The following is a 61,400-nucleotide window of genomic DNA, read 5'->3' as shown; positions in this document are numbered from 1 at the left end:
GGTTGGTTTGGCATTCCGACAGAAGAGGACGTTTCACTGTTAAGTCAAGATATCACTTGGTCCATGCTACTAATCACCGAACATGGGTCTTCCGCCCTGTTTCTTTGACCTCAATTCAATCATGGGTGTGGAAGTGTATATTGACACTTAAGGTCCTTCCTAAAATAAATTTTTTTATGTGGTGGGCACTTAAGGGGGCTACAGTTACTAAACAGAATATATTTTGTAAAATGTGTGCACCTTCTCCTATGTGTCCCTTTTGCTTTGAACATGAGGAATCGATCAAGCATGCTTTACTATTGTGCCCATGGGTGGACCGGGTTTGGTTTAGAGGTTAGTTGGGGTTGAGAATTGAAAAGTCTGAGATTACTTCCCTCCATACTTGGTTGGAGGACGTGTGGAGAGGGCTTATTGGTTCGGTGGTGGAAATGAGGAAATCCTTGTCGTACATTGCCTTCTCTTGTTGGTCAATTTGGAAATCTAGATGTGATGGAGCTTTTAATTGCAGATTCCCTTCCCCGTCTAGGACATTACTGGCCATCATTTCAACTATTGCCCATTTTTTAGAGGTGCACTCGAAGGTGCAATCATGACGGAACCTAGCGGGGGACACATTCTCAAGGCTGGGATCCTCCACCGCACGGGTTATCAAGGTTAATGTTGATGCGACATGGAAACGGGTTAAAGAACACTGCCATGTCGGAGTGGTAATTCGGGATTCTTCCTCCTGCTGCTTGGCAGTATGAAGAAGGAGGGTGCGTGCTTCCAATGTTCTAATGGCGGAGGCGCGGGGGGTGTTTGAGGGATGTATCATGGCTCGGCAACAGGGTTTCTCCCGCATTATTGTTGAGTTGGACTTGAAGGAAATTATTTATTGGCTAAATAGGTGTATTGATTAGGGGGCTTGGGAAGTCTTTCCGACTCTTTGGGAGATTCGAAATGAGGGCGAGGCTTTCAGTTCGTGTGACTGGTCTTGGGTATTTAGATCTAGGGGTGGGTTCAAAAAATAGAAAATCGAAAAATGAAAACCAAACTGAACCGAAATCGAAAAAACCGAACCGAATGAAAAAACCAAACTGAATTGAAAAAACTGAACCAAACCGAATTCTTTTGGTTTGGTTTCGGTTTCAGTGGTCTAGAAACCAAACCAAACCAAACCAAACCGAATTAATTAAATTATTTTTTTTATTTTATTTATTCAATTATCTGTTTTGAATATTATTTTTTAAACCCAATTTGTAAGCCCAAATGTGCTAAGTTCAATGTGTTCCCAAACTTTAAGCCCAAAATATTTTAAAAAAAAACCTTTAGAAACTCTAAATCCTAACCTTGTTTTATATATTTCTTTTATAGTTCCTTACATCTGTCTCTGTATACTTTGATTACTTTCCTAAAATGCTCAGTTTCATTCGAAGGTATAGCATATACAGAACTATGTTATCCTATTTTATATAATCAATGGAAATATTAGATTCTTGGCTTGTTTGCTGACTAGAGGCTAGAGCTATAAATTAAGAGTACTTGCACTCATTTGAAACTCATTCCTTTCTTAAAAAAAAATAAGTGAAGCAGATAAGAAGGGTAGAGTAAAGACTAAAATATATGAATTCCCAAGAAGTACCGGAAAGAAGAGAAATTGAAACCAAGGAATACTGTTAAAACATTTAGTAATTACTCTCTTGATCTAAAATTCTCATCAGTTTTTCTTACCCTGACACAAACTAACAAACTTTCTTTGCCTGATTTATTACATCTCAACACTGAGTGAAACCCCAAAGAAAAAGAGTAAGCCAGTTTGCAACTTTTGTTCGATTTTTGTGTTGCGGGGTTGTTAATTTGGACTTTGGAAGACTTGATTGATGATTCTAGTTGAACTTTAAATGTTTATTTTCATTGTCTTTGATTCTAGTTGGAATGCTTATGTTATGATTGTGTTGGAGATGTTAAAATTTCAAATTACAATTATTTTCATTTTTTGAAAAAAAAAAAAAAAACCTAAACCAAACCGGAAAAAACTGAACCGAAAAAAAATGAACCGAACTGAAAATTCGGTTTGGTTTCGGTTTTGGCAAAAAACCGAACCGATTTGAACTGAACCCACCCCTACCTAGATCAGCCAATGGAGTGGCAGATTTTGTGGCGTCGCATACTGGTGCGAAGATGTGCGACTTTGTCTGGGTCCGAAGACCCCATCTTCGTTTGTTCGGGTCTTAAACAAGGATGGTCTTCCCTGCCCCCCAAACTAGAATTATTTTGTAGATGTATGGGTGACATGGTGTTTGTTACATGTCGTTATTTTCCCTGTATTTCGACTTTATGGTCAAATGGTGTTAGCCGTAGCTTGGCTTTCTATCCTCCTTTTGGATGCGGCCCTGGTTATGAATCTATCCAGTTCTTCATAAAAATAAAAATAAAAAAAGATTCGAACCGAATATTTCTTTGCTTCCTAGCGAAGAAAAATAATGGTGAATCTAGCGATCATAATAACAGAAAGGAATCCTAATTTACCAATTTACGAAATTCGTGCTATTAAAATTTGATCAAATAACTACAAATATAGGGCTACTTTAAAAATTATAATAACTTCAGGCATTAAATCAAATTTCGATAGTACAAATTTTCTGATAGGATGAATCAGGAAGAAAGGATTCGGAGGATGGCTTTCCCAAAATAACAATCATAAGCAGTGACCCAACTCGTTCGAGCGCTTTTTTCTCAACCCCTGCAAAGTGAAGAAAAAATGGTGTGAGCCTCCGTCAACTCCTCGTCTTTCTCCCCCTGAATCCGCTTTTACCATGACTGAGTTGCAGTTACAGAGTGTGTCTGGCTCCGAGTTGGAGTTACCGGAATCGTCCAGGGGAAGGTACGTCTCTCGATCAAACTCTCTGATTCTCTTGTTTCAACTTTAAAGCTTAGACCTGTAAACTTATGGGTTTTCTTGTATTTACACCCAGCACAAAGAAAAAGCATAAAAACAATCAGGAGGTGCTTTTGTGCTGGAGTTTTCCCCGCCATGGCTGGTACAAGCTCAACGTCGACGGAAGTTACCGCTCGGGGTGCATAGCAGGCGGCGGCGTGATCAGAAATCAAGACGGAGAATGGCTGAGTGGGTTTGCTGAAAATCTGGGAACGGGCAAGAAACCCATTGAGGCTGAGGTCTGGGCATTGTACAGAGGCCTGGAGCTTGCCTGGAATTATGGGTGGTACCCAATTGAGGTGGAAACTGACTCAGCCATGGCGGTGACGCTTGTGTTCAGCCCGGTTCAGTTGTACCCGAAACACCCTCAGTTTAATTTGATTCATAAGTCGCTGAATCAGATTAGGAATAGCGAAAATCTGATTAGGAATTGCCTGAATCTGCTTAACCAAATCCAAAACTACTCCCTGCAGCATGTGTACCGGCAAAAAAACAGCGTGGCTGATTTTTTGGCCAATTTTGGGCTGACATTGGGGTTGGGTTGCCATTATTTCGATGCACCGCCGCCTGGCTGCGAGGCGGTTCTGGTCCAGGATATCTGTAGGGTGGCTAAGCCCAGGTCTCTTCTTCCCACAGTTATAGAATTCAGGTTTGTTGTGGGTTGCATACTTACGTTTTTAGTTTCTGTTGTGTGGTATTTGGTGTTACGGTGACATGTTATTGTTGCTTTGAGTTTGTAGAGGAGTAAAGAAATTGGAGGCACTGGATATTCACAAGGATGATGCTGCATCTGTGACATTCACGTGGAAAATTGACAACTTCTCTCAGTTAAATGCCGTCAAGCATTACTCTGGTGTCTTCGTCATTGGTTGTTTTGAATGGTATTTTATTGTCTCGTACCATCCACAAGCTTAAAATTTTTCTTTTTGCATTGTTATATATATGGTTTTCCACTAGACTTGGTTGGTTCTATCAGGCGAATCCTTATGTATCCGAGGGGGAAGAAAAGCGCAGGCTCCTTGTCGGTTTATCTGGATGTTACTGGTTCTTCAACATTGCCAAAAGGGTGGGCTAGATATGCGCAATTCAGCTTGAGTGTCGTCAATCAACTTCAAAGCAGCAAGTCAATAACAAAGGGTACTTTGTTGTTATGTTACTGTTTCTTATTTCACATTCATCCTTGTTTTTGTCTCTTGCCATGTTAGTTTATAATTTTTAGGGTAAAGCTAATTTATCGAAGGCAACTAGTGGTTGCTGTATCCTGTCCTTTTTTATTTAGTCTCACACTTACTATCAATGCCGACTGCCTTGTCAACATTTTATTGAATTTTACTATACGAGATACTCTGAAAGTAGATAAACAAAAGGTAATAATGCAAATTCATATCTCTGGTTCAAAAGATTAGTTAGGTTTAGAACAGAAGTGGAATGCTAACAATACTTTCCACTATAAGGAGATCTCCTTTGAAGAAAATCAGTAACTTGAGGAATATCTAATTCTTCAATATTATTTTTTCTTTATTTCGCGTCGCCTTTTAAGAAACATTCAAATGGTAATTTCTCTGGGTCCTGAAGACAATTGAGCTCAGGTTCTCTTTCTTTATTCTCCCTTCATTTCCTCTAAAATTCCGAGCACCATTAATTATTACCGCTAGGTTGCTTATTATTCTATGTTGTCTACTAAATGTGAAACTGCAGTGTCTTATCACGGCTTGGCTAGTTGGGTTTCCAGTATTAATCTGGAGTCTGAAAATTATTTCTTGTAACCACCTATAACAACGGAAGCTTGTTTCCTTTTAACTGTCAAAAATTAAACCAAATTCCTATGTCTGCATGTCTGGGTGGTTGGTTTAGACCTTTAGAAAATGAAAGGGGCATGCATGAGCCACAATTGTTTAATTAACATGGTGTAACTGAAGGTTGATATGCTGGATATCTTTCTTCTGCCAAAGATGGGATCTTGTTTTTATGGCAGTATATTGGGGATGCTAACTGTTTGCCAGTGCATTTGACATTGCAAAACATACCTTATCTGCAGTACGGTTGATAGTTTACCTGCTATTAATTAGTATATTAGATCACCTGAGCGCAATAATACAACTTTTCATGTCTAAAAAGGTGATTACCGTTGAAAGCATAACTTTTCAAATTTTACTTTTAAGTTATGGCAATTGAGTACCATCTATTTAGTAAATACTCCCGTGATAAAACCATTTAGTTTAAGGTAGGGATAGTTAGGTTTTCATCCTTGGAGAATATGGTTTTTTCATCGAAATCAAGTTTTACAATGAGTTTTGACTTTGGTCCTTTGTTTAGGTACATTACTATGTATTACTAAATCATTATTGAATCTAACACCCGAATTTGGGTAATCTGGCCTCATATGTTAGCTAAAGGTGAGGTGAGCAATTCTGGTGTGTACTTGGGTTTGCTATGCGCAACGTTCTTCTTATGGGCAGTCTGTGTGTTTGTTAACCAGTTGCAATAAGTAGCTAAAATAGATGGTTAATTTCTGGACCTTCAAATCTCTTTCTTTGGTAGGGATTGAAACGATTGAAAGTGGATTGTTTTGATCTTGAGTCTTACGTTTGCAGACTCTGGAAGTCTTGTATTCTTGGATCTAATGCTCTAGCACTAACTGTTTGTTTCCATTACTTATTTTAAGTACTCTGCGTAATGAGCTACTCCTTATTTTTATTTCTATATTAGAAATTGTTATGCTTCTATTGTGATCATGAATATTTGGACTTTGCAGATACTGGACATGTGTTCACTAAGATGGAAAGCGAATGGGGCTTCGCCTCTTTAATTCCTCTAAGCGAGTTTTACAACGACCGTGAAGGATATCTTGTGAATGACATATGCATCATTGAGGCAAAGCTTGCAGTCCATAAGTCTGAAATTAAGCTTTTCGGAGCCGTCAGATAAAACCATAAAGAAGCAGCAGATTAGGCCACAAGTTCTGAAGAGTTGCCTACCACAGGATGCACCAAGTTCCGGGCAGGTTTGCACCGAGCCTGCTAACCCTCCCTTAGTCAAGGTACTCATGATGTGCCGTCCCACTAACCGGTGAGCTAGGTTACGGTAGGGGTTTAACCTTATTTTAGGATTATTGACGTGCTCGTCAAGCTTGTCTATGTAGTATTTTCAAAGTTGTATTATAAACTTGGAGTTTGCAAGAAAAAACTACAAAATTAGGTCATTGTAACCTTTTATGTTATGTTTCCATGGAAGAAATACATTTCCAAACTTTATCAAGTGTGGGCGTTAAGCTTGGCCGCACAATTGCATAGCAGTGATTTCATATTGAACTTGTATTCATCGAAGTTAAACATAACACCTCACATCACATTTACAAGTTGAGAGCAATATGATTGCAACAAATTATTCGGGCCCGAAAATATCAGTGCCGACTCTACTTGCACCCCAACCTTCACAGCCATTGTGAAAACTTGTTTATTTATACTTTTTCGTTGCGCAAGTGCAATTGTTGCTCACAAATTTTTCCATCATTTCATCCTATCATATAGCCATTAGTACTATGGTCCTATCATATAATCTACTGATAAAATTTAGAGTAAATTGTAGCAGTGGTCCTTTAACTTTAACTTAATTGAAGCAATGGTCTCTCAACTAAAAATTCATTACCATTGGTCTATCAACTCATCAAAACGTGCAGTTATGGTCCATCAACTAAAAATCCATTACCATTGATCCCTCAACTAAAAATCCATTACCATTGGTCCCTCAACTTTAACCCAATTGGAGAAATGGTCCCTTAACTTTAACCCAATTGGAGCAATGGTCCCTCAACTTTAACCCAATTGTAGCAATGGTCATTCCAACATAACTTTTTTTGAAAAAATTCTAACGAAGTTGACAAAAATGATCATAGCTACACATTTTGATGAGTTGAGAGACCAATGGTAATGAATTTTTAGTTGAATGATCATTGCTCCAATTTGATTAAGGTCTGATTTGGTATTGAGGTGATTATGAAAAAAGTTGGTATAAAAAAACGCTGGGAGCTGTTTTTGTGTTTGGTAAACATTCAGCTTCAGTTTTTTTTCACAGTTTTGGGTGAAAAAAGTCAAAAATAAGAAGTTGCAAAACCTAGCTTTGAAAAACCGGTTTTTTTTCACATCTGTTTTACATAAAAGTTTACCAAACACTATAATCCTGCCTTTTTTTTCAAAAGCACATTTACAAAAAAGTTTACCGAACACTCTGCTGTTTTATTTCGTAGTTGCTTATTCTTACATCATAGCAGAAACAGTTTTTTTTCAAACCACAACAATACCAAACCAGCCCTAAAATTAAGGGACCATTACTACAATTTACTCTTAAGCATTTACTCTTGTGTGTCTCATCTTCAAGTGGTGGTAATAATCATTATTTTATTTATCACTGGTGAATGAATTTAAAAATTGAATGGTAATAATTTGTGATAAATGAGTTCAAATATCGAAATTTAAACTATACAGAATGGTGATAAATGCAAAACTATTCCCATATAAAAAAGGCGGACAGGTGCAGTAGTAATTGCAATCGTCACTGCCTCACTCAGTCACTTTCACTGTTGGTCAGCAGCTGAGGGTTTGCCTTCCATTCCATTTCCAGGTCTGAGCTGAGCTTTGTCAGAGATTCATAGTCCATCTTTTGCTTCCATGGAAACGTAAATCTCTCCTCTCCAGTCTCCACCGATGATGCTTTTAACTGTTTGCTTTCTCATGGTTAAGGGTGTGAATTGAAATGGTAGATCGAAGGGTCAGAAGAAGGTGAAGGACGATCTTGTATCCGTCGACTTCTCCTGGGAAGTTCAAAACTTTTCCAAGTTGAATAACTTCAAGCATTACTCTGACGTTTTCGCAATCGACGATTATAAATGGTATTATTTTCTCACTTTTCATTGCTATTAACATGGTCTGCTTTAAATCCTTAGTCCAGTTTGATGCCTTGGATTTGAGGCCTTGTTTGGTATGTGGGATTTGAGCGGATTGGATAACTAACTAGATTATGTGTGTTGGACGAAGCAATGGATGTCAACTTCTAAATTTTATCCAAGTTGAATCGAAAAGATAGGTTAGTGATGAAGCAAACTTTTTCCTTACGATCCCCGTAGACGTGGTAGGATTTGGAGGGACTAATCGATCTTCTACCTTCAACTTGGACAAATTGAAAGTTGGAATCCTTTTCGTCATTCAACTAACATTGAGTCTAGTTAGTTAGTTATCCAATCCTAGACTCCGAATCAGGCCTGATTGGATTCGATAAGTTACTATATTCATTGTATGTTGGAGAAAGAAATGAAGGCCAACTTCTAAATTTTGTCTGACTTGAAGGTAAAAGATGGAAGGGATTGCAAGGGATAAGTTTCCTACTAATCCATTCAATTGCGTCAACCTGTACAAAATTTAGGAGGCGGCTTTCATTTCTTACTTTGACATCCCTTAATCTAGCGAGTTATCCAATCCAATCCAATCCTAAGCACCAAACACAGCCTTATAATTTGAGTTTGTTATATGTTATGGCTTTGAAATTTGGACTTTGGATTGTTGGGTTTGGTCAGGCAAATCCTTTTGTATCCAAGGGGAAACAATGTAGACTTCCTATCGGTGTATTTGGTTGTTGTGGAGTCTTCAAAACTGCCACCAGGATGGTCTAGATATGCTGCTTTCAGCTTGACTTTGGTCAATCAACTTCATCCCAGCAACTCAAAAACATTGGGTACTTTTGTTTTTCTGTTCATGTTGTTCAGTTCACATTTGTTTTCGTTTGTTTTCTTGTTATCCTATCTATGGCATGAAGCTAGTGATTGTTGCATCATTATAGGCACATTTTGTTGTGATTCGCATTCATTTATGCGCTTTTTGCAAATCCATGCCTGACCACTTTCTCTGTACTTCTTTGAATTTTTACAATACAAGATACGAGCAAAGACAACACTGACTAGACAGGAAGTAGAATGGTAGCAGTAAGCCGGTACTTATTTCCATTTCTCTTTGTTCTGAACCATTTTATTTCTTTCTATCTATCTATGTTCCTGAGTTGGAGTATTGTTAAATGTTTCGACCTTGAATCTGAACTTTCCGCTTACTGCTAATGTAGTTATTTATATTAACCACTTACTAGAGCCTAATTGAGCGTATGTTATTTATTGTGGGCACAGTTGATCTATGAAAACTGAGTTCATATCAAAACTTAATATAAAGATTCGCAATGGGCTTCCTTTGTGAATATTTATTTATTATGTAGTACTGAACTGTGTTTATTATTAATATTTTTTAATTTCTTTTAATTTTTATCTTTGATGTTTTGATTTTGCAGACACTGAGCATGTGTTCGATAAAAGGGGAAGTGACTGGGGCTTCACATCGTTAATTCCTCTAAGTGAGTTTTGTGACAGTGGTAAAGGGTATCTTGTGAATGATATGTGTATCATTAGGGCCAAAGTTGCTGTCTCGAAGGCTGAAATTAATATATTAGAACACAATGCAAGTAGTTCTGCACCTATTAAGCACTTAAACAAAAAACGTAGAGTGCTGGATTACGTGCTGGCCATCAACGACCTTACTTATGCTCCTCCTGGCCCTCCCATAGTCAAGGAACCTGAGGACATGTCTTCCCCACCAGCTGCAGAGCTCGAGGATTTTAGGGGTTTAGGGAAAATAGAGAAAGCTTTCGTTCCTCTGCTAGATGAGGTTTGTTCGTGGCATCCTTCGCTGACTGAATGTCAACGCAAGAGAAGTCGCATGTTTACTGAGTGGGCGTTCACAGCTTTGGGCCGGCTATTGCATTTTATGAAGACGAAAAAGGTCAAGGACATGACAGATGATGCATGTGAGCAACTGAAACTTTTGTGGGAGGAGCTTGAGGCCTTCAAATTTGACTTGGCTTGGCTGGCGCCTGGTGTTCAAAGGGCTTTGGACATGAACAAGATTGTGGAAAGTGCAGGGAAGTTGAAAAGGTTGAGAAAGGACGTGGACTAGCTGTTGCGGAGGCAAATCTTGAGGCAGCAGTAAGAGATTTAAACAAGACTGAAGAAGGCCTGGACGAGATAGACATCAACGGTGAGCTAGTTTACGGTAGGGGTTAGCCTTATTTGAGGATTCTTTTTTGACGTGCTCCTCAAGTTTGTTAATGTAGGATTTTCAAGTTGTATGAATAAACAAATAAACTTGGAAGTTGTATGCATGAAGGCTGGCTTCTCTTCTCACTCTCTAAAAGTGCTTTCAGTCATTTAAAAAGCACAATCAAACGAGTATGTTGGAAGGATGAGGGGTTTAGTGTTTAAGCTCCTTTTCTTTTTCCTTATGATTATCTTTTTATTCAATTTAATCCATTAGAAGGATGTGAAGGTGATTTTATCCTTCTTTGATTTGGATGTCCCGGCGTGCTACCACATGTTCTAGATTGGCCAACTGAGGGCTGATTTAGTATTGTTGTGCTTTGAAAAAAAGCTACTTATGTTGTGCTATGAGAATAAGCACCTGTGAAATAAAGCAGTAGAGTGTTTGGTAAACTTTTTTGTAAAAATGCTTTTGAAAAAAGAAAGCAGTATTATAGTGTTTGGTAAACTTTTATAAAACAAATGTGAAAAAAAAAGCCGGTTTTTCAAAGCTGGGTTTTGCAGCTTCTTGTTTTTTGTTTTTTTTTTTACCCAAAACTATGAAAAAAAAGCTGAAGATGAATGTTTACCAAACACAAAAACAGCTCCCAGCTTATTTTGATATCAGCTTTTTTCATAATCATCTCAGTACCAAACGAGACATGAGCAAGGAACCTTCCCTCGGCCTTGGTTCTTTCTCTATCTTGGGGCAAGGCTTTCAATAAACAACCAACGGACATGAAGTTAGTGGAAGTGAAGATTATATGAGAAAGTGAAAGAAATCGTAAAAAAAATATATATAAAATTAAGTTAATTGCAAAAAGGTAAACTAAATTAAGAACAAGTGCAAAGAGACACATTTGCTTGAATGTAAATGAAATAGAAATACAAGTGTGGAAAGTAAATTGCATGAGAATAATATAGACTAGGGTATTATGCTGCTCCTATCATAAGAATTGAAGAGAATATACGATGACAATTTGTGTATTTGTTCGAGGATCCTTTTCCCTTCTTCAAAACTTGTATTTATAGGGCACGGATGAGTCCAATCATGGATATTCATTAATTGGCATGTGATTATGACAATCAGGGAATTCGATCTGCTCCTCCGGATCTTAGTGTTCGGAGCTTAAGAATCAAATCATCTAGACCACTGATTGGTGTGTAAAGGAAATTAGAGCCGTTGGTTGTGTGGTGGGCAAAAAAAAAAAAGTTAATAGGAACCATTGTATTCAACTTGTGCGGCCCAAATAAATTGATCCCTATGCTCCGGACACTAAGGTCCAGAGCTGATCCAATTCCGATAATTAATGGTAATCTTCCTCAATTGGTGATAGTTGACATTGACAAGCCTAGATTGAGTTCATCATCTTAAATTAAGAAGTGGGGTGCTAATTTAGATTGGGCCTCTTAGAACCATTATGTAGAGGCTTGTTTTATTTAATAGGAATACACCAGTCATACTATAAAACGGTCTTTTTGTGTTTCTTTTACGTTTGGGTTAGAAAGTTTTAAGAGGTCTCTAATTTCTTAGGGTCATGTGCGAACGCCTACCCTGTACACCCTATTGGCTAGAACTGATTTTAATTCTGAGAAATATGATTTAAATCACTTAAATCGTCAGCAGTGGCGAAGCCACATAGGGCCTAGCATTGAGTAAGCTTATTCTGGAATTTCAGCCATTTCCATGTACATAATTTCTGCCAAAACTTGTAGAAATCTGCATGTGGCTCATTGGTTAGTGGGTTTTTGCAATTCCAAGTGCCCACGGTTCGAGACTTGTTGGTATGTCAACATTTTTCAGATTTTTTTTAAGCTGAAATAATAAAATTACCCTTATAATTTGCTTTATTTTTTGACCATATTAAAACTAGGGTGAACTGTCGATTGATATAAAACAAAGGCTTATACAATCTAGAGCATGATCTTATTTTAAGTAACAACCTTAATTTTTTGTTCGAATTTATTGTGTTAATCTTTTTTAATCAAAACTTGTTACAAGTTTTGATTTATTATATAATCATTTCAATACTAGGTTTTTCATACAAAATTTAAAGCTCCACCATTCTTATTCGATTAAAATTTTCCATGCCAATACAAAAAATAAAACTTTAAATTTTTCTCTCATTAATTGTATTGCAATCCTTCGTATGGCTTAAAGGCCTCTCTTAATCTAGTTTTCTGACTCCGCCACTGATCATGAGTATATTTAATTATTATGATAAAATATGATATTTCTTTAACTTTTGAGTTAGATTGCTAGATTAAAGATTATAATTAATTAGACCAGAGATTCGAGCACAAACATTTTTTTTTTTGAAAGGCAACGATAGATTTCATTCAAAAGAATAAGGTTTGAGATTACATTACAAGCACATAAGGGCAGGAGCACCCCATACAACTCACAACTCAGCCTTATCAATGACTTACAAAATGATCAGCCAAAAGGTCTGGAGGTTCCTTAAACCAAGACTGAGATATTGAATCTTGTAGAGCAAATTTTGTGAGGCGATTGGCTAAATCATTAGCCTGACGACAAACATGGGCAATAATAACTCCAGTGATCCTTGACATGAAAGCTTTGGCATCCTCAATGACAGGTCCAATAAATGATGTGATCGAATATTACCCCTGCAAAGCAGTTGTATCTGGAGCGAATCGCACTCTAAAATAGAATTAGAAAAACCCTTTTCAACTATCGTCGCCAAACCCTCACGAGCTGCTAAAGCCTCTGCATGAGCTGGAGAGAAAACATTCTCAAACCGAGCGACTCTAGCAGCCACAAAGAGGCACAAAGCATCCTTCGCGATAACACCAACCCCGCCCTTCTTCTCACTCTGAATCCAAGAACCATCCACATTAATTTTAAAATGGCATGCCAGAGGAGCAACCCATCGAGCCCCTTATGGAGAAAAAATAGTAGCATTAGAAACAGAGGACTGAGCCCCAAGGAAATCAGACAGCCAACCCAGGGATTTCGCCATAATTAATGCAGGGCCTTCGACGTTCCCATTCCATAGTTTGCAATTTCTAGCCCCCCAGATTGCCCACCAAATTATAAGGCATAAACCAAAGTCTGCTTGCTTCAGCGATGAGGCCAACAGAAGGGCCCAGTCATCAATGGTCTCAATATTACGACCTTTAGGAGGATGTCCCAAGGGGGAAACAATCCAAACACAAGCATCGAACGAGCAATCTCTGAAAATGTGAATAGTAGATACCCCCGAAGCACCGCACAACAAACAATTGTCCTCCACCCTTAAACATCTCCGGATCAAATTACCACGTGTAGGTATAATATTTCGACACACCTTCCATGCCCAGACTTACTTTTGGGGGGACAGAAGCAACCCAAATACAAGTTTGTAGTTTGTTTAATGGGTTGGGTCCAGAGGATGAAGCGAGGCTTCTACGTCACTAACCCAAGCAAAGGCCACATGATAATAGCTCTTGACCAAGAAGATGCCATTCCTATCAAAATACCAAACTAAACGATCCCTTGGCTTTCGAAAGCTCAGCGACAAAGAACAGATAAGATCAATTTTCGATATGGAGAAGATGGATCTGAGTAGAGGAATGTTCCACAGATGAGCATTATCCTCAATTAGCTCACTAACCAAAGACAAATCACAATATGCAGGCTTGGGAGAGAAAATCTGAAAGGAGGATTGTTGGGGGGATCCAACGATCCTCCCAAATGCGAATATCGTCTCTAGACCCCACCTACCATCTTGAACCCCTTATCAAGACCTCCTGAGTCGAACAAATGCTCTTTCAGTTGTAAGAGGCCCCTGCCTTTACATTAGCATCCAAAAACGTAGAAGTTGGGAAATACTTAGCTTTTAGGATTAAAGCAACCAAAGAGTTAGGCTTCTACAGAAATTGCCACCCTTGCCTTGCCAAAAGGACCAAATTGAAAGCATGCATATTCCTAAAGCCCAACCTGTCATCGCACGTAGGAAGACAAAGGCAATCCCAACTAAGCCAATGGATCTTCTTTCCCTTATCAGACCTTCCTCCCCCACCAAAACCTAGCCACCAAATGGTTAAGGTCATTTGTAGAAATACCTGGGTAGAAGGAAATAGTTTATGACGTACAACGGGATAGCTTGGGTAACAACTTTGACAAGGAGCTCTCGGCCCGCCACACTAAGAAGCCTCCCTTTCTAACTTTAAAGTCTTTTCCAAAGCAGCTCCTTAATATAAGCGAAGCACTCACCTCTGTTCCTATCAACATGAGTGGGCATGCCAAGATACTTCTTGTTCGATCAACACGAGTCACCACTATCCGCAAAGCCAACTCTTCTTGAAGATTGCGTTTCACATTTTTGCCAAAACACACTGAACTTTTTAAAAGGTTAACAACCTGGCCCAAAGCCATTTCATACTCGTGCAAGATTGACAAAATCATATCACAATCCTTCGAAGATGCCCTTATAAAGAGTAAGTAATTGTCAGCAAATAAAAGATGGGTAACAAGGGGCACCACCCTAGATTGATACTCCCTTGAGCCTATATCGAGTATGTGATGGAGTTAACAAAACACATACTAAGATCGATTCATTGTCGTGGAAAGCCAAATTTGACCAACACGACCTCCATATAACCCCACTCAATTCGGCTGTAAGCTTTACTAACGTCAAGCGTGAGCGATAGGAAGCCCTTTTTTGCCCTTCTCCGATGACTAAGACAATTTGCCACCTCATTAGCAACAATAATATTATCAGAGGTTGATCCGGGACGAAAACGCTCTAGTACTGAGATATCAGGTTAGGCATGATGAGTTGCAGCCAGTTCATAAGCACCTTCATAACGATCTTGTACAGGACATTAGACAAGCTAATAGGCCGCATATGACCCATTTCCTTAGGCTTGTTGACCTTCGGGATCAGTGTAACGTGGGTGAAGTTAATCTTCTTCAGAATTTTGGAACTTGCTAGTGTAGAATCGAACATTATGGAACTTGCTTAACTTTAGGGTTCGTTTGGAAGTGTTTTGAAAATAGTAGAAATTTTGAAACCATTTTTAGTGAAAATAATTTTGGAACCAATTCGTAGTAAAAATGTAAGTGAATCGAGAAAAAACACTTGAAGTGCTTCTTGCAGGAAGTAGGCGCTTTTACAATATAGAAATATTTTCTTTAAAGACCCTTTTAATCATTTTAAAAACATTTCCAATTGACCATAATCTTTGAAAATGAAGGTACACCGAGCAATGCATGTGGCTCTAAACGATGTCGTGTCACCATTTACGATCAGTCATCTACAAATATCGGGTGCGCCAGCCGAAAAGCTTCTGGAGTCTTCTAAACCCTCAAGAACCCAATTGGCGCTCTGACGGAAACACCCTCCAAAAAACGGCTAATATATTCCCATCCAAAAGGGTACTTTCGTCAACCAAAAAATCCCACCGGTGTCTGTCTGTTTTCCTTTCTCTCCAAGCACAACAGATTCTCTCACTTCCCTTCACAAACCCCTCCCCATAAGAGGCCACACCGCACCGCAGTCTCTCTCTCGCTCTAGATTTCCAAATTTTGGTTCCCATTTTGCCCCTCGAATTCTCCAGCCATGTTCGTCTCTAGGGTTTTAGCTCGGGCCTCGAGGACCCTCCCCAGGGGCACAATGCTCTTGGCGGCTCCGCAGAATCATCACTTGCCAATCCTGTCCAATCAGTCCCAAGCTTTGATCCACGATTTTTCCTCTAAGGTGCCACAAATTCCCTCTTTTTTCTTCAATTTTTTGTCACTAGGGTTTTGCTAGGGTTTTAGGTTTTCTGCAAATTTCACCAATTTAATCTGCTTTTTTGGATCCAATTCCCGTTCTCTTATTATCTAGCGCTAGGGTTTTGCTAGGGTTTTATGTAAATCATTGTTCTTACTTTTTTTCTCTGTTTGATTATTGGATTCTAATTTTATTTTTGTATTTAGTGAATATTGGGTTCTGATATATAATTTCATATTTTTATATATGAGAAATTAATATAGCGTATTTTTGCTAGTGGATTTGAAATATTGATGAATTCATTTGTTCTGTAGGCACAAGATAATATATTTTTAACAACATATTTTTACTTCAAGTGATATATAAAATATCATATGTATGCATGTCTGTATGATCTATGAAGCATGGATACGAATACGGATATGGTGATACGTAAAATCTCTAAAAACTAGGATACAATACGTCATGGATATGGCAATAAAAATATATAATTTAAAACATATTCTAACATGTAAACATCTAAATTCAAGTTAATTCAAGTGTGAGAGTTATATCACTTGTTTCAATTAGAGGCAAGCTCTTTGTATTCATCAACTTTCAACTAAATCTTTGTTTCCTATTAACTTTCTCCTCGTAATTTCTCATCTGAAAGTGTAATGGTATCCTAGAAGCCAAATACTGGTATGCTACCTGACAAATATTGTATACGCGACCAAACTAAGGTATCTGTGCTTCATAGCATATGATATGGTTATCTGAACATAATTTTGTATCACTTTAATTTCTATGCTTAATTTGAATTTTGTTATGCTCCCTGACTTTCTGCTGGGCCGCTGAGTATGAGGTTTTATTTCGATTGAGGGTTGAAACGTATAACTTTGTAGCCTGTTGGACAAGTTTAAAACTTCATGGTTACTAAAGGTGTTTTTTTTTTTCATTTATTTTCGAATAGCAGATTGTTCCGAGGCAGGTGTCCCTATTACATCATTCAACCCCAACTTCTTCTATCTCTCAAATATTTGGGTTCTCTTCGTCTGCATCGCCACATCCTGAAAAGGATCATGGAAGTGCTGTAGAGAATGGCAGCGCTTCTACAAATGGAGAGCCAGAAAAAGCAAGTGGAGACGCGAAAGTTGCTGATCAAGCAAAAGAGTCAGGTTATATTTCAGATTCCCAGTCTACCATGTCTCCGTCTGTCAAAAGAAGGAGAGGAGGTACTAAACGAACTGCATTTTCTGATTCAGATTCAGAGAGTGACGGTGACTTAACAATGGATGACCTGGTAAAACTTGTTGCTGAGAAGGAAGATCTTCTGAAGGAGAAACATGAAGAATTCAAGAAAATGCAAGATAAATTCCTCCGAAGTTACGCAGAGATCGAAAATGTCATGGAGAGGACAAAGCGTGAGGCAGAGAATTCAAAGAAATTTGCCATACAGGTCTTGGTTACTTTTGACAATTTATTTTCCTGTCCTCAGAAACTTGTTATTTGATTCTCTTTTTACCTCTTTCTTGTTGCACAATTGTCTGAAGTCTAACTCTGCGGAGTTTTCATAAATATGTTGCAGAGTTTTGCAAAGAGTTTACTAGATGTTGCAGACAATCTAGGCAGAGCTTCTTCAGTTGTCAAAGAAAGTTTCTCAAAACTTGACGAGTCCAAGGACACTGGTGCAGCATTCCCACTTCTGAAAACACTTCTAGAAGGTGTTGAAATGACTGAGAAACAGCTTTTAGAGGTACACTGTTTTAATCACTAATTATAACCACCCGTTGTAATCCCTCAAAATTTGAGTGGCTTTATAAGTCTGATATAACACTGTTTTAAATGTGTTGGATGTACATTCTGTTTGTCTCATATGTTTTGTGTCAATCAGGCTCATTCTCGCATATTATATTTTCTATTTCAGGTTACATTTCATGTGTAGTTGTGTACTGCTGAATGGTTCTGTTAGCAATAGAGGAAATTAAATACAAAGTTGTAACGTATAATGCATTTTCCCTTCAGGTTTTTAGAAAGTACGGAATAGAAAAGTATGATCCTACAAATGAAGCGTTTGACCCAAACAGGCATAATGCAGTATTCAGTTTACAAGATGCTTCCAAGCCTCCGGGTACTGTTGCTGTGGTTCTCAAGGTATGAAATATATAATCAATTCTTTTGCATTTCTTTTCAAATGAGAAAGAAGTTTCCTACTGCTCGGCATCAGTACTATAAGTTTACAAGTTGGAAGCCTTGGGGTGACACTTTATGTGCTGCGATTGGAACTCCAATGGATATATCTTGACATCTTACAAGTTTGAGATAAAAAAATTTGGAATGGATAAGCATGTCCTGTTTCTCTCTACTAGAGTAAATACTTAATGGGAAAAAATGGCACGAGCTTGATGTTGTTAGAAAACATGCCATATTCAAGATTTACTTGCAGAAAATGGCTTTTGAAGTCACATCTCCGCACATATTTATGCACTGATTTCTTTGATATATGTTTTTGTTTCCAAAAACATTAATTGGCCGTTTTTGCGTTATGTCGTATTTGAGTAATGGAGAAGGATCATTGCAAGGACTTGGATAAATTGTTAGCAGGAATGTGACTAATGCAAGAATCCAAATAATTGCTTGAATCTTTAGATTATATTTTTTTGCTCAACAAAATATGGTTTTCTTTGCAAATATGTGTGTAGAAATTATTTTACGTTTGTTCAAATGACTTATGTAACTGTGGCACTAAGTCCATACATAAATACCCTAATGCGTTATTGTATTGCAGCCGGGATACATGCTTCATGATCGAGTTGTTCGACCAGCTGAAGTTGGTGTAACAACGGATGCGGGGAACAATGCTGACAATTAAATGGCAGCTACCAAAATTTTCCCAAGTTACGTCTTTGCGGTGCACCGGATCACATTACAATATTTTTTGCCTACGTTTGAGAAACTTGAATAGGATTTAATCTTAGTCCTGTGACTTAAGGGTCCATAAACTTATTTTCCAGCCTGACAATTTTTTCTACCCAATCATTTATGTTAGTTTGGTAGTATATTGCTCTTGTTATTATGGACGACACGACCACAAAAGTGCCCTGGGTACGTTTGAGTTTTCGAGAGGTTCAAATTTATTTTTTTCATTTTTTTTCTTTCAAAAAGAGGGATAATTGGTGGTAAATCATGATTATCCATTATATTTGGGGCTATGGAAAGATTCACAGAAACATTAAAGTCTCTCCTGATCACAAGTCTCGCTGACAAAAACTGGACAGAATGTGTCTGGAATTGTTGTACGTCTAGCCTTCATAAAACTTCTTCGTTCCTCGTGTCCTGTCATAAAACCTCTCGAACCGTAGTGGCCAACGGCTATAGGAGAGGAGTTCGATTTTCTCGAACATAACCCAATAAGAATTCATAAAAATAGGCCACGCGCATATCATAAACAGGAGTGGTCACCCATACAGAGAAGTGGCAAACAAGTACACGGCTAATCTTTACAAACAGTCGACTGCTCGAAACGTCATGTGCTTGTTGATCATGTACTACTACTTGCTAACCATATACATAAGGAGAGAACCCACAAACTAAACCTACGGCTTACTTACATACATCACACGCAGTATCATACTAAATAGAAATCACACGGCTTGAAGTAGTCCCTGCTAGTGGATCGCTGCACGCAGCTCTAGTTTTTGTCTTACAAACGCTAAGCGTCAATCCAACCAAAATCTACCTGAACTTGCTTTCTTCATCTGAATCATTGAATCAAGGTTGACATTGTGACCATCTTTCAAGCCCAAATCTAAATCCAGATGGCTTCTGTTTGAATCCTGCACTCCTGATTCGTCCTCGTCCAACTCCTGCACCACGGACAACATCTAATCAATAATTTGTTGCATGGTAAATTACTTAAGATTTTCTCCACTACAGCAAGAGAACCTCAAAATATCCTAACCCCTATTTGCTTGATGTGGGCAAGACGAAAACGTTATCTTCACCTTCACACTGCTTTGCTAGAGTATCATAGTTGATGATGGTGTTGGTTCCTCAAGTAGTTTCATATAAAACCTCGCATGCTTATATAACCCATAAAATTTACTAAAATATAATTAGGACACATACAAATGCAACAGTATAAATGCATTAGATTTTTTTTCATTTCTTGCAGCAGTGAAGGTTACTTAAACACTATAAAGCATCTCGCAGCAGCGAAGATATTGGATTTCTAGCGACGCACAATACAAGGTGGGTCATTCTTAACCCAGAAAATTTAACCAATATTTGTGTTCGTCTCTCTGTGTGTGTGGACACGTACCCATTCAAGAAAGAACAGAATACAAATACTTGCTCCTCCTAGACCAACACCACGGCCATATGTTGCAGACCTTATGTCCATAGCACCAGGTTGTAGCACCATGGCCAGTGACTGGTGGTCGATGTTTTTTTATCTTATAATTTCATTTGCAAAGGAACTTAACTGGGAAAACTAAGTGATTTCATAGAATGACCCACAAATAATACTCATGGACTACAAGAAACTAAGTGACGGCCAATACCACCACCCACATGCTCATTCTGCAACGCTAAAATTAATTTCAACCTCTAGGAAAGGGCACGAGAACACAAAAAGACATCCAACTGAACAAAAAGAAGATAATTGAGCAGGAGTGCAATAAGTCTCACCTCAGCTTGTTCCTTCATAATCTGATTAATATTTGGCTTTCGATGCACCTTATCACTTGGGCTAACCGATTCATCAGTCTCACTAGTTTTCTCCTCATCTCCAACCTTTTTCTGAATTGGCTTTTTCTGTTCCTCTAGCACAGAAACCTGCACAATGAATCAACCATAAGCTATTAACAAAGAGCATTCAATAGCATCAAGCATCTATTGTATGGATTCCGGGAGTCGAGGACTCATATTTCTGAATAATTCTATTCAGGGGATCACACAAGTTAAGCTTTCATGAATGCCCCAAAGCATAACATCAGTCCTAAATTGCAGTACTCGGCAGGATAATATATTCGCAAACAACTAATACCGATAATGTAACTAAATTAAAGCCAGTATACTATTAAGTATAAACTCATACAAGTTCTTGTTTTCACAAAAATAGCAGCTACAATTCCTATCTAGGTCACTCTTTTAGACAATCCAAACTTGGAAACACAGTATACAGATTACAGAACAGTCCATCAAATGCTTCAAAGAAATCCTCCAAAAACTAAAAGATAAAAATAAAAACCCGCAATTTCCATAAATCCTAAAAACCCTAACAACAAATACACAGCAATTGAAACATATAGATGCATATATGCATGTTGGTGGTGTACTTACGGGCGTGTAGCGGAACTTCCGGCGAGGGGGCTCATCCGAAGCCGCGGCGGGTTCGTCGGGGGAGGTAGCGGAAGAGATTGGGGTCCAGCGGCAGAGGAGGAGGCGAGAGCTGCTGTTGTTGGATTGGGAGTGAGGGTTTTGGTAAGTAAGGGAGGGGGATGAAGAGGACACGTGGACCCACCTCTTCTTCCACCTGCGGACGGGGCCGTTGAAGACGGTGGCTGTTTGGCCGTACCTGGAGGACGCCCTGCCCAATCTCGACCCGAGTGCTTCCATTTTCGACCCGCTTTTTGCTTCTTCGGCTTTCAAGAGTGACTGAGCCAGTGTGTGTGACTATTTCAGCTACGAGGTTGAGATATACAGATTTTTCGTTGTTCAAGGCCTCACGACGTCGTTTCTGCGTTCAGTTACAGCGTCTTTGTCAAACACACGCGACACAGTTCCGTTGACGGTTTGCAACCGCATTACTTTCTTCTCTCTCATTGGAAAAATGATAACCACACTTTCTTCTCTTCTCGTTCATCTTTGTTTAATTTTGTCCGTCATTTCTGTTGAATTTATATTTAGGATGAAAATTTAAAGACAAAGTCTAAAGTACGCTGAAAAGTCAAGGACCAATTGTGGGTTTGAGTATGGATCTTATATCATGCCACGTAATTAAATTAATGAAAAGTCTCATAGAATCATCAATAACGTAACGCAATGTTAAAGTTAGAGTTCTTAATTGGCAAATTTTAATTTATAGACTAAATCTAAACTAAATTGAAAAATTAGTCGATTATAAATTTGACTTCTTTTCTCAAATACAACGATATTATTGAACTAAAGAGTAATGATTGAGTTAAGTCACACAATAAGTTTGCCCTAATAATTTAGTATAAAATTTGCCCTCTACAAAAGTCGAATCTACTACTTTTCACTTCTATATATAAAAAAATTACAAATGAAAAAAAATATTATTAAACCGGAATATTAAGTGACAATTCAAATAACTAACGTCATTGTGAGAATTAGGGAATGTGGAGGAACAAATTTGGTTAAAACTTTAGGAGTAATTACATTTTACACCATTGAAATTAAAGATGATTTTCAAAATGCGCTTTGAAGTTTTAATTTTTTTTAGTTTACACCATGAATAGTAAAATTGTATTAATTTAACTTTTTCTAGTTTACACCATAAATAGTAAAATTGTATTAATTTAACTTTTAGTTGGATTGATTGTTAGATCCATTATTAAACTGGTGAGATTGTAAACGTGAAATCCTTATATGGATTAACATGTAAGTCAGATTTTCATTACAGACAAAAAACAAAACAAAAAAACTCATCAAATTAATGAAGGATTAAATATTTAACAGAAAATGTATAAATTCATAAAAGTTTAAAACTTCATGATTTAATATGAGAAAATTGAAAAAAAAAAATGTAGTTAGCACAAATAAATTTAACAAAGACGCGAGAGCAGAATGCAACGGAAAACTTTCTTTGTTTTGTTGGATAATCCCAGTTTTGCCCTCTATCTTTCAAGCTAAAGCTGGGCACCAAGCTAGTGAGCTCAGAACGAAACCAGGAACAATGGAGCTCTGTATGGGCGTCGTCAATGGTGTCTCCATGTCGGTCGTCAGCGTAAACCCATCACCCCCTTCACGCTCTCTTCTTTCCCCAAGAAACCCCATTTCTCTTCATCCCTTCACTTCCCTCCGACCCCCCTCCTCCCTTTCCCGCCAATTCCAACATCTCCAACCGCCACCACTCTCTCGCTCGGCGGTTCCGGCTTCTCCTTCTTCTTCGACGGCTGTCAGCGACGATAAAGATCAGCTTCCGGCGGACATAATTGTCACAGAGACCCGAGAACCCAATTCCAGAGTAAAATCTTCTTAATTGCCAATTTTTCTAATTTTGATTTTAATCTCAATTTTGGTAAATATCATCACTGTCTGTAATCTGTATGCAGGTCAAGTTAAGCATACAAGTACCGCCGGAGGTCTGCGACGATTGCTACAAAAGGGTTATGGCCGAGTTCATGAAGCAAGCCAAGGTTTCTACTTTCTAGTTTTACATTCCTTCTCCATTGTTTTCATTTAGTTTGTCTGGACTTGAAGTTTAATTTATGGATATTTTGGGGGTTTTAATGTGCGCAGGTTCCTGGATTCCGGCCCGGAAAGAAGGTGCCGGAGAGTATTCTTGTGAGTCATGTTGGGAAGAGAAGTGTCAACAAGGCTACTGTTGAATCTATTTTGAGGAGGACCCTTCCACATGCCATGTCTTCGGTACGTTAAAACTGAAATATTGTTTATTTATTACAATTTATCTTCATCGTTGTTGTTAAAACATAGAGTTGCTTAAATTCGTGTACTTGCAAGTTAGTGTTTGGATTTTGCTTATTGGCAATGGCTGCAAAGTTACAATGCTGCAGCATTTTTACAATCACAACCCCCCATAACATATAATAAGAACAGCATTAATTTCTTATGATTTATCATTCTCGAGTTCTCTGTTGTGGCTGATCTGCTTTTATGGTTTAGATGACAGGCACACCTTTAAGAGACTCAGTACGTATTGTAACCAGATTTCCAGAAATGGAGCAGACATATTCTACTCTCAATTCTCTCAGGTTGCTAATTCAGATATCTTTCAAGTTACATTTTTCCACTTGCGTATTTGATATTTCTGTTAATATCCATCTTACAATGCCATAATACTTGCAACTCTCCTCTCACAGTATATTAAGAGGAGAGGCATGTATTGAAGGAAATTTGATCATGTCAACTGATTATGTGCCTCCACGTTTGATTTGATCGATCATGCTTGTCAGTTTGATTTGTGGTCCAGATATGAAGTCATCGTTGATATAGCACCGGAGTTGAAATGGACACCTGAGGAGGGATACAAGAATTTGAAGGTTGTAGTTGAGCTAGATAGCGACATAGATGCTCAAAAAGCTTCTGAACAAGAATTAAGGCGACGCCATAAGTCCTTAGGTGCACTGAGAATTGTAACCGATAGAGGTCTACAGGTGACTCAACTTCAATTTACTTTTGTTCTTTTCTTTTGAATGAAATTTTACTTTAATGATATGTTCATTCGCTGCTGGGATAAATTCTGCCAAAATAGTCCATTGGAGAAGTTTCCGGTTATCACCTTCAATTTTATGAATTGTCAGACACTCCCTAAACTAATTAAGCTTTATTCGTTCAATAAAGAAAGATCACTGAACAAGCTTTCTTCACTGCACCTTCAGATGCAGTGTTTGAATTCTCTTCAGAAGTACTTCTGCGTTACATTCACAATGTTTCATGGATTAGAGTGTCATATTAGTTGAGTTTCAAAATTCCATTGAAAACCCTTCTCCGACTTGTTATATTAAGTTGGTGACTGACAAAATTGAGACTCCTACAGATTGGTGATCTTGCTGTCCTTGATATATCTGCAACAACGATAGATCAAGATGAAGCAAATGTTAAGAATATTCCATCTGCTGAGAGTAAAGGTTTGGCAATATCCACTTCTTCCGTTCTATTAACAATGGCTTTATTTTTTGGTTTGGAGTGATGAAATATTATTGCATAAGAATCTCTCAACTCTATTTTCTATCTGAAGGTTATCATTTTGATACGGAAGATGGTGATAAAGTAGTTTCTGGTTTCCTCGAGTCGATAATTGGAATTCAACGAGGTGAAACAAAGTCCTTTCCACTTGTCTTTCCTGAATCATGGACACAAGAAGAGCTCCGAGGAGTTAATGCCCAATTCAATGTGAGTGGTTTCCTGTTTTTGTGGAAGTCCACTTGGTATACTTTGTCCTCACAAGACTAAATAGGTGAAAGTTCTCATGTTTTGCTTCTTTTGATTCTCCTTTAGGTTGAATGCAAAGAATTATTCTACAGAGACTTACCCGAATTGGATGACTCCCTTGCTGAAAGGCTTCTTCCTGGAGGCACCACCCTCAAACAGGTAGCCTGTATGAGATTTTAAATACTCTCAATGAAGTGATACGTTAAAATTGTACTGTCTACAACGCTACTCTGCTTCACGAATATGCAGGTCAAGGAAGTGTTGTTACAAAAGTTCCGGGAAATGGAGCAAACAGCTAGAGAGCAAGCAGCTGATAATGCCATTTTAGATCAGCTTTGCAAGGTGCTTTTAACTTTTCAAATATTCATCATTAAGATTAGATTGATCTTTTGCAATCTTCACTTGGTGTTTGCCTCTCTGAGACAGGGCCTTGCATGGCTTCTTTTTGTATCTGTGTACAAACACACACAAATGCACCCATGTTGTTGCAAAACCATTGCAAGGAAGTTTTGTGATTACGCTGGTCAACATGTTTGCGTGAATTCCAAAAGTCCTATGTTTTGACATGATACTGTTAAATTGCTTGACAAGCTTAATTCTTTTTGGAGGAAGCCTCAATTTTCATAAGATGAATGGTCGTTTTAAATATGCATATTTCAAACAAAGAATTATGTTCCTCTCCCTTAGTATTATTTATTAAATCCACAAAGGAGATGCAGAGTGTGTTGACATGCGGACACTTCAAGTGTCCTCTTAAATGGGAACTTCGACCTTCAGAATAACTGTGTCTTGTTGTTTTTAGATGGTAGAGGTTGATATTCCTCAGTCCTTTTTTGAGGAGCAAGGTAGGCAGCTTTATGGAGCCAAACTTTTGGAGATACAGGTCAGTAGTTACAATATAACAATGTAAAGAGAATTACATTTATTGGCTCGTGGTTTGAGTTTGTGTGTGTGTGTGTTGGTGAGCATGTAGGTTCCTGCGTTTTTCTGTTAACAACTTCTATCTTTTGGTTGTCATGGTTTTGTAGGCAAGCGTAAAATTAAATGACGAGCAGTTGGCTTCTCTGTCAAGTAAGAAGGCTGTGGACGAGTACCTTCTAAACCAGAAGGAGAACATAACAAATATGATAAAACAGAGTCTGGCTGTCGGAGACATATATAAACGTGAAAATTTGCAGGTAATTTATATTTATATTAACAGATTATTTGTCCTGAACTCTTTTTTCTGTGGGTTATGCTTTGTATCTTTTTCTGCTTGGTAGCATAGGCTTCACGAAAAATAACTGTTGGGTTGCAAAACGTATTGTAACCGGAAACCTATTGTTTGTGTTTTGCAGATTTCAACAGAGGAGATTGTCAAAGAAGTTGAAAATTCAATTGATGAATTCAAACGTCAAAAACAAGATTATGATGAAGAACGTGTCAGGGGACAGGTCAGCATGTGTCACCCTGTTAGAAAAGCAGATTTCAAGTGCTTTTAGTTTCAACTGTTTAGGCTATGTGCTTTCTGTTATCTTGATTACTTGTGCTGTCTGTGATTTCAGTCTGGATTTAGGGGAAGAGAGATGATAAAGAGAGGAAAGGAAATACGTAAAACTAAAAGGATAACCTATACGAAAATGATTAGTTCATTTTTCCAAACTAAATGCTATTGATCTTCTCCCTTTCTTCTATCCTCTCTTTTCTCACATTTCTACCATTTTTTGTTATGTACCATTATTAAATAAATCAAATTAAAACAAGAAAGCTTCCTTACGGGCGCTAAATGTTTGATGTTTTTGCTTTCTCCATCTTTTACCCTTCCTGGGGTTTTGAATTATATAATTAATCTTCCAAATTGCAGGTTCAAGAAATTTTAGAGGGAGCAAAGGTGCTTGAATGGTTGAGAGAGCATGCAGAGATTCAATACGTAACCAGGTGACGGAGAGGAGAAGCATGGCTGTGTTGGCACGCGTACAGTGTACACAATGTTGTTCAAGGCTAGTCATGTTTTAACTTTAAAGGTGATTTCTTTTGACGATGCCCAGCAGCATTCAAGCCGACATAGTTTGCAGCATGCCTAAATTTACACTAGTTGGATTGTCCGGTTGAGGGCCTTTAGATTGAGAGGTTCAATTGTTTGATTAGCGAGTTCAAAGCTATTTTTCCGAAATGAAGAATTTTGTTTGTGGATCCAGTCCTAATCAATCCAATATCTGGTTTTTGAAGTTCTGTCAAATTGGTAACAAGAGTTATTTTTTTCTGTATACTGTTGAATCAAACACCGAAACCACCTCGAGGAACCAAAGAAAGAAAGAAATACGCGAAGAACTACACTAATTAAAACTAATTAACCAAACCAAAACAAAGATTGATATACGTGACCATACAAAGTTGGGCATGCTGCACAAAATCTTGGTGGTCCAAGAAATCGTCCCAATCAGAAAGCATATAAAATGGTGGTCCAAATCAGATTGCACCAGATGAAGGTGGTCACAAAGAAATCAATTCCACATTCAGGAACATTGTCAAGTGTAGTCCACTTTCAGAAATAGTGTAAATAATTGTAGCTTTTTATAAAAGTTTTATAAGTTAGCAGACACATTTATGTGTCAATTAAAGCTTTCCCTCACTCACACACGAATACACACTACGACACACACGAAGAGAAAAAGCCCACACATTGAGTATTCGAAGCCTTCTCTTCCATCCTTTATAAACTTCCATCTATATATAAAGTCAATGGAAAAGTGATTAGTGATTTTAGTGTCACCAAGCTTCAACAACAAGATTTGGACAAAAATACTCCCAAGACAAAAAAAACTTTAAAAGCATCCAAAATAATGCATCAAATAAGGCAGGGGCATTTTCGTCATTTTAACAGTATTTTTTTAATAATTAATTTTTTTTGTGGTTTTTTTTTATTAGTACCTCACAATAGGTTAGCAATAATGTGATTCAATTTCACTATTTTTAAATACACCAAAACATCTTAAGAGGCATGTAATGTCGATTATAAAAAAGGTCATTCGCACGCGGATAATAATGTGATTAAATTAGCTATCAAATGATTTTTTTTTAACAAACGATATTTTCTACACTAAGGGAGAGGGGGGTGGGCTTAGCCTCATAATGTGATTCAATAAGTTGTTTATTAAGTATTATTTTCTCTATTTTAAACACATTTAAAACATCTTAAGAGGCATGTAATGCTGGTTATAAAAAATTCTTTCGCACGTGGATAATAATGTGATTAAATTAGTTATCAAATGATTGTTTTTTTTGTTTTTTTAACAAACGATATTATCTACACTACGGAGGAGGGGATGCGCTTAGTCTCACAATGGGCTAGCAATAATGTGATTCAATTAGTTGTTTATTAAATATTATTTTCTCTATTTTTAAACACGTTCAAAATATTTTAAGAGGCGTGTAATGCCGGTTATAGTCTTTTGCACGTGGACAATAATGTGATTAAGCCAATGGAAAAGTGAATAGTGATTTTGTTGTCACCAAGCTTCAACAAAAATATTTGGACAAAAATGCCAAGACAAAAAACTTCAAAGGCATTCCAAAATAATGCATCAAATAAGGCAGGGGCTTTTTTGTCATTTTAATAGTATTTTATTAATAATTAATTTTTTGTGGTTTTTTTTAATTAGCACCTCACAATAGGCTAACAATAATGTGATTCAATTTCTCTATTTTTAAACCCATTCAAAACATCTTAAGATGCGTGTAATGTTGGTTATAAAAAAGGTTATTTGCATGCGGATAATAATGTGATTAAATTAGTTGTCAAATGATTGTTTTTTTTTCTTTTTAACAAACGATATTATCTACACTAAAGGGAGGGGGTGGGCTTAGCCTCACTGTAACATTCCACATCGACCAACGGAGAGGGGGTGATGTGCTTTATATGTACATGCCCACCTCCATTTAGCATGATGCATTTTGGGAACTCACTGGCCTCGGATTTCATCGGAGCTTCGAAGTTAAGCGAGTTCGGCCGAGAGCAATCCCATGATGGGTGACCCACTAGGAAGTACTTGTCTGAGTTCCTAGAAACAAAACCGTGAGGGCGTGGCCGGGGCCCAAAGCGAACAATATCGTGTTACGGCGGAGCCGAGACTGGGATGTGACACTCACAATGGGCTAGCAATAATGTGATTCAATCAGTTGTTTATTAAGTATTATTTTCTCTATTTAAACACGTTCAAAACATCTTAAGAGACGTGTAATGTCAGTTATAAAAAAATTCTTCCGCACCCGGATAATAATGTGATTAAATTAGTTATCAAATGATTGTTTTTTTGTTTTTTTTTAACAAACGATATTATCTACACTAAAGATGAGGGGGTGGACTTAGCCTCATAATGAGTTAGCAATAATGTGATTCAATTAGTTGTTTATTAAATATTATTTTCTCTATTTTTAAACATTTTCAAAACATCTTAAGAGGTATGTAATGCTGGTTATAAAAAAGGTATTTCGCACGCGGATAATAATGTGATTAAATTACATTAAATTAGTTGTCAAATGATTGTATTTTCTTTTTAACAAATGATATTATCTACACTAACGGGGATGAGGGTGGGCTTAGCCTGACAATGAGCTAGCAATAATGTGATTCAATCAATTGTTTATTAAATATTATTTTATATATTCTTAATATAAATTCTATAAAGACCGATTTTATTATATGAATTCAGCTACTTTAATTGATTTATAAGGGGTTTCTTCTAGCATGATCTAAAATTATTCATTTACTTCAAATATTTGGCTTTCTTTTTGTCAATTTACGCATATAAATACATTTAAAATGTGTAAGTCGCGCGTAGCACGCCGTGATTCAAAAAATGTCTTCGTCATTTTAATTAGTTTTTTTGAGATTTTTTTTTAAATTAGTACCTCACAATAGGCTAGCAGTAATGCGATTCAATTTCTCTATTTTAAAACACATTCAAAACATCTTTAGAGAAGCGTAATGCCGGTTATAAAAAATGTTTTTCGCATGCGGATAATAATGTGATTAAATTAGTTATCAAATGATTTTTTTTTTTTTTAACAAATGATATTATCTACACTAAGAGGGAGAGGGTGGGTTTAAACTCACAATGAGCTAGCAATTAAGATGGTCCCTCAAATTGAAAATCAATCAATATAGTCCCTAAAAATGGGTGTTGCAAATCAATGTGGTCATTCCATTACAATTCCACCAAAAATCTGTTATGTGCTGACGTGGCACAAAAATGGGTCCCACACATTAATTAAATATTATTATGTGAATTAAAAATATTTCAATAATTAAAAATAAATTTTATTGTTTATAATTAAAAACTTTAAAAAAAAAAAGAAGAAGAAGAAGATGATTGAATACTATTCATCATCTTCTTCCCGTAAAGGTGTGGAAACCATTTATGTGCCACATCAACACATAATAGAGTTTTTGAAGGAATTGTAATGGAAGGACCACATTGATTTGCGAGACTCATTTTCAGGGATTACATTAATCGATTTTCAATTTTAGGGACCATATTGATGGAGTGGGTCAATTTCAAGGACTATTTGTGATAAAAACTCGTTTGTTTAATTAGACTTCTAGTCTAAAATAGGGAGATACTATTGTAATTATATTATTATTTTGCTAAACTGATGATGACACTTTGTTTGAGCACTTTGTTATAGTTGAATATGTGTCATACAAATAATTGGAAATAAACCATGGCACCTCTGAGTTCTCAATACCTCTGAGTTCAACTTGTGGGGCCTTATACCAGCATTGTCAGTAGCCTTCATGCTAAAACATGTCAAGTTCCATGTGCAAGGTATGTCTAGTTGTTATAATGTCATCCGACTATTTAACTGAGCCACTACTCTGAAGTTGGTATCAAAGCCAAGTTTAACATTTTAATAGTATAATTATAACAGTAAAGTACCTTAAGGACATAAGTCATCAACACAACTGAAATATCACACAAACACTTAATTTGGTACGAATACTGTATATTATTGTCCTTGTAGACCTTGTCAACCACAATTACTAGGAGTTTATTGTTTTAGAAATCCTACTATAACTAGCATAAAGAAAAATTAACATATATTTATAAGAGAATAAACAAGATACTCAAGAAGCAAACTTTTTCATCTTGGTGTTATTGGACACCCTACATTTTTACCAGTAAGGATACAGAAGTTCAACATAATATATTAGTAGCAAGTATACCAACTGATCATACTTTAGAGAATTTGTGAGAAGGAAGAGAGTATTTGAGAAATCATTTAGTAGTAACTTTAGAGAAATGTAAACTTTAATTTATGATAGATTATTTTTATTTATATATTAGTGAACAACAAAATTAAAAAATTCATCCTAGACCAAAATAATTTAGTTTGTTATTTTCTATTAAAAAACTACATTATATTTTGCATGGTGAAAAAAAAAATCTTCAAGCAAATAGTATTGTAAATCTTATTATAAGTCAATTAGAAAATAATAAGTATAATAATGCACCCAAATCCAAGGCCCATCTTTGACAAATTAATATGCACCCAAATACAAAACCCAATGTCCATGGCTTTGGCCCATATTATATTTAACCATCTCACGTATGAAGATATCTTTCCTCAAGATTGGGGCTGATGTGGGACAATTGTCCCTCACAAGTACCAGCATACAAAAAATATTACAAGATCGTAGTTTTGAAATATGTTTTTCATTGATACAAAAATTTCACTTCAATGAGTGGCAAATCTGAATTGAACCACATAATAGAGCAGTCATGGTAATTAGATATATCAAACCTCAACAGACAAGTGGAGAAGATACAATAAGATCATAGTATTGATGGCTCATCACTTTGAAGGTTCAATTAAAACATTGACACTTTATTGGTGCATTAGAAAAACGAAGATTAGAGCATCTTCAGCAACACTCTATTTCTTTGTTATATTCTTATTAAAATGGCCAAAAATGTATTTAACTAATCACTTTATAGTAACTTTCAGATAGAAACTTAATAATTTTAATTTGAGTTGAACTGGTTTGTACTTGCAAAAGCCTAATAAAATAATGGAGTGTTGGAATTAGGATGGATAGTTTTCTTCTTCGTCATCAACATTTTAATTTAACCAAGCAATTGTTTTAGAGAATCTGTTGGAGATACCTTATCAAATTTCGTGGTTTGTTAGGTGAAAAAATGAACTTGCCACTTACCAGTCAATATATATGTTTCATAAAGAGCAAGTTATACAGAACAATTTATCGTTATATGGGATTTTGATTCAATAACAGAATATTAGGTGAAAAATATTAACTCATAACATTGTATAATTAGTGTTTACTTTTAGATGAAAACACTCGTTTCATGTAAATTTTATTCTTTGTATAAAAATCATAACAGATAAGTTCATGCCTGATAAAATTATACGTACGCATGAGGACATCAGAGTTTTGCATTGCAGTCCCACTATGCAAGTTTGGTTGGATCTACAAATTACAAGCCTTAATGAAGTTTCCTGAACAAATATATCCCACCAATAAATATTCATACCAAATCTTTGCATAGACCAAATTCCTTCATCCGCTCCAGCTACTCTCTTAACAACATATATATAACATGTGTGTATTGTATCTAACCACCGGAGGAAATTATAATTTCAGCGCTTTATTACAGCTATGTTAATGATTTTAATACGAAAGAAGAGAGTACAATCGCCCAACCAATCACAAATTAAAGCGTAATTGCATCTAAAAACTCATACATCAAGCATTACGCACCGGACTCGAATAATACTATTTAAAAAATGCCATCCATAAGATGTTAAAAAACAATAATAGCATCGGCAATGAAGTTGGTGTTCAATTACAACCTAATGATCATTCCAGCTCACATAATATAAGGACAAAACAATGTTCCCCGTTAAAAATGTTCTAAGCAAAGTACTTGCAAAATAAATTAAGTCCTACAAAGTTACAAACATCTTCGTATCCAATATATCATATTTTCTTGCTAACGTGAGAGGTCTCAAATTTGATGGTTCGAACTGATGAGTCTGTTTGACCCTGATCACGGGTAGAGTGAAATTCTGCATGGCCTCCCTGAGCTCGAAATGAATGAATAATCGTGATTTGCCACCAATTATATTTTTTTTAACATATATTTTATTGTATTCACCAAAACAAAAACGAATAATATTAATAATACTAATAACATAAGAGTCCAAAGACCACGTGACTACTTTTGATTGCTACAATGCACCCAAACAAGTTCCATACTTTTTCCTGTCCAGGCCACATGAAGCGAAGCCCTACAAAGCTGTTCCCATTGGTCCGTTCCATCATTAGTTTTCGGAATTAAAAGATGATCACCATCCAAGTGGAATCCATCACTTGTTAAATAATTAGTCAAACATCTTTGATTTTGAATTAATCAATTTTCTAAACAAAACATAGTACACACACAATACCATATCGATTACCTTGTTAATTTATTAATCAACCAACCCTCTTAGAATATTACATAATTATTCATTTAATTTAGGATAAGTTCGATCATGATAGAAGCAAATCATTGGAGAAGTCTTAAAGCCGTATGATTGCAATTCACCAAAAAGAAAGTGTATGATAGTTGTTGCTATACAAAATAGGGTGGGCTTTGCGTAAAATATGATGAAACGATCCACAAGACGGTGCTTCAGTCATTCAAGAGGGATGATATGGAAAGAGATAAGGGGAAGAGGAGTAGACATGAGACGTATGTGATTTACTTTAAATTGGACTACATCCACTGAGTTAGATGAGTTCTTATTAATAATGTAATATCTACATAATATAATGGTTTAAGCTTTAGTATAGGACTAAGCCTGAATTAGGGGTCCTAAGATCGAAGAGCCCATAATTGTAAGAGAGAAGTGCCATTTATATGTGAGGAGAATCCCCCATTCTTGTCTGTGGTTGATGTGGGACTCTTGGAATGTTGTTGTACTGTTGCCAAGTGTCTTTCAGCAAGTTGCCTCCAAGTTGGAGGAACAAAGAGCTCATTCGTTTGAGGTTGGTTCGTGTGATTCAGCAGGGGTGCTGAGGTCTTCGAGGCTTTAGGGGTTAAAACTTTTGAAGTGGGTTGTGCCTTTGGGGGGCTGTGATGTTGAAGGAGGTGGTAGAAGGTCTGGAATTTGCGAGTTTGATTTGCAACAACCACTGTTGAGGCTTTGTGAGGAATGAGTTCCTTGAATTATGCGGTGACCAAGCATTTCACGGAGGGTTCTCTGATCTGCCTGTGCAACAGTTGAAGAGCACGAAGTGGTTGAAGAGGCCTGACATTGTTACACCCTATCCACAGAAAAGGAAAATTTTAGAGTATGAGAATATTTGATAAGCTTCTATGAAAGCTTGATGAAGGTTTGAGAAAAACCAGAAAATGGCAGAGAGAATTTCAGAGAAGGATGATTGAATTGATTGTAATATTCCTCACAACAAACATGTGAGGTTGTTACCATTATACATGGAAAAGGAAGGGAGATCCTCCACTCATCAACAACAATCTAAATCTCAGCCTTTAATTGCTATCACCCTATGAGATGATGCCACTTGTTATAGTCTTAAGCTAGATACAAGTAAGGACAATCATATGGCCTATGATCCAATGATTCTAATTTAAACCTAAAACAAATATTAAACTAAAGGTTTGAATTCTTTTTTTGCCTCCAAGACTCAGCTGAAGGGTTATACGCCAACACTTCATTCTAACCCTTTAGCTGTCTTGACTCCTAGAAGCTCTCTTAGATAAGCAAATCGATCTTTAGGCAAAGCTTTAGTAAGAATGTCTGCAATTTGCTCCTCTATCTTGCAGAACACCAGTTCAATCTCCTTGGCTTGAATTGCTTCTCAGATGAAATAAAACTTTCTGCTGATATGTCTTGTCTTTTGGTGAAAGACAAAATTCTTAGCCATAGCAATGACTGATGTGTTGTCACACATAGTCTGTGTCTCTTCCACTTGATCCTCTCCAAAATCTTCCAAGTTCAAATCTCAGACATTTTGCTTGAGAAGTGGCTTCTGCAACATTTACATATTTTGCTTCAGTTGTGGATAGTGCCACAGTGCTTTGCTTGATTGATGCCCATGAAAACAAACTAGATCCCGGTGTAAATGCATAACCTGAAGTGCTTCTCATATCATCTTAATTTCCAGCCCAGTCACTATCACAGTAGCCAATTAGAGTAGTAGCTTTTCCCTTTAAAAAATAATTCCAAAATCATTTGTTCTTTGAATGTATCTCAACACCCTCTTTGTTGTTCCCATGTGTTTCTTAGTGGGCTTATGCATGAATCTTGGCAGCAAGCTTGCTACAAACATTATATTAGGTATGGTTGTAGTTAAGTACAGTAAGCTCTCCACAAGTCTTCTGTATTCACCTTCAGCTGCAGCTTCACTATCATCAGCATTACTTAGTTTCTTAGTCACAGCAAGTGGAGTAGCAATAGTTTTGCAGTCTTTTAACCTAAATTTCTTAATCAGCTTCTCTACATACTTCTATTAATGTATGAAAATGCTTTTCTTAGTTTGTAATACACTCATTCTAAGGAAATGATGTAAAAACCCAAATCTGTCATCTTATAATGTTTCATCATGTCATTTTTAAACTCTTCAAGCATTTGTGAACTGCTACTAGTGTATACAATATCATTTACATACACTTCCTCCTTTAAAACTTCATTGAGAAAGGATGATTTCACATCCAGTTGGTACAAACTCCATTTCTTCTGTGCAGCAAGTGCAATCAAGGTTCTTATGGTATCCAATCTTGCCACGGGGGAAAAAGTCTCATTGTATTCAATTATAGGCTTTTGTGAGTAGCCTTTTTGGAACCAATCTAGCTTATTCTTCTGCACTGTACCATCCATATTAAGTTTGGTTTTATAGACCTATTTGACACCAATAACTGACTTATCAAATTGTCTCTCAACTAGCTACCGTGTATTGTTCTTCTTTATCATTTCTAATTCAGCTTTCATTGCAGTTCTCTATGAGTCATCCTTGGCTGCATCATCATAACTTTCAGGTTCAACAATGCACATATTGCACTGAGCCATGATTTCATTTACACTTCTCCACTTCTTAGGTGTGTCATCATATACTTGAGGTCTTTCAGTCATACTATCACTTTGAGAAGTAGTGGATTGATCAGATTGAGAGCATTCACCAATATCACAGGTTTAAGTAGTATTCTGATGCTCAGTGAGAACTGGAAATCTTGCTTTAGTGTTTGAAGTGCAGTTTCAATCCCAGGAAGCATTCTCATCAAATGTAACATCTCTTGATAGAATGATCTTCCTTGAAATATGATCACACTGTTTGTAGCCCTTTACACTAGCACCATAGCCTACAAAGATGCATTTATGACTGTTTTCTTCCAACGTGTGTCTGAGATTAGAAGGGTTGTGCACATAGCTAAGAGAACTAAAGATCTTCAAGTGAGCTACCCCTGGCCTTTTGCCACTATATGCCTCAAATGGAGTTTTTTTTTCCAAAGCTTTGGAAGGACATTTGTTAAGCAAGTAAACAACAATATTCACTGTTTCTGCCCAAAACACATATGGAAGATTCTTCTCATGCATAATTGACGTTGCCATTTCCACCACAATTCTATTCTTCTTATCTGATACTCCATTTTGCTGGGGAGTGTAGGCTATAGTCAACTGTCTCTGGATTCCTAATTCATTGCAATACTTATCAAATTTTGCAGAAAGGAATTTTCCTCCTCTATCACTTCTGAGACATTTCACCTTATAATTAGATTGTAATTATGTCACTGCCTTGAACTTTTTAAAACACTCAAGTGCACCAAACTTATATCTCAGAAAGAATACCCATGTCAATCTAGTGCAATCATTTGTGAATAACAAAAAGTATTTATTTCCAGAATGAGAATCAATCTGCATTGGTCCACATATATCTATGTGGATCAATTCCAATGGATATTTAGCTCTCCAAGCTGACTCAGAAGAGAATGAGTCCCTGTGTTGTTTTCCCATCATGCACCTTTCACATACACTAGTTGACCAAATGGGGCAATCCATGCACCACTTATTGTTTTTCAAGTAATCTGAGACTTCTCTCATTCAAGTGTCCCAATCTCTTATACCGTACCTGATAGCAATGTGTGACACTTGCTTTTAATACAAGCTGATTTGTAAGCATCATTGTAAATGGAAAACATATATTACTGGTCATTTACACTCTAACCACTAGATTATCCAGTGATCATCCATCAAATACATTCACAACATCTCCTCCAAACATCAAGTAATAACTATGTTCCATCATTTGACTTACACTCAGAAGGTTTTCTTCAAGGCCATGTACTATTATAACTTTTTGAATATGTTTCCTTCCTAACTTAGTTTCAATTACCAAGGTTCCTTTTCCTTCAACTTTGACAATTGCTGCTGTGCCCATTTTCACCTTTGAAGACAAATTTCTTTGTATATATACCAAGAATTATTCACTTTCACATCTGTCATAGCATTGCAGGCATAGAATAGTGACCCTATTTCACCTATTTGCCTTTCATAATTAGACTTTTGTATTGCTTTGTTTTCATGACAATCCTTCAAAACATGACTTGGTTTACCACAACCTATGCAATTTGGTTTACCATTATACCAACACTTCCCATAGTGAAACCTATCACACCATTTGCAATCTCCTTGAGCATTGTTTTTCCTAGGAGCAAAATTAGGCATGTGATCCCAATTTCTTTGAGCATTGTTTTGTCTAGGGGCAAAGTTAGGCCTGGTTGCAACATTTAACCTAGCAAATGCTCTCTCAATGGAGGTTTTAGCATGTAAATCAAGTTTTTGCTCAAATCCCTTGAGTGAAGCAACAACTTCTTAGACCTCAAGGGTTTAGAGATCCTTAGAATGCTCAATCACAAAACAAATTGCATCATAAGTTTTAGGAAGACTAATTAACAATTCCTGCACAATTCTCTTCCTAGATAGTTCATCTTCATAGCTTCTCATTTGATTAGTAATGTCAAATAATCTATTGAGAGACACAAATAGAGATTCATTTTCCTTCATACGAGTATACTCAAAATCTCTATGTAACCCTTGCAATTTTACACTTCTGACTTGTTTGTCTCATTTGAATTCGCTTTTTAAGACATCCCAAGCTCGTTTGGATGTTTCTTCTTTCATAATTTTGGGGAAGATTAGATTCGAGATTGCTTCTTGGATCATTCCAAGTGTATGAGCATTTTTCATCAAGGTCTCGCTGAATGGCACGAACTCCATTATTTCCTTCTTCGTTTCATCAAGCACATCCTTCGTATCCTTCAGACCCATTTTCCACTAGCTCCCATAAACCATAATATTTCAATATAGTTGTCATAAGAATCCTCTAAAACTCGTAGTTTTCTCCATTAAAAACTGAAGCTTTAAGCTCAGCGGTACTTGATCTAGCCATGTTAGACCTTGGATTCAAGAGATAACACAGTTTCTAAGTTTGATTTGAGCTCAAAACACATCTCAATCACACACGGTAACTTTCACAGATTTCATGCCCAGTTTAGACGATGAAACCTGGCTCTGAGGCCATGTTAGAGTATGAGAATATTTGTTATCCTTCACTCATCAATAAAAAAACTAAATCTCAGCCTCTAGTTGCTATCACCCTATGAGATGATGCCATTTGTTATAATCTATCACTTAAGCTAAATACAAGCAAGGGCAGCCATATGGACTCTAATCTAATTTAAACCTGAAACAAATATTAAACCAAATGTTTGAATTTTTTCTTTGCCTCCAATACTCAGCTGAAAGGTTATAGACCAACAGAAAATGATGGGTTGACAAGCTTGAGGGTCGTTGTTTGAAGGTGCCTGCTTATTTGAAGTTTTCGGTGACTAAAGGCTTGGGTGTTGAATTATTTTAATGTCTATAGCTTAACGCCGATGCTGAAAGACAACGCCTCTACAATTGCTGTAAGATATGAAAAAGGTGGGTGATGCCATGATGGTTGAAGCTCAACTAGTTTTAAAATTTGTCTGATCTAAAGGGGGATGTCATTGCTATTAAAGCATAAATGAGAGTAGTTTGTTCAATTTAAAGTGGTGGGAGATATGAAGATGTTGAAGCTTGCTACATTGTAGGCAAACTACATAAATTGAGATCCCATCCAACTTTTCTATATTGTAGCAATTAGGTTATTAAGATTTAGGCGGACAAAGGCTTAGGTCGAGCTTGTGTGGGTTATGTGGCTTTTGATAAAGTTTGTTTATACCATATTTAGGGCCTCCGTATTTAGATCTCGTACAAATACTCGGGGGACTTAAATGTAATTATGTAATAAAGGAAGGGGCAAATATGTAATAAGTGAGGAGCCCTTATTCTAGAAAAGGACTCCTCACCCTCACAATTGAGGGAGGCCATTTTCTTAGGCCATGGGAAGAGTTCTCTCACCCTCAGAAGCTCTCTCCATCACTCCCCTCACTTCTCAGAGAAATACAATATCAGTGTGGACGTAGCCCAAACCTTGGGATGAACCACGATACATCTTGTGTTATTTACATTTCTTGCAGATTCACGGCCGAATTTACGTTGTTCCAAGACTTTCAGTTTTGTGCATCAACATTTAGTGCCGTCTGTGGGAATCGACACGAAAAGCTATGTCGGTTCTCTTTCATTTTTTTCATCTCACCACCGTGAGACCTCATCACTGTTCATCGTAGATCTGCAAAACCCACATAGAGACACATACACAGAGCTCTCTCTCTCTTTGAAATTCCAATTTACAGAGTTGTTTCGTCTTCCACTGTTTCCATCCCCCAAAATCTCTCTTCCATCCATACGCTTATGAAAAATTCTCTTGAGTTACTAGTCAAAGCAAAACCCTAGTAAGCATGGCCGGACCCTCGCCTGACCCCACCAAGGTCATCAACATCAAGTTACTCTGCAACTACTGGCGCAAAATCCTCTCCCATTACCTCGACGGTAAGCTCCGTTACCTCGAAAGAGCAAACCCGTGTCCTTGCCATTCCCCACTCTACCTCTTTTTTCGAACTGTCTTCCAAGCTGACTGAGTTGTGTGGGCCATCCATGACGGTCGTCAGTCTGCGCTGTCAACTGCCCACCGAGGATCTCGACGCCCTCTCCGAGACGGCGCTCCGATCCGTTCCTAGTTCGCCCGCGTCATCATCCCTGGAGAGTTGAACATGGCCACCAATTCAGTTCGAGTCGCCGCCGCCCAAATGACCTCCGTCAACGACCTCGCAGCCAATTTTGCCACTTGCTCTCGCCTCGTCAAACTACTGCAGGAGCAAAATTGATTTGCTTTTCGAAAAGTTTTTCATTTATTAGTGCCAAAGATGGTGATAGTCTGAAAATAGCAAAACCTTTAGAGGGTCCAATTTTGCAGAAGTACTGCTCCCTGGCAAGAAAATCTGGGATTTGGTTGTCACGTGGAGGGTTATAAGAAAAAGGATCGGATAATAAACATTTGTGTAACACCCATGTTGTTGTTGATGATGCTAGAAACATCAGAAGTATTCACAGAAAGATTCACTTGTTTGATGTGGATATTCCTGGTGGAATAGTGTACAAGGAAGGCAGCTTTACCGAACTTGCTCGACGAAGAAGAAAGGTTATTGAGTTTATGCGTTGGGTTGGGGCAGGAGTGGGATCCAGTTTCTGATGAGGATGAAAACCGGTTCAACCGAGTTGACAAAGAGGAAATGGGTTGATGCTGAAGTGACAGAGCCTTTTCCAGGAGGGCCAACAGATACATCATTGCTAAAGAGCTTTAAGAGTCATGTTGCTGCAACAGTTTGGAATAATGAGAAATTATTGAGCATTTTATAGTGGTGCAGTCATGTGAGACGGATCTGCTCACTTGTCGAGAAAGCAAAAACGAAGCAGAAAACAAAAGCAAAAGCAAAAACAACGCACCAACGATCTGCAACTGTCGAAGTTTTTTTGTCGAATCCTTTGTTTTGAATGATGTAATTTATTTTTCTTATCTTTCGCAGATATCTGTATAACCCCATCAGAGGGTAAAAAAAAAAAGGCAAAGCCCAAAATAAATGGGCTGGAATGTTGTGTGGAGGCCGAAGGCCCATAAGCCGTTATTATCACCAACCATGTGACCAAAAGTACCTCAGTACTACAAAGCATTATTCGGCACCCCGCCGCTATTATCACCAACCAGGTGACCAAAAGTATGCCCAGTACTACAAAAAATTATTCAGCACCCTGCCGCTATTATCGCCAACCAGGTGATCAAAAGTACGCCCAGTACTCCAAATTATTCGGCAGCCTGCTGCTATTATCACCAACCAAGTGATCAAAAGTATGCCCAGTACTTCAAACATACATGAGCATTACTCATATCAATTATACATAAACATTCATGAGCATCACTCATTCAATCAAACATAAACATTCATGAGCATCACTCATGTCAACATTCATGAGCATCACTCAGGTCAATCAACATAAACATTCATGAGCATCACTCATGTCAATCATCTTCAAAAGCTTCATTTACAAAAGCTCTAGCTTCAAAAGCTTATTTACAGAGCTCCAGCTTCAAAAGCTTCATTTACAAAAGCTCTAGATTCAAAAGCTTCATTTACAGAGCTCCAGCTTCAAAAGCTTCATTTACAAAAGCTCTAGCTTCAAAAGCTTCATTTACAAAGCTCCAGCTTCAAAGCTTCACTTGCAAAGCTTCACCTACAAAGCTTTAGTGCAGGGTATACAAATACCGTCTCCGAACAACCGCCACTTCGGCCCATACATGGATTCAATTTAAAGTCTCCAGCCAACAGACTCTATTGACCGAAGACTTGGGGGACTACACTATACACCATATATTAGGATCAACTGGGCCTCATGAAAAATACTTGGGGGACTTAGCCCATTATTTATGTACTGATGAGCGAACCCTTATTCTATAAAATGGACTCCCTTACTTTCATTAGAGAGCACCTATTATTCATGTACTGAGGAGCGAGCCCTGATTTTAGAAAAGGGACTCCCTCACCTTCATTAAAGAGCATTGCCGCCAGCTGAGCAACCGCCTCGCTGTGAGCATCACTCCTAACCCATTATTCATGTACTGGGGAGCGAGCCCTTATTTTATAAAAGGGACTCCCTCACCTTCATTAGGGAGCATCGTTGCCAGCTGAATAATTGTCTCGCCACGAGCATCACTTTTAACCCATTACTTATGTATTGAGGAGCGAGCCCTTATTCTATAAAAGGGACTCCTTCACCTTCAATGCCACAAGCCGAACCAACCAAGGCAACATAAGCCACGAGCAGAGCAGCATCGCAACATGTGTTACTTGAGCATCATGTCTCTTTGAGCACCGCCTCATATTAAGTATCAGTTCAAGACAACATCTACTTACTTCGGCCCATACATGGACTGAATTTTAAGTCTCCAGCCAAAAGACTCTCTTGACTGAAGACTTGGGGGACTACTGTTTATACCATATTTAGGGCATCCGTATTTAGATCTCGTACAAATACTCGGGGGACTTAAAATGTAATTATGTAATAAAGGAATGGGCAAATATGTAATAAGTGAAAAGCCCTTATTCTATAAATGACTTTTCACCCTCACAATTGAGGGAGGCCATTTTCTTAGGCCATGGGAAGAGTTCTCTCACCCTCAGAAGCTCTCTCCCTCACTCCCCTCACTTCTTAGAGAAATTCAATATCAGTGTAGACATAGCCCAAACCTTGGGATGAATCACGATACATCTTGTGTTATTTACATTTCTTGCAGATTCACGGCCGGATTTACGTTGTTCCAAGATCTCCGGTTTTGTGTATCAACAAAGTTAATACCTTATCTCTTTGTTTTATATGTGTAGCAACTATAAAATGTGTTTGAAGCTTTGCCTTGAAATTCTTGTGAATGTTGGTGTAGAAAATGCTTGAAGTTTTCGAAGAGCGCATAATTAGATTTTGTAAAGTCTAGTCTTAAGTGTTTGGCTTTCTTTGTCAAATATTGTAATTGAACCTCTCATATGCTCAATCTAGCTTTAGAATATACTCTGACTATGAGTTATTGCTGTTGGAGGAAATGTTCAAGAAGTGGCACATTTCAACTCAAAAGGTCTGTTGATGCATGTGTATTTCATATCTTAATTTGTGTTGCATTCTGTCTAGTTTAATTGTCTAGTCAATTTTGCACGATGACTTCCAGCTGTCTAGGCAACAAATTAAGACAAGCCACATAGGTTGACTGACACTTTTCAGCTGGTAGTCAGTTTTTGGCCATTGATCTGCCTAGATCTCTTTTGTAGCCAACAAGTATCCTTGGGACAAGTTGTCTGATGGAAAATCTAATTTCCTTAAGTATATTTGTTCTCTAGGATTTCAGTTTGAACTTGGGGGTTTAGAATTTATTTTTAGAGAGAGAGTTGCCTTAAAAGCTTTAAGCTTGCATCTTCTTCATTTATGAAACCCTAATTGCCAAACCTTCCTTATGCATTAAACACCCAATCATTATGTATTAGGGTTGCATTGTTTTCAAGTTTTGTATTAAAGTCTTGGTCTGGTTTTAAGCTTTAAATTCAATTTTAGACCAAGCTTTTGGATTCAAGTCAGATTCTTCTTTCAACTGTTTGACTAGAGAATCTGACTGGTCATTTGAATCTAGATTTCATATGCATATCATATCATTGATCGTGTTAATATTGGTGCCACAAGGTGATGAGCTCAGAAGGAGGTGGCATTTCGTGAAGATCGAAGAAGTCCATCTCGTGTAAGGCAAGGTTGCATAAAGGTAAAGTTGTTTTGTAGATAAGGATCTAAGAATTGAGTTTGTGTAATTTTTGTATGAACTTTTATTTACACTAGTGGATTGGACTCAGTGGAGAGTCTCTGGTTTTTTAAGCTAGAGATGGGTTTTTCTGGCAAAAAATATCTCGTGTTCAAGTTTTTTTTTTTAATTTTTTTTATTGTGTCACACATCTCACATACACATACATGATACATATATCTATTGAACATTTAAATGGTATTTTCTCACAATTTTATCCACTTGACACATTAATAACTTGCAACGAATTGCAGCCTTGCTGACTAGGATAGTTTTTGGGAATTAAAATTGTAATTGAATCTTCGATTTATTGATTGAACCGATCCAGTTTTTGTCTTTGAGCGGAATGTAGTTTATAGTTTTGCTTTAAAAATCTATCTTAGTTGACCAGTGGGCTTAACTAGTCAGTTCAGAGGATTATAATTTTTATATACAGGATATTCCACATGGTACCAATTTCAATTGGTATTAGATCCTTGCTTTAGATATACTTAGAATGATCTCAAGGATTTGCTGATGTTGGTTGGAATCTCACCATAGACCGTGATCGTGTCAGTGGCACATGTTATACACCTCCATTATTTGATGATACAAATTATACTGCTTGGAATGAGAAGTTTCAGATATTCCTTGAGGCTCAAGATCTTATAGATATTAATTATCTCACTCTTGAGTGGAAAGCTCCATCGAGGCTAGTCAATGGATAGTCTGTGATTAAGCCAAATGGTGAATGGACTTAAGGAGAAATTGCTTCGGCATGACTAATAGGAAAGCAAAAAATGCTATTGTTTCTACTATTTTAACTAATCCATTTGCTCATATTCTTCATTGCACAACTGCCAAACAAGCTTTAGGACAACCTACGAATTCTTCATGAGGGTGATAAAAACAAGTGAGAGATTCAAAGCTCCAAATGACCCTTTCAAAATTTGAGGATTTGCGAATGCTCGAGTCTGAGACTTTCTTGGTCTTCTTTGAGAAAGTTGAAATGTTAACAAATGAATCCTTACGGTTAGGGAAGCCTATTGATGAAACAATAGTTGTTTAAAAGATTTTGAGATGTTTGCCCAATATATTTCAAGCAAAGAAAGCTGACATTCAAGAGTGTCAAGACCTAAATGAGATCAAGCTTGGAAAATTGGTTGGGAAACTCATTACCTATGAGATGGAGCTTGACATGAATGAAAGTGACTCCAAGAAGAGAAAAGAAGTAGCCATTCAAAGTGTTGAGAACTATGAGGGTATTAGTGATGTGTGTAGACATGCCTCAGAAGATGATTTTGCCTTATTCGTTAAACAATTCAGAAGAATTCTCAAAACAAGGGAAAAGATTCTAAATGGTTTAGTGAGTCAAACAGTCGGGAAAAACAACCTACTGGAGTGAAGCATATAAGGTTCGCTAGAAAAGGAGACAAATGTTTGTTAAAGGTACATGGTCCCTACTTTGCATGTGGTGAAAGTGGGCACCATGCTGCTGATTGTGCTAACACTAAACTCTTTGGTCAAAAGCGTAAAAAGGCAATGATGGTTTCTTGGAGTGATAACAATGATCAAGGTTCTATGCATTTTGATGAGTTGTTAGATGATAAAGAAAAAGGTTGTTGCTTTTGTTGCTCCAATTGAGGAAGTGTCTCTAAGTGATGATGATTATGTTCTGAATGGTGATGAATTGTGAATTAAGTATGACACACTCTTTAATGAGACTTGCGCTACAAAAGTGGAGAAGATTGAACTAACTAAGAAAGTTGCTGATTACAGAAGGAAAACAAGTCTCTTCGTCTAGTCAAAATTGAACTAGATGAAAATATTGGTTATCTTGAGACACATGTTGAGGAGCTGAATGAGAAGGTTCCTAATTGCAATCACAAAGTTGAAAATAATGATGTCATCATTGCTCTTGAAGCACATGTTCAAAACTTGCTAGAATCTCAAGAAAACTTGACGAATCAAATTCATGTGTTAAAGGCAAATAATGTGATGTATTATGAGGCTAATAGGAAACAACTATTTGAGCTGAATGAGGCAAATACTAAAGTCATTTTCCTTATTATTGGGGTTGAAAATTTGACAAGATGCTCAATATTGGGAAACTACACGATGACAAAAGTGATCTTGGTTTTGTAGAAAGTGGCTCAAGTTCTATCCCCATCAAAACAAAATTTGTGAGAGAATCTAGGCCTGTATATCAGAATGTCAAACCATGTCCAAAGATAAGATCTGTTCTTACGTGTCATCACTGTGGTGAAGTTGGGCATATTTGTCCAAAATGTAGAAAATTGTACCCTAGAAAGACTAATTTGCTGAAGGATTAGGTGGATCATATGGTCATCGAAGTCAACAGAATTACTCAACTTGTTCATTTTTCTTCATCTGGAAATATTAAGCAAAGTTCGAAGTAGGTTTAGAAGGACTCAAACAGGTGCGTTGTTGTTTTAAATGCTTTATTTGCTACCAAATCAAATGTGTGGTATCTTAATAGTGGGTGCTTTCATCACATGACTGGAGACAAGTCTTAGATCACAGGGAAAGGTAATGTAAAGATTCCTGAATTACCAAAGCTTGAAAATGCTAGCTATGTTGATGGGTTGAAGTCAAATCTCATTAGCTTTAGCTAGTTGTGTGATGACGTAGTTGGTGAAGTGTGCTTCCCAAAACTAAGTTGCCGGATTGTGGATGAACATGGAAAAAACTTGCTTGTACTTCCGATATCTAGAGACAATTGCTACATTCTTGATGTCTCTAACGTTGTTGAATATTCCATATGCAAAACTATTGATGAAGCTAATGTATTGTGGCATAAGACATTTGGGCATGTGAACTTCAAAGACCTAAAGAAGTTGTCCAAACATGAGGTTGTGAGGGGGGTGCTACCTCTTTCTATTTTTGACTCTTATGTTTGCGGATCATGTTAGTTGGGAAATAAATCTAGAGTGACTTACAAGAAAGTGATTAAAATTGGAATAACTAAGCCTCTTCAATTGATTCATATGGATTTTGTTGGACCAATTTAGACTATCTCTTGGTGACAAGAAGTACATCTTGGTAATTGTGGATGACTACTCTAGATTCAGTTAGGTATGCTTTTTGAGGGAAAAATCTGATACCTTTCAACAGTTTCTCACTATGTACAAAGTAATGTTGAATGAATCTCTATCTAGCCATCTTGCTCTAGTAAGAATCAAAACTGATCATGGAACCGAGTTTGTGAATGCTCACTTTGATAATTTCTGTTCAACAAATGGTATCAAGCATGAATTTTCTGCTCCAATAACCCTCAACAAAATGGTGTAGTGGAAAGGAAAAATCGTGTTTTGATAGAGATGACTAGGGTGCTACTTATCAGCAAAAACTTGGCAAAACACTTTTGGGCCGAAGCCATTAACACCGCTTGCTACATCTCAAATTGAGTGTTCCTTATACCTGGCACTAATGTGACTTCTTATGAACTCTGGCAGGTTAAGCCAATGGTAAAGTATTTCAAAGTTTTTGGGAGTATTTGCTACACTCTACGTGATTGTGAACATCTAGCAAAGTTTGATACTAAGAGTGATGAAGGAATCTTCTTAGGGTATTCCAACACAAGTCGGGCTTATAAGGTTTACAATCTGAGAATAAAAACCATCGTGGAGTCTATAAATGTCAAGATGGATAACACTGATGTCCATCTCTTTTTGGCAACAGAAAATGATGATTTGTTATTTCCTTCTTTTAAGGATAACGATGATGCTTCTAGTGAGTCAAGTGTGGTGTCAAAAAGTGACAATCAGAGTGAATCAAGCACTAATTAAGATTCTCGTGTTCTATTCAAGGATAAATGGGCTAGAGGTCATCGTGATGAGAAAATTATGGGTCCGATTGACAATGGCATTAGAACTCGAAGATAAATAGCTGATAAAGGTGCAAATGTTTGCAACGTCTCCCAGATTAAGCCTAAGAATATCAAAGATGCTTTAAATGATGAAGAATGGATCTTAGCCATACAGGATGAGCTAAATCAGTTTGAAAGGAATGAAGTCTAGTCCCTTGTTGATTGTCCATCGAATACTAATATTATTGGTACAAAATGGATTTACAAGAACAAGGCTGATGAGTCAGGAAATGTGATCAGAAATAAGGCCATACTTGTTACTCAAGGATACTCTCAACTTGAAGGTGTTGATTTTGATGAAACCTTCGCTTTTGTTGTTTATCTTGAATTTGTTAGACTTCTTTGTTCTATTACATGCCATTTAAAGTTCAAGCCTTTTCAAATGGAACCGCATTCCTTAATAGATATTTTAATAAGGAAGTCTAAGTGGAATAACCTAAGGGCTTTGAGGATCCTCACAAGCTAGATAGGGTGTACAAACTGAGGAAAGCTTTCAACGGTCTTAAACAAGGCCATTCGTGCTTGGAATGACATGCTATCTTCTCATTTTCTAGCTCATGGTTACACACATGGCTCAGTTGACAATACACTGTTTGTAAAGAAGGTGAAATTTCATGTTATGATTGCTCAAGTGTATGCTGTTGATATTGTTGTTGGCTCCACCTATGATTCTATTGTGAAGCAGTTCATTGTTATAATGACCAGTGAGTTTGAAATGAGCCTTGTTGGTGAACTAAACTACTTTCTTGGACTTCAAGTCAAACAAGGAAAGATGACATTTTCATCTCTCAAGTCAAATATGCCAAGAATTTAGTGAAGAAATTTGATCTTGAAGGATAAAAAAACTACTAGATCACCAATGAGTACTTGTGCCAAAATCCACAAGGACTCAAGTGGTAATGATGTTGACCAAACTTTATATAGAAGCATGATTGGAAGCCTACTTTATTTGACTTCCAGTAAACCGGATATTGCCTTTGCAGTTGGGGTGTGTGCTTGATTTCAAAGTTGTCCCAATGAGTCTCACCTATTGGCAATTAAGATGATTATCAAATATGTGGGTGGAACTACTGACTTTAGACTACATTATAGTCATGACACCAATACTAACTTGGTTGGATATAGTGATGTCGATTGGGCTGGGTGCATTGATGATCGAAAGAGTACTCTGGATGATCTTTCTATGTTGGGAACAATTTCGTAGCTTGGCACAGTAAGAACCAAAACTGTGTCTCCTTGTCCACATCTGAGGTTGAATATGTTGCTGCTGGAAGCTATTGCACTCAATTAATGTGGATGATGCAAATGCTCAGTGACTATGGTATCTCTCTATCCACCTTGTTTATTGTGACAATATGAGTGCTATTGATATTTCCAAGAACCCTGTCCAACATTCAAAAATCAAACATATTGATATAAGGCATCATTTCATTAGAGATCTTGTGGAAGATAAAATACTTACATTAACCTCTATGCCAACTGAAAAAAAAACTAGCTGACATATTCACTAAAACCCTAGATAATCGAAGGTACGAGGATCTTCAACGGTCTATTGGTCTTTGTGATATGATTTGAATAGGTTGTATAGCCTTACTTCCAATAATTGAATATTTTGTCTAGTCTTTATGCATGTTTTTGTATAGGCAGATATCTCATTAGATAACCTCATTTTGTTATTTGTATGCATCTCTTATATGTTATACATTGTTAGTAATATATGAATTAGCCTTGGATAGTCTTTCATTATGATGTCAAAAGTTTTCTTAATTCTCTCAGATGGACTCTTAAAAATATTTTTCCAATCATCCAAATCTAGTGGTGTTTTTTTATTTTATTTAATGTTGCTTTGGTCCTAATTGAGTGATAGTGACTTTACTTACTTTGTAATCTGGACCATGTGCCAATTCTTCTTCTTTTTGTCCTCTCCCCAAATCAAAACCAAAATTCAAATGGAAGAGTGTCTTGTGAAAGGGGTGTCTTCAAAAGAAATATATATTATCAAATGGGAAAATCCCTTCATTTTGGCCTTCCATGCAATGTCATGTATAGTGATTCAAGATCCTCCTCCATAGGTCATATATCAAATTCTCTTAAAATATTAATGGTGATTCATCAAAATTTAACCTTCATTCATATGACCTTGGCATTTCTCAAAAATGGTGCCTCTCTCAAAGTTCCACACCAAAGTTGCCTTTTCCTTGAAGGCTTATGCCTTGCTTTTGCGAGTTTTGCCCATTGTCCATATTATGTAGGAAGTGTTGTCTCTTAAGGTCAATGGATTATTAAAAGTTTGATTAACTTTGAAAATGCTTTTAAGATTAAATGCTTGGTTCTATGATTTCAAGATGGTTGTCATCAATCATATTCCCTTACCTTGACACATCATAGTTGCATAATGAGCAAGTGTTCATCTCTATATTACTATCTTTGTATGCCCTTAAAGAGTTGTCTTTTGAGAATTGCATTGCATATTGTTTTGTGAAACACTTGCAATATCAATATCTCTTGGAAGCATCGATATTCAAATTACTTTTTATTATCCTTTTTGTGGCTTATGTTTTAGTTGTAGTTCATTGGTGCAAAGATTCAATTGTTAGTCTAATTGTTGCTGGTAGTCAGTTTCTAGCCATTGATCTGCCTAGATCTCTTTTGCAGCTGACAAGTGTCCTTGGGACAAGTTAGCTAATGGAAAATCTGATTTCCTTGGATATATTTGTTCTCTAGGGTTTTAGTTTGAACTTGGGGGTTTAGAATTTTTTATTTTATTTTTTTTTATAGAGAGAGAGTTGCCTTAAAGGCTTTAAGCTTACATCTTCTCCATTTATGAAACCTTAACTGCCAAACCTTCCTTATGCATTAAACACCTAATCATTGGGTATTAGGGTTGCATTATTTTAAGATTTTGCATTAAAGTCTCGGTTTGGTTTTAAGCTTTAAATTCAGTTTTAGACCAAACTCTTCAACTGTTTGATTGGAAATCTGACTAGTCATTTAAATCCAAATTTTATATGCATATCATAAAATCATATCATATCATTGATCATGTTGATATTAGTGCCACAAGGTGATGAGCTTAGGAGGAGCTGCCATTTCGTGAAGACCGAAGAAGTCAATCTCGTGTAAGGCAAGGTTGCACAGAGGTAAAGCTTCTCCATAAATAGAGATTTAGGAATTAAGCTTGTGTGATCTTTGTATGAACCTTTGTTTACACTAGTGGATTGGACTCAGTAGAGAGTCTCCGGTTTTTTAACCCAGAGGTGGGTTTTTCAGGCCAAAAATATCTTGTGTTCAAGTTATTTTTACTGTATCACACATCTCACATACACATACATGATACATATATCTATTGAACATTTAAATGGTATGTGCTCACAATCTTGCCCACTTGACACATTAATAACTTGCAACGAACTGCAGCCTTGCTGACTAGGATAGTTTTTGGAAATTGAAATTGGTAATTGAATCTTCATTTATTGACTAATAAATCTATCTTAGAGCTCACTTGAATGTGCTTTTAAAATGACTGAAATCGCTTTTGGTGAAAATGTTTATGGAACAAATTCTTAATAAAAATGCAAGTAAATTCTGGAAAAGCACTTAAAGTGTTTCCTGGGAGAAGTACATAACTGGTGCTTCTTGCAAAAAGCACTTTAAGTGTTTTTGGAACCAAAAAATATTTTCTCTAAAAGCGCTTTTAGTCATTTTAAAAGCACATCCAAATGAGCCCTTAGTTGACTAGTGGACTTGACTAGTCAGTCTAGCGGATTATAACTTTTATATACATGATATTCCACCTGGTACTAATTTCATATTCTTTCAAATGTTACGCATTGGAGCCTACATTAATTTTGATAGGCATATTTGAAACTTGGAGAGCCCATGAATCAGTCATCTTCGAACGTTAAGCATGAGAACTAAAATAAGTAGTTGAAGCTTGGGGAGCCCTTAAATTAGTCACCATTTAACATTAAGCATGAAAACCCCAAATAAACTTCGGTAGAAGTAATTGAAACTTGGTGAGCCCATAAGCCAGTCACCTTAAAACGTTACACATTGTAACCCAAATAAATTTTCATAGAAGTTTAAGCTTGGATGGGTCCATAAATAAGCTTCATTCAAACATTACGCATGGGGACCTAAATAATTGTTTGAAGCCTTGATGACTTTCTTGTAAACTTGAAGGATATTTCTAACGATGCTTCGAGTTGTTGTAGGTTGCAAGCTAAGTGGTTGAAGGATTGAAGCTTCCGCATTACTTGAAGCTTTCGAGTCTATTCATTGGTTAACCTTCCAACCTTTATCTTGGAATCTGCAATAGGGTTGAAGCTAATTGTATTGAAGTTTGTTGATTGTTTGAAGCTTGAAGGAAGTTTGTATTGTGGTAGTGGAAGAGGTGTGACTTTAAATTGGCTTTTCTTCCATTAATCCTATGCAAGACCCAATCGGGTAGAACTTCGTCAATTTAAAGTATGGTCAAGTGACCTATGTGACTGTGCTTCAATCTATGAGTAATGATGATATGTAAAGAGATAAGGGTAGAGGAGTAGACACGAGATTTAAGTGGCTCACCCTAAGTTGGGCTGCATTCATGGGGTTAAAGAAGTTTTTATTAATAATATAGCGTTCACATAATACAATGGCTTAAGCATAAGCAAAAAACTAAGCCTAGACTAGGGGGCTTATGATCTAAAAGTCTTTAATGGTGTCAAACCAGATCAAACCAAACTGTGCCCGCCCCTAACAAGTACTTTTACTTTAGAGATGATTATGTTTGGACAAGGTGCAAGGTTTTTTCTTCCGAAAAGATATTCAAGCAAAGGACCATTGTTAAAATGGACTTATAATAGAGATGACAACTTGCCCCACTGGTTTGGATTGTCGTGGGGTTTCACCCTATTAGGCACGATGGATAAAAAGTGGGGATGAGGAATAGTTTGAGAAAACTTTCGAATATGATGTTCGAAGTGGGGCAAATATATTATTGAAAAAGACTAAGATTTCAATCAATGCAATTGAAAAATGAGAGATGAGAACCTCATTTTTCATAAACAAAATATAAAACAGTGACTTGCTTGCAACTCTTTTTGACATTTTTTTTTGTGGACTTTGATATATTAGAAAGTACTATTTGATGATCAAGTTTATTATTATAATTATTCTTATAGTCTAGATTTTGTTGAAGAAAATATTTTAATTTTATTAGTTTTGTAATGAGACATGACGGGGAACCTGTTCTCATTGGGAATAGGGATGAGAATTTCCAATTTGAAATTACGGGTACGACGCGGGAATGAGGAAAAAAACTTAACAAAGGTGGGGATGAGATTGGAATACCCATCATCACTATGACCCAATGTCGCAATTAAAAGTGGTCCTTGTTTTATATTATTGTTTCCAAAATTTCTATTTCGTTTTTCTCTTCAAACTTCTTATTTTTCTCAAGTGTCAAATTTTGTGTCATCCGGTGCCTTTGTTAGGCCTAACAAATGTCTTACTTTAATTTTTGGATTTGGGCTTGAAATTTTTTGGACATGTGTTTCCAAAAATTAAAGCAAGATATTTGTCTTTAGTTTCTATTGAGTAAATAATTTTCACCTAAACTATAATATTAAGGATGTGTTTGTTTGCCATCACTAACTTTCACTGGACTAGATTACATATTAGTGTAAGCACATGTTTCTTACAGGCATGATTAAGTTTAATGGGATAAAGGAGAACTCGCCTCGACTAAATTTCTCACTATGAGGTCTTAGTGAGACCTCCAAAAAGGCATTGAAATTGCTAAGCCCATTTGCTTTGCTTCACCTTGAACTCATCCAATCTGCTTCACACCGTCTTCATGGCCGTCCAACAAGTAGACGACAGACCTTCATCACTGTTGAAACCTATATCCCCAAAAGACGGGATCTTTGTGAACCCAATGGTGGGTGAGGAACACGACGAGGAGAAGCATGAGGAGACTTATGAGCCACTCGGTGTGCTTGAAGGAACACGAGAGGCAAGAATGTTGGTGATTTCCCATCACTATCATTCCCTTGTCCATGGAACCACCAAAGGAGCGTCACTTTGTACTGTAAAAAACACTACAATCAAATCAGAAACAATGCTATGAATAAGAAAATTAAGCCGAAAAAATCAGATGGGAAATGATTCCGATGATCTCAAGAAGAATCGTTGATTCAAAGAGGTGAAATAACCAAAATTTAAATCTTTTATTTTCTTCCGAAAATATTCAAAAATTTCTTCAAATCAACGAAATTGAGGATTTTGGATTATGCGTTTTAAGATTTGGCAAAAAGTGGGAGAAAAAATATAAGGGAGGGAGAGAATGGGATAGAGAAAAAGATGTGTTTCGAGAGAGAGAGTGTGTGTGTGTGTGAAGAGTTTTATTTTTATTTTTAATTAATAAAACATTAACATATGGATTAAATAATATAATATTATAGTTTGTTAACTATTCAACTACCTAGTCTCATACTGCATCAAACGTTTCACTAAATCAATCCAGCTTAGTCTACTGTAAGTCAGTCAAACTTAATCCATACAACTTAGTTCAGTCTGAAATAATCCAGTGCAACAAACGCACCCTAAGTGCATTCATATGATGAACTTCAAAAGGAAAACTGAATTCCTACAAACCCAAGATGACTATTGTAACATAGTTTGGTCTCATTTTATATGGGTATGGAAAAACATGTAAAAAGAAAGACTTGTCTTTGTATAACAAGGCACCTCACCTTCTCATTTGAGGGAAAACTCGTCTTCCCACCTCTTCCTTGTTCATTTCCTAGGTGTAAAAGTCAAATTAGGGTAGAGATCCATGTAGATGAGGGCATCCTCAAACAACATCCTCAAACAATAAAGTTACAAATTAAAAAGCTTAAGAATTATTAAACAAAACACATGTATTAATCTACAAGGTTTTTTTATACAACATTATTACAATATCCATCTGTGTTTTTATGTTTTGAAAGTGTTACATGACAACGTCATTACCAATACTATCAAATATCTCTATTGTTATAAATATAACCATGTTATCATTCATTCATTGATTTACAATTTTACAATTGATCTTCATAAATTTTATGGTCAAAAATGCTCTTTCAACAATATAAGTAGCACATGAAGAGTTAACGTTAATATCACAAACAACTGAAAGAGTTTTTTTATTTTTATCCCAAAAAAATGAGCGGGGGCATCTGCCCCTCTCAGCCTAAGATGGCTCGGGTGGAATTGGACGGAAATGAGGAACATTGGGATTGAGAACAAAAAGCAGAGCATAAGGCCTAAACCAAACATGATTTTCGTGCTACGTGATTCACATGACGATCATGTGAATACTTTTTGAGGCAATTTAGATGATTTTGGTTTAAGCCGAGAGATATGGTGTAAATTGCTTTTTTTTTTTTTTTTTTTTCCTTTTCAAACAAAAAATAGTTAAGAAGGAAATAATAGCTTTGTATAAATAAGATATTTCTAACACCTAGCTTAGTCTAATTGTATATTAGTAAAGGTAAGACGTTTCAGTTTCTAATATCCTTTTTATATTGTATTTTTTCTTTCACGTTTCATTCAAATGTTTTTGTTATTAGTAAGGTTTTAAAAGACGCTAGGCGGTAATGGGGGGACGAACTGGGATCTAGCACCTAGTCGGCTATGTGGGGCTTATGTGGACTAGACGGATTTAAGTAAACTTATTATGTACCATATAAATAAGTGCTTGTTTATACTTAAAGAATACAAAATAGTATTGAGATATATAAATTAAAAAAATAGAATAACAATAGATTACAAAGTTTTAAAACATAATGAAAATATGAGGAACCAGATTATAATGAGTGTTCTTTCAAGTATTCAACAAGTTTCTGACAATTTATTAAAGAAATGCAAGATGAAAGTTATATTTTTCGTGACCTAAGCGGATACCTATGCATGCGACTAAGTAGATCTAGGCTTTATTCTTAATTTTCAAATGCCTAGAATTAATTGAGGCGGAGCCTCGGAGGTACTAGACGGAAATTTTAGAACAGTAGTTATAAGAATCTGTTTAATCTTCGCAACGTCTACATACTATTAGTGCTATGACTGAGACCTAACGTTGTAACCGGACCCCTTATATTAACCGTAAATATGATAAAAAGATAGAAAAGCTTATCTCATCTCATGTCTCAGCATTTTGGAGGCCTTGCCTTGCATGCAGATAATTGGATATGAAGATCGAGACCTAATTGGATTCGTGATGACACCTAAGCCATGGCCAGTGACCACCACTCTTTCTTTACCCACACCAATGCTTTTTCCTTTTTTCTTCTCATTACTCTTCAACCCAAGTATATGCCATTCTTCTTCAACTCAATCACAGAAAGGCCACTTCTTTTCCTTGTATATATAACAATCTTTGGAATTTTTTAATCATATAAAAAACTTCGGAATTGAACATTTGATGTATTTTAAGGGTTCTTGTGACCCTTCAAAGCACGTTTAGAATCTTAAGGCAATTTTTTTCGTGGTTTTTAATTGTTCTGCTAACAATCTATATATAGTCATTTAGTACTACGACCTAATGATATTCTTTTTCATTTATAAGTGAGAAGTTTTAGATTCGATTCTCGCCAAATACGAGTTTGCATTACATTATTGTTAGCTCATTGTGAAGTTAAATCCACTCTATCCTATAGATAATATCGTTTGTTAAAAAAAAAAAAATCTACATATGAAAATTGTTTATGTGTTGTGTGAGCAACCCAAATAGTCTAGGATAAGCATATTAAAAATGGTAATCGAACACGAATTATATCATCAATGATTGTTTCATAATTGTAACACTATGCTAGTGGGGTATCATAATTGTAATACGAATTATAATTTTTAACCAAAACAGTAGTGAATATGAATTGCAGCTGATTGATTTAATAATTTTCTCATACCATCTCCAAATGAGATGCTGTAGAGATGCTCTCATTTGTGTGATTGCTTTAATAATTCACAGATTATATTCGCACACTAAATTCTTTCTCCACACCCTTTTAATTTTTTAATATTTTTCTATCAAGTGGTGTGTAGAATATCAAAAATATTAAAAAAATAAAAAGGTGTAGGGAAAGTAATTTGGGGAGGGGGGGGTGTGTGAACATAATCTCTCTTAATAATTTTGGTAGACTCTACAACATGTTCTTGCTACATTAAAACTTGATGCATCCGACGATACTTCTTCGTTGCGGCATGTGGTGAACAACGCTCGCCATATGCATGCAATTCTCCACACAAAACTCACTTATACTCGAAAGAAGGCAAACAAGGTTGCAACTGGCAAGAATGGGATTGTCTTTAGAAGAACAAGTGATTTATTGGGGTGCATTCAATTGGAATTTCGAGGGATTTTAATTATTTTAGTAAATCTAGGAGTATTCAATCAAGATTTTAAGTGACTATCTGAAATTTAAAGTGTAATCAATTAAGATTTTGAGATATTTTATTAAAATCCTTAAAAATCTGGATGTGTTCAATTAGAATTTTAAAGAAGTTTAAAACATTTTACTTGTATTCAATTAGAAACTGATTTTAAAGAATTTGAAAAGGTTGAGGAATTCGAGAGAATTGAAGAGATTTCGTAGTGTATTTTAAGCATCCACAAATCTTATCTATTTTTATGAAATTTCGAGGGAATGAATAAAAAATTTACATGAAATCTCGACAAACCAATTTAAATTCCATAAAAATCTCTTAAATTTTCAATTGAATAAAGCGCCCTTAGTTTGAGGAACCCTTTATGTAATCATGGATCTCATTTTTTAAGATACTATAACTTTGTGACTTGTTGGTGTGGGAAATTTTTTTTTTTTCTCTTCGACTGGGTTGAAATTCTCAGTAAAATTGTTATTGAAACCCATTTAAATGGACCTTATCCTCTAATGTGCATGTGTTCTTTTCTTCGTATCAATGCTTATCATACTTGTTAAAGAAAAATACATGAATTAGTTACAAACACATCAATATTTCTTTCATACAATAAACCTAATATAGAATACTCAATAAATAATAAACCTAATATAAAAGATTCAATGGATCTAATATAAACATTTACGAAGAGATGAAGCGATATTGAGGAGTGAGACAAATTTCCTTTTACTGTAGTTTTTTTTTTTTTTTTTTTTCATGGCCAAAATTGTGAACTTGTTCAAAGTGCTCATTGACCATCCCAGACCCAGACAAAAAACCAGTCAAACCAGCAAACCTCCTATTCACTCTCCCACAGTGCCAAAATCGTAAATAACAACCAAATGCTGGGCATTACTAATAGAAATTTTAGCAACATTTTTAGATTATGTTATATAAGGGCCCCATCTTTGTCCCATCCATCACCTGCACACTGTTGTTTTCCTATCTTTCCTTCTCTGTCCTTAGTTAGCTTCCATCACTCTCACTCTCAGAGATTGCACTGAGGAAGAACAGGCACTCACTCTTTTAGATCTGAAAAACCCACAAACGCCAGAAATCCCTTACCTTTAAGGACGACCTAGTAAGCATTTTCTCTGCTACTCTCTCTCAGCTTTTCTGTGTGTTTTCTTGGGTTTTTAGGTGTTTGTTCAAGTTCTTGAGGGATCTGATGTGTTTGGGTTCTTGATTGAATGTGGGGGTTAATGGGTTTTTGGTGGGTAATGCATTTTTTCTGGGGGTAATTTCTTGGTGGGTTTTGTGTTTACTGTAGTGAATTTTGGGTGATTTTGTTAGTGGGGTTTGTATTTGGGATTGGGCTTGATGAGTTTTGTTCTTGATGATTGGTTGCTGGTTATGAACTTGGAATCTTGGATTTAGTGATTTGATTTGGTTAATTAAGTGGTATTTAGTGTAATGTACTACCAAGATTAGTGCTTTGTTTTTGGTGATGAGAAAATGGGAGGAAAAGAAGTTTCCTGTCTTGATTATTGTATTCTTTGTTGAGGTTTTTAAGATTTGGAATCTTTAGTTTTCTTTCTTGACACTCCAAATTCAAAGGAAGAAAACTAATGATATGGTTCAATTGTTTATGGTTCTTTGACTTGGTACTTGGATTGTAGTTTTGTTTAGTCCGTAACATGATGTGAGTAGTGTGATCTGTGTTTGGAACTTCAATTTTTACCAAAATTTAGTTCTTCTGGGTTCAAGGTATTCGTCGTTGATAGATGTGATTTCCAGAACCCAGAAGAAATATAGAGGGTTATCTTTGTACTAATGTTTAGAGAATCTGTGTTTTGATTTTTAATACTTAACTGATGGTTGGGCTTGAACATGGCTACTCAGTATTGCCTTCGTCTTCTGAGGTTCTTTCATGCTTGTGATCTTTTTTATGCTAGAGTCCTTTTGCAGATTAGCTAGCATCTTATATGACTGAAGCCAAAGTATATGTGCATTATTTGTCTGGTCAAGTTCTCACTTGCTGTTTTCAAAAAAGCATAGAATGCCTTTTGAAATTTTCGATGATGCAGTTTAGGTTTTAGTCTAAGCAAAAATGGCTGTCGCGGATGCTCAAAATCCTCGTGTTGGAGAAACCACTTGTGGTTCTTTGCTGCAGAAACTGCAGGTAATTTATATTTTTACGTTTGGTTGTTTGTCTTTTTCTTCCCCACCGCTTCTTTGTATGTACTTTGAAGGTTAGCTGTTGAACGAATCCATGATTTTATTTAGGAAATTTGGAATGAAGTTGGCGAGAGTGATGAAGAACGAGACAAAATGCTTCTTCAGTTAGAGCAAGAGTGCCTTGATGTATACAAGAGGAAGGTCGAGCTGGCAGCTAAGTCAAGGGCACAGCTTCTTCAGGCATTGTCTGATTCCAGACTTGAACTTTCCAGTCTTCTATCAGCTCTTGGAGAAAAAAGTTTTACCGGAGTTGTGAGTACTTGCATACATCTTCCTCATATGTGCTGATGATTTGTTATTGCTACATTAAAGCATGTTAATAGTACTATCAAAGTATATGGTAAGTAATAGTGAACTGTTAATTTGATTACAGCCTGAGAAGACTTCAGGGACAATCAAGGAACAGCTTGGGGCTATAGCGCCACTACTGGAACAGCTGTGGGAACAGAAAGAGGAGAGAGTGAAGGAGTTTACTGATGTTCAGTCTCAAATTCAGAAGATTTGTGGAGAAATTGCTGGGAACTCGAATCTCAGCGACAGTCCTGCGGTTGATGAGTCTGATCTATCCCTGAAGAAATTAGATGAATTTCAATCCCAACTTCATGATCTTCAAAAGGAAAAGGTAAAAATATCTTGTCCTCGTGAACATGACATGTGCACTATCACAGTAGTCTACAGTTCATGTGGAATACAATGATAATGTTAATTGCTCATTTGATCTGGCAGAGTGAAAGATTGCACAAGGTGCTTGAATTCGTGAGCACAGTGCACGATCTTTGTGCTGTACTTGGACTGGACTTCTTGAGTACTGTTACAGAGGTTCATCCTAGCTTAAATGACTCAACTGGTGTGCGTACCAAAAGCATTAGCAATGATACTCTATCTAGGCTGGCAAGGACTGTCTTAGCACTAAAAGAAGATAAGGAACAGAGGCTGCATAAGGTATTCTTTTTCCCTTTTTTTCCATTTATTGTGCTTGTACAAACAATTATTGTGTTTACCAAAAAAAAAAACAATGATTGTTGGATCTTTGAATTAAAATTGACTTGTGTCTTTGCTCTGAAGCTTCAAGAGTCAGCAACTCAGCTCATTGATCTGTGGAATCTGATGGATACCCCTGACGAGGAAAGGAGATTATTTGAACATGTAACCTGTAACATATCAGCTTCAGTAGATGAAGTGACTGTTCCTGGGTCTCTTGCGCTGGATCTGATTGAACAGGTATATGAAGCATATTGATGTTCAATGGTTTGTTAAATAATGTATCATGGTTTACTCATTTCTTTGATTTTTTTTTTCAGACTGAGGTTGAAGTTGACCGGCTCGATCAGCTGAAGTCAAGCAGGATGAAAGAAATTGCGTTCAAGAAGCAAGCAGAGCTAGAGGAGATATTTGCTCGAGCTCATGTAGAAATAGATACAGAAGCTGCCAGAGAAAAGATTATGGAACTCATTGATTCGGGGAATGTCGAACCTACTGAATTACTGGCTGACATGGATGATCAGATAGCGAAAGCGATGGATGAAGCTCTAAGCAGAAAGGATATACTGGACAAGGTTGAGAAATGGATGTCAGCCTGTGAGGAAGAGAGTTGGCTTGAGGACTACAATCGCGTAAATAAACCCTCTCTCAAAATATATCTGCTTACGTGTGCATGTGTATTAGGGAGTGGGGATTTGAGGAATTCATATACCCTTCGCCTTTCTTGTCTGCTCCCCATCATCGGAGGTTGAACTACCTAGACCTTTCCCTTAATAAAGAGACTGATATTACCGTACTACTAGAGCTGGTGGAATCAGAGATTTTATACCTGTGATGCTTGTTCTTTGTAATTACAGTAGATGGTAGCCATGCTTGAATTAATTATTGCCACTTAATAGTTCCAAGAATGAAGCTACTTGGTAAAAAGGGCCTGGCCAGTGCCTGCGGAGAGTCCTAACATTTTAACCACCTACCAAACTATATTTAATCATACAGGAAAACGTGATCATTTCATGGTTGGACTTCGGTAAAAGGGGCCTTGGGGGGAGGTTGGGCGTATGTGTGTTCTTGGCTTGGAGTCTTGCCTTTTCAGGGTGGTTGGTGTAGTCATTTAATCATTAAACCACTAACTGGCTGAGGAGAATCTACTTCGCATTTATGCAGCCCACTTGAATTTTTCTGATTCTTTATACTTGAACCGTTTGAAGTGTTTCATTCTAACCAACATTTTGTTGCTCGAACAGGATGAAAACAGG

At 36.7% G+C, this 61,400-nt stretch overlaps 6 protein-coding genes across 9 annotated transcripts in view; 5 read left to right on the top strand and 1 right to left on the bottom strand.

The window, feature by feature from the left end:
- The first annotated feature begins 2,612 nt into the window (after positions 1 to 2,612).
- On the top strand, positions 2,613 to 6,175 carry LOC103448363 (uncharacterized). The gene is made up of 5 exons (XM_008387617.4): positions 2,613 to 2,863; positions 2,955 to 3,566; positions 3,658 to 3,798; positions 3,894 to 4,054; positions 5,673 to 6,175. The coding sequence occupies exons 1-5, from the start codon at positions 2,796 to 2,798 to the stop codon at positions 5,843 to 5,845; spliced, it is 1,155 nt and encodes a 384-aa protein (XP_008385839.2). The 5' UTR covers positions 2,613 to 2,795; the 3' UTR covers positions 5,846 to 6,175.
- A 1,291-nt stretch (positions 6,176 to 7,466) lies between these two features.
- Positions 7,467 to 10,133, top strand: LOC103448358 (MATH domain and coiled-coil domain-containing protein At3g58250-like). Of its 2 annotated transcripts, XM_029088882.2 has the most exons (4): positions 7,467 to 7,592; positions 7,677 to 7,805; positions 8,487 to 8,644; positions 9,245 to 10,133. In XM_029088882.2, the coding sequence occupies exons 1-4, from the start codon at positions 7,585 to 7,587 to the stop codon at positions 9,904 to 9,906; spliced, it is 957 nt and encodes a 318-aa protein (XP_028944715.1). In that variant the 5' UTR covers positions 7,467 to 7,584; the 3' UTR covers positions 9,907 to 10,133. The 2 variants fall into 2 exon arrangements, 1 of the variants encoding a protein (XP_028944715.1); XR_003766904.2 differs by lacking the exons at positions 7,467 to 7,592; positions 8,487 to 8,644 and adding an exon at positions 8,845 to 8,899 and having other exon boundaries at positions 7,664 to 7,805; positions 9,245 to 9,391.
- Positions 10,134 to 15,320: 5,187 nt separating this feature from the next.
- Positions 15,321 to 18,844, top strand: LOC103448360 (grpE protein homolog 2, mitochondrial-like). Of its 2 annotated transcripts, none has more exons than XM_008387613.4 (6): positions 15,321 to 15,730; positions 16,701 to 16,902; positions 16,990 to 17,183; positions 17,313 to 17,480; positions 17,750 to 17,878; positions 18,513 to 18,844. In XM_008387613.4, the coding sequence occupies exons 1-6, from the start codon at positions 15,593 to 15,595 to the stop codon at positions 18,594 to 18,596; spliced, it is 915 nt and encodes a 304-aa protein (XP_008385835.2). In that variant the 5' UTR covers positions 15,321 to 15,592; the 3' UTR covers positions 18,597 to 18,844. The 2 variants fall into 2 exon arrangements, with proteins under 2 accessions (XP_008385835.2, XP_008385834.2); XM_008387612.4 differs by having other exon boundaries at positions 15,436 to 15,730; positions 16,698 to 16,902.
- A 297-nt stretch (positions 18,845 to 19,141) lies between these two features.
- Positions 19,142 to 21,626, bottom strand: LOC103448361 (uncharacterized). Its single transcript, XM_008387615.4, has 3 exons — positions 21,068 to 21,626; positions 20,414 to 20,560; positions 19,142 to 19,590 (listed from the first exon to the last, which is right to left on the bottom strand). The coding sequence occupies exons 1-3, from the start codon at positions 21,341 to 21,343 to the stop codon at positions 19,444 to 19,446; spliced, it is 570 nt and encodes a 189-aa protein (XP_008385837.2). The 5' UTR covers positions 21,344 to 21,626; the 3' UTR covers positions 19,142 to 19,443.
- Positions 21,627 to 22,498: 872 nt separating this feature from the next.
- LOC103448362 (trigger factor-like protein TIG, Chloroplastic) lies at positions 22,499 to 27,069 on the top strand. The gene is made up of 13 exons (XM_008387616.4): positions 22,499 to 22,934; positions 23,023 to 23,106; positions 23,210 to 23,338; positions 23,594 to 23,682; positions 23,901 to 24,084; positions 24,468 to 24,558; positions 24,669 to 24,823; positions 24,929 to 25,021; positions 25,112 to 25,204; positions 25,665 to 25,745; positions 25,891 to 26,040; positions 26,200 to 26,295; positions 26,706 to 27,069. The coding sequence occupies exons 1-13, from the start codon at positions 22,644 to 22,646 to the stop codon at positions 26,781 to 26,783; spliced, it is 1,614 nt and encodes a 537-aa protein (XP_008385838.2). The 5' UTR covers positions 22,499 to 22,643; the 3' UTR covers positions 26,784 to 27,069.
- A 30,835-nt stretch (positions 27,070 to 57,904) lies between these two features.
- Positions 57,905 to 61,400, top strand: part of LOC103428146 (65-kDa microtubule-associated protein 1) — a 4,760-nt gene continuing 1,264 nt past the window's right edge. The window contains exons 1-8 of one of the 2 annotated variants that reach the window (XM_008366248.4): positions 57,905 to 58,066; positions 59,013 to 59,107; positions 59,212 to 59,415; positions 59,537 to 59,785; positions 59,890 to 60,105; positions 60,229 to 60,384; positions 60,465 to 60,776; positions 61,389 to 61,400. The exon at positions 61,389 to 61,400 is cut by the window's right edge and continues 76 nt beyond it. In XM_008366248.4, the coding sequence (XP_008364470.2) occupies positions 59,036 to 59,107; positions 59,212 to 59,415; positions 59,537 to 59,785; positions 59,890 to 60,105; positions 60,229 to 60,384; positions 60,465 to 60,776; positions 61,389 to 61,400 (1,221 nt within the window). In that variant the 5' untranslated portion in view covers positions 57,905 to 58,066; positions 59,013 to 59,035. The remainder of the gene's footprint in view (positions 58,067 to 59,012; positions 59,108 to 59,211; positions 59,416 to 59,536; positions 59,786 to 59,889; positions 60,106 to 60,228; positions 60,385 to 60,464; positions 60,777 to 61,388) is intronic. The other variant, XM_070808193.1, reaches the window with a different exon arrangement.

Source organism: Malus domestica, chromosome 11, assembly GCF_042453785.1.
Source record: "Malus domestica chromosome 11, GDT2T_hap1".
Classification (NCBI taxonomy): domain Eukaryota; kingdom Viridiplantae; phylum Streptophyta; class Magnoliopsida; order Rosales; family Rosaceae; genus Malus; species Malus domestica.
This window is presented reverse-complemented; position numbering and strand designations above follow the sequence as displayed.

What these genes read in the sequence shown, in the direction of transcription:
- LOC103448362 (XM_008387616.4), top strand. Translation starts at nt 22,644, where the DNA reads ATGGAGCTCTGTATGGGCGTCGTCAATGGTGTCTCCATGTCGGTCGTC. An exon ending in TTCCACATGCCATGTCTTCG is followed by an intron (nt 23,339 to 23,593) that starts GTACGTTAAAAC and finishes TTTATGGTTTAG; the next exon opens with ATGACAGGCACACCTTTAAG. An exon ending in TCTACTCTCAATTCTCTCAG is followed by an intron (nt 23,683 to 23,900) that starts GTTGCTAATTCA and finishes TTTGTGGTCCAG; the next exon opens with ATATGAAGTCATCGTTGATA.
- LOC103448363 (XM_008387617.4), top strand. Translation starts at nt 2,796, where the DNA reads ATGACTGAGTTGCAGTTACAGAGTGTGTCTGGCTCCGAGTTGGAGTTA. An exon ending in CCGGAATCGTCCAGGGGAAG is followed by an intron (nt 2,864 to 2,954) that starts GTACGTCTCTCG and finishes ATTTACACCCAG; the next exon opens with CACAAAGAAAAAGCATAAAA. An exon ending in GTCATTGGTTGTTTTGAATG is followed by an intron (nt 3,799 to 3,893) that starts GTATTTTATTGT and finishes TGGTTCTATCAG; the next exon opens with GCGAATCCTTATGTATCCGA.
- LOC103448358 (XM_029088882.2), top strand. An exon ending in GCAATCGACGATTATAAATG is followed by an intron (nt 7,806 to 8,486) that starts GTATTATTTTCT and finishes GGGTTTGGTCAG; the next exon opens with GCAAATCCTTTTGTATCCAA. An exon ending in CAGCAACTCAAAAACATTGG is followed by an intron (nt 8,645 to 9,244) that starts GTACTTTTGTTT and finishes TTGATTTTGCAG; the next exon opens with ACACTGAGCATGTGTTCGAT.
- LOC103448361 (XM_008387615.4), bottom strand. Translation starts at nt 21,343, where the DNA reads ATGGAAGCACTCGGGTCGAGATTGGGCAGGGCGTCCTCCAGGTACGGC. An exon ending in GGAAGTTCCGCTACACGCCC is followed by an intron (nt 20,561 to 21,067) that starts GTAAGTACACCA and finishes TTCATTGTGCAG; the next exon opens with GTTTCTGTGCTAGAGGAACA. An exon ending in TTATGAAGGAACAAGCTGAG is followed by an intron (nt 19,591 to 20,413) that starts GTGAGACTTATT and finishes TCCGTGGTGCAG; the next exon opens with GAGTTGGACGAGGACGAATC.
- LOC103448360 (XM_008387612.4), top strand. Translation starts at nt 15,593, where the DNA reads ATGTTCGTCTCTAGGGTTTTAGCTCGGGCCTCGAGGACCCTCCCCAGG. An exon ending in TCCACGATTTTTCCTCTAAG is followed by an intron (nt 15,731 to 16,697) that starts GTGCCACAAATT and finishes ATTTTCGAATAG; the next exon opens with CAGATTGTTCCGAGGCAGGT. An exon ending in TGATCAAGCAAAAGAGTCAG is followed by an intron (nt 16,903 to 16,989) that starts GTTATATTTCAG and finishes TTTCTGATTCAG; the next exon opens with ATTCAGAGAGTGACGGTGAC.